The sequence below is a fragment of the Cavia porcellus genome, unplaced genomic scaffold, assembly GCF_034190915.1.
Source record: "Cavia porcellus strain 051 isolate PalLab524CR breed Dunkin Hartley unplaced genomic scaffold, mCavPor4.1 scaffold_16, whole genome shotgun sequence".
In the NCBI taxonomy this organism is placed as follows: Eukaryota; Metazoa; Chordata; class Mammalia; order Rodentia; family Caviidae; genus Cavia; species Cavia porcellus.
The window spans coordinates 16882-88514 of record NW_026947499.1 but is presented as its reverse complement, the minus strand read 5'-3'; the positions used below and the strand labels follow the sequence as shown (position 1 = coordinate 88514).

The following is a 71633-nucleotide window of genomic DNA, read 5'->3' as shown; positions in this document are numbered from 1 at the left end:
CTTATTATATTGCACTGTGACTTCTAATGATTTCTCAGTGTAGAATGATTCGAATCATTGATACTCTCCTACAAACTTCCCCAATCCCATCCATACCGCCCTTCCTGTGTGCCATCACCTTCATGTAATCCTTTTATATATTTGGTTAGATCAGACTGTAATTTCTCTTTACAGATAAATCACAAATTTACAGGTCAAGTTATTTTTTGTTTACAATTTTTTCTACTTATTTGCCTATTTTTCTCTGCTAATAGTAATATATTAATAATTTTTATAATATATAGTATATTTATAATTAATTTTACCTCAGACTCTTCTCCCAAAGATTTGGAAGATTTTTTTGGGGGGGGTGCTGAAAATTAAACTCTGAGTCTCATTCTTGCTAAGTGTGAGACTACTAAATCATACCCCCTACTACTGAACCATACTCTCAGGCTTCTGCTTTTAAAATTTTGTGGGAAAATTTGGCTAAATTAGTAATTACATCTACTTATTTTTTCTGGAAAAATCATTGCCAGGACTTTTTAACTTGGTCCAGGTTAAGGTATTTTTCCTTAAGGCCTCTTGCACTGTTCTTACCCAGAGAGCTCCATGCTGATCCTGTTTTTTCTGTACTCTGTCACTGTTTTCTTATTTTGTTTTGTTGAAGTACTTTCTTCAGTGGGCACATGTGATTCAAACACTGAGGCCTGTGTATTTGAAGGTGTTTTTATTTTCAGTTGCTGTGTTTTCTTTCTTTTAGTGTTGGTATAATTCTGTTGCCAGTTGTCTCAATTTTTGCTCCATTATGTGAATTCATTTTGGTTTTGTTTCTCCGAAAGGCCTTAAGAGGTGCTCCTTGTCCTCAGTGTTCTGAAACTTCATGATGCTGTTCCTTGTAAGCCTGTTTATATCCAGGGTATAGGTATTCAGTGGCACAGTGGATTCCCAGGAGGATTGGGAACAGTTGTGCAATATTCTTTACCATTTCTCTAGCATACACACAGTATTTACCACAAAAAGGTATTTAGTAATTATTTGTTAAATGAAGCTAATACTCATAGATTCCTTACAATCTCTTTGTATTATCTTGTTTCTTGTGCTCATTTTGCTTGTTAGGTATTACACAAAAGTTTACAACTCAAAATCTTTATTGTCAATTTCTTATATCTACACCTCATTTATTTAGCTTTGTTTTCTCTAGTGCCCAGTAAATTGTGTACATTAACACTTTCAATTTTATATGAAGATTTGATGTTTTTCAGGTGTGGTAGTACACACATGTAGTTCCAGTTGCTCTGCGGGTTCGAGGCAAGAGAATTACAAATTCAAGTGAGGCTCAGGCAACTCAGCCCATGTCTCAAACTAAAACATAAAAAAGGGCTGGTAATGCAGCTCAGTGGTAAGAGTACTTCCCTAGCAAGCATGGGGCTGTAATTCAACTCCTAGTTCTTAAAAAAAATACTGATGTGGGGTGTGGTGGCTCACGCCCATAATCCCAGCACTCAGGGGGCTGCGGCAGGAGGACCATTGTGAATTTGAGGACGGCCTGGGCTACCAAATGAGATCAAGGCCACCTTGAACTGCACAAGACTATCTTAAAAAGACAAAAAATTTCTGATGTCTAAAATTAAAAGAAAAACCTGAGGAATTTGCACTTTAAATACAATTTAATACTATACCAGGTTCATGTTATTATTTATAACACATGACTGTTTCCACTTCTAGACAATATCTGGGGAACTGATTATAATATGGTATGGCATCAGGAAAATCAAGATGTTGCAAAATGTGAAAAAGGCTGTGTATGTAATGCATCTGGACAACAGTTTTAGGAGAAACTATGTTTCTTCAAGACAGAATTTTTGAAAATGTGACACTTGTGGAAAGAGTTTGAAATATACAGGTTTCCCTGGCAGTTGTGCTTGAAACAATTCTATTAGGTTTCACATACTTGGGGAATCATTTCTTTCAGAACGAAATGGAACAAAATACTGTGAAAGTAATTAATCTAGAAAAACTCTCAATAAGAATTTATAAGGAATGTGCCAACGAGTATATAGCAAAGAAAAATCTTTTGAATGCAGCTACTGCATGAGAAAGCCTCCAGCAAGCAAGTTATGCTTTGTAGTGCATCAGTGGACTCAAACAGAAAAGAACCCCAATGAATATAGTGAATGTGGGAAAACCTTCAGCACCAAGTCACACCTCACTGTAAACTCATACAGGAGAAAAACTTCACAAATGCAATAAATGTGGGAAAAAAGTCAATTTTAATTCACAACTAGTTATACATCAGAGACTTCACACAGGTGAAAATCCAAATGAATGCTGTGGGAAAGTCTGTAGTAGAAAAAACCAGCTTGTTTCATACCAGAAAACTCATTTAGAACACAAACTCTATGTATGTGATGAATGTGGGAAATCTTTTGGTTGGAAACCACAGTGCATTATACATCAAAGAATTCACACAGGAGAGAAACTATATGAATGCACAGAATGTCAGAAAGCCTTTAATACAAAGTCAAACCTTGTGGTCCATCAGAGAATTCATACACGGAAGAAGCCCTATGGATGTACTAAATATGGAAAAACCCTTACATTTAAGTCTTAGCTCATTGTACATCAGGAAGCTCACACAGGAATAAAGTCCTATGGATGTATTGAGTGTGTGAAGGTGTTCAGTGTGAAGTCACAGTTCTTCTACATCAGAGAGGTCACACAGAAATAAAGCCCTGAGTATGCAGGGAATGTGGAAATGCTTTCAGGAGCAAGTCTTACCTTATTATACACATGTGGCCACACACAAGAGAAAAACTTCGGACTTCCGGGAGAACATGGCGGACAGATAACAACAACTACCGGAGGCTCTCTGAAAGACTTGGCTCAGAAGCCAGGAATGGTGCGGACTAAGGAGACATAAGCAGGTGGAGATATGCTCTGCTGACTCAGGAACGAACTGGGCTGAGAGAAACCAACTTGGAATGCATTCCTGGTGCTAAAACAGGAACAGAAAAGCCTCGGTGTGGAGGCTGGACCCCGCGCCATTGTAAGCCGCGATTTGGGTTTCCCGCCGCGTGGTGACTGGCTGCCTCTACAGTGGCTCAGCAAGGAGAGAGACGCGCAGAAGCTCTGAGAACGGCAATCTGCGAATGGCAGGGAGGCGTGCACTGACTTGTGGTGAGGTGAGTGAGAGAAGCTGACACTCTACCACAGTTTGACTCCAGCGGAGGACTTTCTGGGCCCAAGCAGTCCTGCGGGAGCAGGGCGCGGTGGCGACTCCAGCCACACATCCCCCTCTCGGGCGGGATTGGTGAAAAGTGCCTGGCCTGCGTGACGCTGCCGGCAGACCTGGTAGGCTGTCCCAACCCAGATCCCAGAGCCTGACGGTGGCCGGGAGGGGAGACACGTAGGCTGCCTGGTCCGTAACTCCCTGGTGCGCAGCGGTGAGCGGGAACACCTAACTGGCGCAATTCGATCAGGCTGTGGCTGACTGGGAGAGAAGCTGGGCCTCTTATATAAGCTTGCATATATAAGGAACAGAGAAGAAGAGGCAGCATGGGAAGAGGCAGCAACAAGAAAGGCTCCTCGGCCCCCAATTCTGAGAAACAGGCAATAGCAGACACCGCACCAATATACATAAGGCACCATATAGAGAGCCTCATAGACCAATTCAGGAATGAAGTTATCAACGACCTGAAGCTAGAAGTATGCAGAATAGTTAGAGAAATGCTAAGTACCACCCAAGAAAAAACAGGCGGTGGAATGGAAGAACAGAAAAAAAAGGGAGAATTGTTTGATGGAGAAAACAGAGAAACCATAGAATACGTGAAGCAGGTTCAAAGGGACTACCAAGATACCAAGAAGTCTATAGAAGACTGGCATAACAGCTTGAAAGAAACTAAGGACAGACTATCTGAACTGGAGGGCAGACTTGTAATATGGGAGAATGAAATGAAAAACTTCTTAAAAATAACAAAGAAACAAACAGCAATAATACAAAGACAAGAAGATGATAAGAGGATCCATAACTTAAGGATTAAGAACATAAAAGAAGAAGTAGGGACACAAACAAGTGAACTACAAAAGCTACTCACAGAAATAATCCAGGAGAATTTTCCTAATTTAGCAAAAGGTAAAGATACTCAGAAATATGAGGCATACAGGACCCCAGCTACCTACAACCCAAACAGAGCAACACCCAGGCATATAATAATAAAAATTCCAGAAATTCAATACAAGAACAGAATATTAAAAGCTGTAAGAGACAAGAAACAGACCACTTACAAGGGAACACCCATCAGAATTACAGCAGATTTCTCTGCACAAACCATCAAATCACGAAGAGCGTGGGGGGAAATAATTCAAGCTTTGAAAGATAATAATCTCCAGCCAAGATTGAGATATCCTGCACAACTGTCCCTGGAAATTGATGGAAAAACAAGGTGCTTCCAGGATAAAGAGGAACTGGGGGAATTTGCAACCACCAATTCAACTCTACAGAGAGTATTGCAGGATATTCTAAAAAAAGAAAAATACAAAGAATCCAGAAATAATGGCAGAGAGGCCACAACGAATGGAACAGAGAACAAAATGAAGAAGACAAACTGACAGCTACAGACAGAAAAAGAGCTCAATAGAAATGAGGCAGAGAAGATTGGATGACAGGAACAGCTATTTTGGAGAAAATGACATCTTAATAGGTAATACTGATTTAGTATCATCTTGTTTTGAAGTCTCATCTAGCTTTTGTCCTTCTGTCTCCAATAGTCTAAATAGGTTGTATCTTACTGGATTTTATTATGTACGATAGTATAAGCAAAAACCTTGTAAAGACAAGGAGATTATACAGAAACCATTATTCATTTTCTGTTAGTCGATTCTAAATACTCTGTAATGCTGTCATTCTCTTGAATGGTTTTACATTGTTTTGATATACTTAATGCTACAGTATACGAAGTTGTACTCAAGGATTTCAAAGAAAGACAATATGGTAACTACTTTTAGGTTAGGATTATCTGGTGGTGAAACACTATTCTGCTTAAATGGTTATGTTTTGATCTGCGCTGTTTCGTTGTTATGCCCTCTTTTATCTCAATTTCCACTCCATTATTTACTTTTTTATCTTTATCCTTTTAATTAAAGGAAAAAAATAGCAGGATATATTATAGTAACCCACTTTGACTTTTCATTACCTTGATTTGAAGCCCTGTATTACTCTCACCATCTGGTTTTTAACTGATGTTCCCCTATTCTGTTTTGCTGGATAGTATCAGGTTCGAAAGTTTAGGCATCAGCTGTGAAGATAATGAGATTCATTATGACGCCCATTCTTGTTGACTTTTATCTACTTTTGAAGACCTACAATGTCTCCAATGTTTTGGTTTTGTTGGTTTTATTCTTCACTGTTTTGTTCAATTGTATTATAACTAACGATATAGGCAATTCTATTAGAGATAGCGGGAGGCATTATAGTAACCATTGTTGATCACCTTGTATTATGTTTTTACATTATCTATTATGTCCACCCTTTTGACTTGACCGATTCTGTTCTGTTATGTCACATTTGGTTTTACTCTCTTCCAAAAAAGTAATAAGAACCGTGGGAGCAATGAAACCCAAAATGTGTAATAGTCATGGTACAAAAGAGAGGAAAAGAAAGTGCTCCAAACTATATAACTGCATGTATATTTAAGTGTATAAGATAGAAAATGATATCACAGAGTTTTATTGGATCAATGAACAGAACTGTTTGCAGCATTGTTGATGGAATGTCCACTTTACAAGCTTTAATTTTGTGACTTGAACAATTATTTGTAAGATGACAATATGTAATCCATTAACTAGTGATTTCCTACTGTTCATTTTTTTTTCTGTAAATCTGTATAACTTGTACCCTTTCCCTGCTTTTTTTTTCTTTTCTCCTTAAATAAAATTAAAAAAAAAAAAAAAAAAAAGAGAAAAACTTCATGAATGCAGTGACTGGGAAAATTTTCAGTTTTAATTCACACAGGACAATGTCCCTATGCTACCATGGTGAGAAGCTTTTAGTTGGAAATACCAGCTCATCTCACACTAGAGGACTCACACAGGGAAAAAGCCTTGAGTGTGGTGACTGTGGGAAAACTTTTGGTTTGAAACCACAACTAATTAAACATCATAGAGCTCATACAGGAGAGAAGCCCTTTGAATGCAGTGAATATCAGAGAGCCTTTAATACAAAGTCAAACCTCACTGTCCATCAGAGAACTCATACAGAGGAGAGACCCTATGGTTGTAGGGAATGTGGAAAAGCTTTTACATTCAAGCCTCAGCTCATTGTACATCAGGGGTCTCACACAGCTGTGAAGCCCCATGGATACAGTGAGTGTGGGAAGACATTCAGTCTAAAGTACAGCTCACTGTACAGCAGAGAAGTCACACTGTATTAAGCCATATTAATGGAGTGAGTGTGGCAAAGCCTTTAGGAGCAAGTCATATCTTGTTATACACATGTGAATGCACACAGTAGAGAAACCACAGAAATGCATTAAAATGCAAGAAGTCCTTCAGTTTCAATTCTCAACTCATTGTGAATCAGAGAATTCACACAGGAGAAAATCTCTATCAATGCAGAGAATGTGGGAAACCCTTTAATAGGAAAGAACAGCTCATTGCACACTAGAAGACTCATTCAGGAGAGAAACCCTGTAAGTGCAGTGACTTCAGGAAAGCCTTTAGCAGCAAGTCATACCTTATACACACGAGAACTCATTCAGGAGAAAAACCATATGAATGTAGTGAATATGGGAAAGCTTTCATTTGGAGCATTTCACTGCTTATTGTATATGACAGAATGCATGAAGGACCAAACCCCTATAAATGTAATCAGTGTCAAAATCCTTCAGGGGGAAATTACAGCTCCTTTTACATCAGAGAATGCACATGATAAAGAAGCTCTATGAATGCATGAATGTGGAAAAGCCTTCATTAGGAAATCTCAGCTTGTGCATCAGCGAACCCATTCAGGAGAGAAACCCTATAGATGTAATGAATGTGGAAAAACCTCTCAGAAGTCAATTCTTAGTGCACATCAGAGGACACACACAAGAGAGAAACCCTGTAAATGCACTGAATGTGGGAAAGTTTTGTTGGAAGTCATAGCTTATTATGCATCACAGAACTCATGTCAATGAGAAACCTACTAATGAATTATATACATACAAGAAACTTGTAAGTCAATTCACAGGAAATCCCAACAAAATACACAGAAGAGAAATTCTAACAGTCATCTCAGTGTATACCAGAAAATTCACATAAAATGAAATGAACAGACACTTTATGAATGCATATGTAAGAAAATCCACAGAAAGCTGTTCTTTGCACACTAGTATCAAATATAGGATGATATATACTGAGACAGCTATAAAAAAGTTTTTGGTAGCAAGTGTGGTTTTTTTTGATACTTCGTGTCAAGCTGGTCTTGAGTACTGGGTTCAAGTGATGCTTCCACCTCAGCCCCATAAGTGGCTGTGACTCCTGGTATATGCCACTGCACCTGGCTTAAGTCACATTTTTAACAGTTTCTCCATGTGAGGACCTAGATAAGTGAAATGAATGTTGGCAAATCATACTAATTATATGATAAAATTCATAAAAAATGTCCATGAAGCAACTGAATAGAGAATTTACCGACATTTACAGTTAAGTATGAAGAATTCAATGAGGAAAAAGTACAGAACCAGTAAATGTCAGAATCACCAAATTTAAGGCATTCTAGGTACCAAGAGCTTTTTTCTGAGAAGACTGGTAGATATCTCAGAAGATTAGTATAAGAGAAATTCTTTATCTAGAAATGATGTCATTCAGGAGGAATGAACATGCATACACGTCGTATGAAGTAAATCCTCAGAATGGTCATATCATTGTATATCAGAACTCACTCTAAAATTATTTTAACTACTTTGGAAAGAGCTTCCTTTAGAAATAATTTCTAAGGGAAATTATTTTGCAAATGTTCCAAATTTTATGAAAAGTTTGGAGGAAATTCTGTAAATGGCTACAGTATTTAAAGTTCTTTTAAAGAAATAAAATTATGTAGTATATAAATAAATATCACAGTAATAACAATATATTCTCAGATCATAGTGGTAACTTAGAATATCTTCTTGTTTGTGCTATGCAATATGAATTTTACATAGTTGGGCATTTTATGTATAAATGTCTTATGTGAACCATTAATTAGTAGATAGTATTATCTCCATGTAGCCCAATATTCTCACTGTATTTTTAACAAATGTGGCTTTTTAGGTCTGCTTTAGTTATAGAAAGCAGTATGTTATACATTTTATGGGTTAGTATAGGTTAGAATCTGTTCTGCCTTCACTGGATAGAACATATAGATATTTTAAGGGAAGCCTCACAATGGAACCGTCACTCAGGGTTTCCTGCTAAGGATAGGGTACAATCACTAAGGATAGCTGAAATACTCCTTTAAATTTTGAATAGATTTTTATGAATAGAGCAGTCTAGGCTTTAGACTAGTGATAGAGCACTTGTCTCTGATGTGCAAAGTCCCAGCACCAAAAAACAAAACATTTAACAAAACCTCCATATTTATTCATGGAATTAGCAAATTAATCTGCACTTGCCAGCAACAAAATATCATAACAATGGGTTTAGCTGCCTAATTGTAGTGCGTTTAGGGTCTCTTTTTCATTACCCACAGAGTCACTGCATTTGCATTAGCAATGTGCTCATAAAACTATATTTTTCTACTGTCCTTGTGCTAAATGTGGCCATGCCACTAAGTTATAATAAATGGAAATGCTGAGGCAGGTGGATTGTGAGTCCAAACCCAGTCTAGGAAACTCAATGAGACCTTGTCTCAAAATAATTTTTTAAAAGGACTGGAAATGTAGCTCAGTGTGAAGACCCTGGCTTTAATCTCCCAGGACTGCCAAAAATAAAAGGATGTTGAGGTAGAACAGGAAAATCCCTGGGGGACAGCAACAGCTGGGGAAAGCCCCCTGGTATCTTAATCTTTCCTCTTATCTGTAACACGTATGATAGCTAGAGATTGGGGAGCCATCTTAGAATTCAAATACATTTTGAGGATGGAAGTGACTGTTAGAATGTACAGCAGGTAAGAGTGACCTAGCTTCCTCATCACTGGGGAGCTATTAGAATAGCTCCTTAGTTTTAGAAAGCAATTGGTATACATTTCATGGGTTGGTACAGGCTGGAATATATTCTGCCTTCACTGGCTAGAACATAAGGATTATTTTAAGAGAAGTAACCTTCACAATGTATATACTCATAATGGGGCCATCACTCAGTGTGCCCTGCTGAGTATTAGCTCTGGCCGAGACCTCCTGCCTGTTGTCTTGTACATGAAAATAAGGAATGCCTATTTCTAACCCACCTTGGTTTCTAAGGTGAAAGGAGTGTTAATTCTATTATATGTAGCGAACCTGATTCTAATTAGAACATATTTTATTTGGAAGATTTACTATTAGGAAATCTTTCATTGTAATTAGCTGCACTAATTAGAACTTTCACAATGCACTTTGATTTTCTTGGTATTAATTTCTAATCAACTTTTTACATGTTATAATTCAGCTAACTCAAGTATCTTATTGATCACCTAGTCATTCTTCTAAACAAAAAATAGATGTATCATGCCTGTCATCTCTTTTTCATTACCCACGGGACCTTGAAAGTTTGAGATAAGCCTGGGCTACAATATGAGCTCAAGGCCAGTCTGAACTGCATAGGGAGACCCTATCTCAAAAAAGGCAAAATAAATAAATAAAAATACATAAATCTGTTTTTCCTCTAACTCTGTTTTAAGAGGAGTCCTCAAAAGCAGGTGCCTAGTGTACACTAAGTAGCATCAGAAAGAAGCATCAGAAAGTGCAGTGATGAAAAAATGTGGGCCACATCAATACTTCCCTCCTTTACCACATTTTAGTGTGCTGTTAGGTACTGTGAGAACTCAGCAGACTACCCAAGCTTTCTGCTCCAAGAGGCACACTGCATGGAAGAAGCCTATATCCCAGAAACAGTGTGCCATGTTGGAAAACACACACACCTTGTAGATAGATGGGCTCACACGACCCTCTATAGTGCTGTGTCTAGACTATTACCTGACCTCTCTTCAGTGGATGTGGCCAGTAAGGGATGATGGTATCAGGAAAACAACCATCACAATGTCACAGCATCATGATGAGTATCAGGTGATATTTTGGCACATACATCCAGTAACACTTGTGCTCTGAGTCCGTCCCTTACCTGGTACCTCTGACAGCCAGAAGAGAAGAGAAGACTGGAGTTAGTGAAGAGCTTTCAGTAGAAGGAAAAATCAGTAACAGAAATCCTGTCTTTATTTAGAATTTTGATATTTTGTTGATCATGGATTCTTTGGCATATGTTTTAATGTTTAAAAATACCACTTTGGGTGAGGTACCATAATTCCAGCACTCTGGGAGTTTGAAGCAGCTGGAGCATAAGTTGGAAATCAGCCTGGGCAAGTTAGACCCTGTCATCAAGCAAATGTAACTCAGTGGTAGAGTTCTTGGCAAGCACTGAAAAAAATTGTGTCAAATATTATTTACATCAATATCAAGTTTAGGAGAAAAGCAAAGTATTCTGTGACACATGGCCTGGACCTTATAGATCCAGACTCCAGGGAGGGTTGCTCCACCCCAGTGGGTGAGGCTGGAATCTAGGTGATGAACAAGGCCCCTTTGTGAAGCAAGCTTGGATCACAACCTAGCGCAGGGCACTCTAGGAAAAAAGTTGGAGGTACAGCTGAGCTTGTGGAATATGTCAGCTGGTTCTCCGTCTTATTGGGTAGCAGGTAATATTGGGAAACAGAGTTCAAAAGTGGACCAGTTTTGAAGACTGGGATTAAGGGAGCACACGTAGAGACAGGAGAATGGGAAGTCAGCTCACCCTTCAAAGACTGTGTTTAAAGCCAGTTGTGGTGGCATGTGCCTGCAATCCCAGCACTTGGGAGACTAAGGCAGGCAGATCATTGCAAATTCAAGACCAGCCTGGTTACAAAGTGAGTTCAAGGCCAGCCTGAACCGCATAGTGAGAGCCTGTCTTAAAAAAGACAAAACCCCTCCCCAAAACTGTGTGATCGGCTGAAATACCAAAAAGCCAGGGCTAAGAAAAGCAAGATCATGAAGATCAAACCCACTGAGGCAAGGGAGTAATGTTCTCCAAAATTCGATTGGGAACTTTTCCAGATGATAAGGGGCAAATTCCAGGTGGCAAGGGACAGGTGCGTGCATAGTGAAAAAGTAACCTAGAGTTATTTTTCCTGGTATCGTATGAAGAGCAAAGGTGCCGGGAAAACCCCATCTCTGTGTTTTTATGACAATCCAGGTCCCTGCTACTTGAGATAGCATAAAAACTATATGCCTTTGTCCTTTGGGTTGGCCTGGAGTTCATGCCCCACCATGGGTTTCTCCCTTGTGTCAAATATAATAAAGTCTTTTCTTCTGTACCATGGCACTTCTGATTCTGACAGGAAACAAAAGAAGCCACAGAGCTGGTGACTTACAACCCTGGCCAGATTACAACTCTTTTAGCATGGCTGTCACAGCTGGGATAGATTGTCCTAATCTCCTCTAGGTCAGCTCTAGGGAGCAATTTATATTGAAGATCCTACTTTGTTCTCTACTCCCATCCACATTTGTCCCTTCCAAAAGAGGTAAGACAGGGGAGTTTGTTTCTCAAGCTCTTATATTCCCCTTGACCTTGGCCAGGATGTCAGGCATGTTTCCTATGGACACCAACTCTCCTAATTGTTAAGCCCATGCTGTCTTCCAGTGTCAATAAGTACTCTATGGAGAAATACAGAGAAGGCTTCATGGGGTGGGGACTCCTCAGGGAAACCCATAGTGAGGAAAGTGATTCTCTGCAGGTGACAGGGATTCAAGAGAAGCAGGGGTTCCTAGGAGGGTGACCTGTAAGAGGCCCAGCCTTTGGTGGACCAAGAGTGGGAAAATGTGTTCAGGTAAATATGAAGGGTGGAATGTGAAAGAATTGCCATGAAATTTCTGAAAAGCAAAGTAGTAAGAGGAGAACTTACCAGATTCTGACTGTTAAGAATAATCAATGTAGAAAAAATTTTGAAGTCAGCACTTTTTGAGTTTATCTCAATCTCAGGAAGAAAGAAGTCCTATAATCCCCACTTTATCCGAGAGAAGATACACATAGGACCAGTAACTTATTTGTCCAAAGTCACACAGCTAGTAACTAAACGACCAGGGAGACCACCTAAAGTCGAGTTCAGGAAGGAACAGAAAATCTAGGATGTGAAAATGCCTCACAACTCACTGTTGATGGCTGGACTTCCACTGGAGTGCACTAAGGGGAAGGGAGCCTAATTACATGAAAGCTGGTGACTTAGGTTTTAGTGCTGTCTTGTACTGTAAAGCCAAGCTATCACTAAAAGTGAGCTTTTCAGGGTTATCCTTATGTACGATTTTTGTAACTTAAATGTCGAAGTGCTCAAATCAAGAAAAGTTTTGAAGCTGGGTGCAGCGTGGCGCCTGTAGTCCTGGCTCCTTAGGAGACCAAGGGAAGAGACTCACTTGGGCCTAAGTGACTGTGAGCAGCCTGGGCAACAGAGTGAAAGACCTCTCACCTTTAAAAGCTATAAAAGGTTAACTGTCCTAGTTTTGAAGCTCTGGTAGACTAATATGCTTCAGGCCCTGGGTTCAACTCCCAGAAATGAAAAAGGTAAGACATTATACCAATTAATTAGAACCACAAATCTTTTGACTTCAACGATGTTAATTCAACTATGCAGGTACCTGAACATTTTCATCATTCAATGGACAGTAGCGAGGACCATGCCACAGCCCATCTGTGACTGCACCTGGAAGGGCTTCTGGGAAGTGAGGTGGCGCCACTGTCGACCCCTGTCTCTGTCCATCCCCTCCATCACGTGGGCATCACTGCGCAGTTGCACACTCTTCCCCTCAACCCTGTCACCCTGCATTCACTTTCTGCTCCTACAAAAGAAACTTAAAAATAGGAAAAAAAAAAAAACAACTGGTTTTACAAAAGTTATAAAAGTATGGAGCGGCAGAAAAGAAAAAAAAATTGAAATACGTGATGCAAACACCAAAGCTAAGTATTTCTATTACGTGGGCAGCCGTGGGTCCACTACCTGAAACTCTCATTCAACTTCTGCTCCACTGAGAGCGGCTGGGCTGACCCCGTCCAAACTTAAAGCCAGGGCTGCACCCAGCCGCCTGAACCACGCCCGGGCGATTTTCTCAGGCGCTGGGAGCACGCGGCGCCATGACGTCAGGGGAGGGCAGTGGTGGCGCCATGACGTCAAGGGAGCCCGTGCAACGCCATGACGTCACGGAGGGTGCTCTTCCGGTCGTAGCGTCGCCGTCACTCCACATCCCGCTGCATCCGCGCGGGCACCCTGTGTAGCCCTCTCTGACTACTTGGGTCCGCACAACCTGTTCCCGTGACCGAGTGTGTGACCTCGTGGGTAGTCCTAGGTTACTGAAGGGCGTCCCCTAGAACAGAGACCTGCGCGTCTACAGCCTGGTTCTGCCGGGTTCTGGGCTCCCTCTTTCCCGCGAGACTGTGTAGAGAAAGGGGCGCTAGAGTCAGCCACGCAGAGTTGCGGCCCAGGGAAGGAAGTGGAGGCAGGAAAGGTGAGAAGGGGCAAAGGAAGAGAGAAGGTGGAAGAGAAGGAGAGGGGAGAAAAAGGGGAGGAGAGGGGCAGGAAAGGGAAGAGGTGAGACAGAGGAGAAGGGAAAGGAGGAGGAAGAAGGAAGAGGAAGGAGGGAGCAGGAGCGCTGTCCAGGGACAGGTGTGGTGGGGAGCAGGAGGGTGTCTCTGTGAAGGTGGGGAGATCTCTGGGATTTTGGAGGAGACTGCAGGCCATGGGGTCACTTCAGAGGGCAGGGCATTTGGGGAATGGGGGTGTTTTGAGGGCGCAGTGGGTGACCCTAGTGGGTGTTGGTGCCTTCTGGATTGGGCGGGGTGCACAGTGAGGCTCCCAGACCCTCCTCCCCACGCAGCTCTCCATCCTGCTGGAGGCAGGCAGAGCACAGCTCAGGAGCCAGAGTCCTAACTCAGTGGAGGGTCTTCTCCGCATAGGCCTTGTCCTCCCCTTCTGTTTCAGGCCACTGAGAGGAGGCCTGTAGGTGGGAGGACCCTAGGTCCTGGAGGGTACCCACAGCCTCCCTCCTAGGAGCAAGCTCAGTACTCAGCAGAGGCTGGAATGCCCAAGCCTTTTCATGCATGGCAGAGTACTCAGCAGGTCCAGTGGTCCCAGGTGTGCCTGTGTCCAGTTGGTGTTGGCACAGTGTTCTCTGCCTGGTACCTTAGTGGACGGCCATGTGTCTGGCCATCATGGGGGTCTCAGGGATACATTGAGGTCCTTTTCCCTCGGAGGTCACTGCAGGAGTAAGAGGAGCCTGGAGGGGAGCAAGAGAGGGTGGTGAAAGGGTCAGAAGGAGACAGGGAGATGGACAGTGGCAACAGCACCAGGCCCAGGGAACCACAGCTGGCCTCATTCCTAAGAAGGAAATTGGGGGAATTAGCAGGAAGCCTGCAGGCCTGCGATCCCAGCCTTCCCGGTTCCCTTTCTTCGGAGTGCCCTGGCCAGGTGTCACAGCCTCCAGGAAATGGTCTAGGATGAACAGGGAAGGCTGTGGGGGTGGGTGGTTCTGACTGCTCTGTGTTGGCAGAGGAACCGACGACCAGGATGCAGAGTTTTCTAATGCTGCTGCGGGACCAGAGGTGCTCTTACTCATCCATCTCAGAGCTGGTGACCCTGGCAGGCAGGCTGTGCCGGGACCTCCAGGATGACCTTGCCCAGGTGCAGCCTTTGGTGGCTGCTGTTCTGGAAAGCCCTCTTCGTCCACGGTTCCTGGACAATGCAGATGTGACCTTGGTGTGTGCCCGCGTCCTGGTCCAGCAGGGGCAGCCCCAGGTGGCCTGCCGGCTTCTAGAGGTAGGACTGGTAGTCATGGTGGGGTGCAGAGAGGTGTGAAACATACAGGTGAGCTGTGTACTTGTGGAAGACTTGACCCTTTTGTGCTCCTCCATGCCCCCCATCCCTCATGGATCTTTCCTCAGTGGATAGTCAGAGGCCTTGTCACTTGTGTCCCTTTGTCCTTGAGAGAGAGATGCCATGGTTCTGCTCCTGAAAGATCCTGCCACACATGTACTGGAGCACAGTTGGCTTGGTTCTCAGGTGTCAGAATGAGTGAGTGAAAGAGACAGGGCAGTGGAGACGACTGTATCAGGGCCCAGAGATGGCAGGAGTCTGAAGAGTCAGAGCCCAACTATACTGGGTCTTGCTAGAGCTGCAAGAGAAGGCTGCATGCTCCTCAGAGTCTTCCTGGTCAATGAGGATCTGTAGGTATAGGCATAAGGGCAGAGGGTTGCTGCAGAAGTAGAGTTGGGTAAATGGAGGGACACAGATCACAGGGAAGGCAATGCTGAGCATCCTGGTTTAGTGGAAGGGTCTAGCTAAGGGGGTGAGTGAGCTGCTGCTAGGAAAAACAGGGACCCCTTCATTCCCTGTGACACAGTTTGAGTGAAGCATGCTGAGTGGGAGATGTAGGTTCACTTAAGGTTAGGTCAGACATTGGCTCCTTTGGGCCAACCCTGGGGCTCTCACCAAGGCCCACTGTGCTGTGTGTCCAAAAGCATACCACCAGCCTTTTCCATGCCTTGTTCTCCTCTCCTACAAGGTGTACCTGAAAACTGTGCTCAGATGTTTCTTAGGAGGCTTGGAGGGTTCAAAGGTGGGTTCAGGGCTTCTGATCTGTTCATGGCTGATAGGTAGTGCTGTCCTGGTCTGGGTGATGACTGGCTTACCCTGGTCACATGCTGGGGTCTCTACAGTTGGACCATGCTAACACTCCATCTACCAGTGAACTCTCCCAGACTCTGCCCTTCTGCAGAGCTTTTACCTTGCTGGGTTGGAAGACACAGCTTTCCATGGCACTCTAAGGTGGGAAAGGATGGCCAGGTCTCAGCAGTCTCTCCTTGCAGGGCTGCCATGTGCCAGGAGGCAGTCAGGAGCTGGTGCAGCTCTGGAATGACATCCACTACCACCTGGATAGGAGGAGGCTAGGTGTGACCACGCTGACCCCAGTGCAGAAATTCCGCTGCAGGAAGAGGTACTCTGGTGTGTGCTGATTCTGGGAGTTCCTGAGGGTTGAATGGTAGTGTCCCAGACGCAGAGGGGCAAAGGTGAGATAGAGGTGAGGCAAGAAGTGCCATCCATAGTCAGCCACCACATGACGGCACGCTTCAGTGCTTGTTACACCTTTGCCATGTGCACTGAGGTACACCCAACCTGCCACCTCAGCCAGGTGGAGGCTGGGAACCAGTGGCTTCACACAGAGCACTGAGAGGCTGATGCCCAGGCTGGACATCCTCATGTCCCTGTCTCCTCCTATCTCCACCTATCCTCACTGGACAAGGGGTCCTGGGTCACCAAATCTCTCAGGAGTGGCTAACACTCAGAAGCAATGAAGATAAGTGTGTCACAAGCACTAGAAAGTGCTCAGAGGAGTACCTGGCACAGGAGGCACTAAATCACTTTTTGTTGTCATTGGTTTGAGACAGGGTCTCCTTATGTAGTTCAGGCTGGTCTTGAACTCACTTTCTAATCAGGCTGACCTCAAAATCAAGGTGGTGCTCCTGTTTCCTGAGTGCTAAGATTACAGGCTTGTGCATCCACACCCTGCCTAAGTAACTAGTAATGCCAGTCACTGCCACTACAACCAGCAGTAAATGGACGGTACACTAGTCATCAATACATTCATGAGTGAGGAAGTTGAAGCACGAAAAGTGTAGGGCCATCTACTTGAGGTTTTCACAGGTAAAGTGAGGCTAGGATTCTGGCCAATGCTAGGCTTATGGAACTTTGCTCTCCACTGGGAACACAGGGAAGGACAGGCTGCAGTCGTACTCTGAACGCTGACCAGCCTGGCAGGGACAGGTGCCTATGCCACTGGGCTTGTTGCTACAGTCCTGGGTTTCTCTTGGGAACTGAGAGGTTTTCTTGCATGGCTCCCACCCAGGAGTGACAACGTGAGCTTGAGCTTCAGGAGGCCAGCCATGGATTTGCCTTGGTTTTGGGATGCTTTATGTCATGCTCTTCCTCCTTGTTGCCACTAGCCTCCAGAGCACCACTTGGCAGAGGCTGCAACTCAGGCACCAGCAAGCATGGTGTTGTTTTTTCTCCAGTGTGTTGGTGCTGGGGTAGAAACTAAACGTTGCAGACAAAACGAACACGTGTTCCTTTATGTAGGGTCCAGCAAAAACTTGTTCAGAAGAGGCTGAGTGGGGCTAGTGAGGGGCTGCTTCAGACCAGATGGTCATTGTTGGTCTGTCTCAGTCAGGAGGAAAGTCCTTGGTAGGGTGTCTGCCATATGAGCAGATGTCCAGCAGAGAGATGGTGGAGCTCTGGGATGAAAGGCACCTTGGTTTCCTGGAGCAGCCAGCAGACACAGGAGAACACCATGTCCATGACCCTTAACGTATATAGACATGGTCATATGGCCCCAGAAGCAGGTAGTAGCAGGGTTTGCCTGCCAAGTTGGCAGTAGGGTGTTGGGCATGGCAAGGAGAAGCTCCTCACTGGCTACCTCGGGGCACAAGGTGAAGGCGCTTCTGGGGAGTGGGTCAGGACTTAGTCGTGGTTTTAGGGTGGAAGGATTCGGGGGACCTGCTGCAGGATGGCATAGGACTGTAGAGTACCCCGTGCATGGGAACCACCAGGAGTGGGATGTTTTTTTTCCCAGGGTGTACAGGCTGGAGCAGAATCTGGGGAGTGGGTATTTGCTCCATTTGGGAAGTGCAAAATTCAAGAAGTACTTGAGGCAGCTGCATATTGAGTCTTCACAGACAGGTGAATGTTGTATATGTCACCTTTTATGAAACAGAGATTTTTTTTAATTAGAGGTGAAAAAAAACATAGAAAATCTTATGAACAACCTAAACTTTCTCCTGCCCGACATCAGCAGTTTAACCCCTATCTCTGTGTTGTATCAGCAGGTGATTGGGACTCAAATACCTAGAGGTTGTGGAAAGGAGAAGCATTATCAGCACAATGTCCCAGTTCAGAGCCGGGGACAGTGGGGCTGAATCAGGATGGGAAGCTGAGAAACAGCAGGCTGGGCATTGGTTTTGGATGTGGGTTAGAGTTGGGGGACCTGGAAGCCCTGGAGGGGAAACCATACCGCAGCAAGGCCCAGAGTGGGGCTGTCAGCTGTACTCCCTGATGCCCAGTTAGCACCAGTGAGGCTGAGGATCTGGAAAGTAGGAGATATGGAGGGGCATCCACATGAGAAATCCCAGTAGAGAGACAGAGTCTCTCTGCTTTCTGAGGGGCCAGGCCTTGAGCAGGAAGCAGATGGAAGTCCTGTGCTAAAACTTCTGCCTCATGTCCTCCAGGAACCCACCACCCCCTGCCCTCAGTCCTGAAGGCCCCAAGAGCCGGAACTTCCCCAGGGAGGTTCGCCAGCGGCTGTGGGACTTTGTCTCAGCTGTGAACAGCAACCCCAGCAAGGCTGACCGGGTGAGAAGGGCCAGAGCCCACCTTGGGGGCCTTCCCTGCCCCAGGCAGCCAGCCTTGGCTTTTCCTTTCCTTTCCTGAGTCTCGCCTCCCTCCAGGTATCACGGCCCCCTCAGTCTTCCCCTTGGGCATACTGATGATAGTCTCTTTCTCCTTAGCTCTTACCCTGCTCTGCCCTGGCTAGTTCTCAGTATTCCAGTGCTTCAGCTGGGGTCCTTCACCTAGTGTCAGTCAGACAAGGGAAGGGACTATGGTCAGGGAAGCCATGGCCTCTGTACCTCTGGGGGCTCAGGTGTTTGCAGCCTGGCCTTTCCTGGTTTAGGATCCTGGGGGCTCAGAGGTAGTGTTAACTCTGAGGCAGGATGTTGTCTTCTGTCCCTGTGTTCTCTCCAGCCTTCCCAGCCTGGGTGGGGTTCAGTCCTTTTCCCAGCATGTTAGTGCTCTGACTGGGTCATTGCTGTCCTGGGAGGGCCTAGGCTGGTAGACTTCAGCTGTGACTCACAGCTGGAAGTCTTCTTGTTTTGGGTCAGGAGAATCTGGCTTTGGAGACAGGCTTGACCACTGGGCAAGTGTACAACTGGTTTGCCAACCACCGACGGCGCCAGAGGTTCCTTCTCCAGCGAGGAGAGCAAGCCCAGCAGACGGTACCTGAAGCCACCAGTGAAAAAGACAGGGGTCTTGAGCCTCTGTCATCCTCAGGCCATCCTTGCATTGGATCTGAGTTTGTGAGCAGGCCCCCCCGGTCTGGTGAGTGGCAAGGACCCAACCTTATGTGGTGAGAGCTGATTTCTAGGTTGCTTGGCTTGGTTCAGGATTCCCCATGGGACAAGGGCTGCCACTGCATGCTAAGTTATAGGCTGTATACAGGAGCATCACATGGCTGGAGTGTCAACAGTGAGTGGATTTGGTAGTAAACCGGACTCCAGGACCATAATCGTGGACTGTGGGTTCAGATCAGTGTCAGACTAAGGGTGACAGAATAAAGGGGTAACCAGTGGCCCCTCTTCCAAGCCAGGGAGCCATTCTCAGGCAGGAGCTGAAGATTTGCCACCTCACTAAGCTTTCTTTCCTTTGATCTTCTTCTGGCAGGCTGTGAGGAAAGTGAGCCTCCACAATCCCCAGGGGCTACCACAGGACTATGGGGGCCAAGGACCACAGGCCTGGACTTCCCTGAGGCGAACATAACCTCAAAGCTACTGGTGGGCAGGTACTGTTGTGAGTGCATCTCACCTGTTCAATTTCCTCCTTCCTTAGGTAGAGACCAGGGCATTTAATGGGTCTGACTGACCCTGGGACCAGGTCAGTGACTTAGGTGACCCTAGGAGTGGTGAAACCACCAGCAAGGTGCCCAGCATACAGGGAATCTCGAGCTGACTTCCTGTGTTTAGGAGAATGCACAGGGACAGGAGGAAACATACAGGCTAGGTCGCCACCTAGAGTCCACCTAAAAAAGACGGAGCTACTGTTTATGTCTGGAATCTCCTCAGTTTAATGTATCCTGGAGTTAACAGTCGCTGGCATCCTGGAGTCCCTACTACATGCTATCACCGTCTGAGCTCTTTCTGCATTTCATTCACCTGCCTTGAGGCTGGTGTGAGGCTAGGGAGGGAAGAGACAGCCCAACACTTTCAGCTTGCGGGTGGGCCCATCTGGCCATTGTTCCTTTTGTCTTTTTTCTTTTCCGTGTACTGTTCTGGCATCGGGCTTGTGACACTACCTGGTTCTGGCACCACCCAGCTGTGTGATAACAGGCAGGCTTCCCTTGATCTTTCACCTGTGAGAGGAACATGATGACAGGACATATTGTGGGGGTGCAGCCAGGTTCAAGGGATGTTTAACGGAAGCCTGGGAGCAGCCCTGACACATAGCATTATCGGTTTTTGTCTTCTGCTCCCTAACATTACCCATCATCATCATTGTTATTAGTCACCTGTTGGTACATTGTAGGGATAGAGCAATGATCTTTCTAGTTGTCTCTAGATTCAGTCCTGCAGCTATAGGGGCTCAGTGGGTTTAGGCAGTGTGACTGATATGCCGGGTGCCACAGCCTTCTGTGGCAGGTCAGCCAGATCCTTCAGGACTCTGTGCTGACCCAAGGGAGCCTCTGTTTGCTCAGAGATGTGGTCCACTATGTCTCCCAGGTCTCTTCAAGGAGGTGAGATGTATCAGGAGGGGCCCAGCCATGGTTCTGCTGCCCTGGCTTCTGTCTGCCCTGGCCCTGGCCTCTGTCCTCTGGCTGCTGTTAACAACATGCTGGACCCTTCTCTGACAGCCCCTGAATCGTGGCTGATGTCCTTTGCGCTGGAATCCTCCAAAGGAGTTTGCTTCCAGACCAGGCCACCGGTCCAAGGTCATGGGCTGACTTCCAGGATGCAGCCTGCAGATTCCACTGTAGCCGTGTCCACAGCCATCCTCAGTGACCAGCACCCTGAAGGTAGGTATGGTGCACAGATAGGAGACTGCATCGGGATGCTGTGGCCTTCAGGTATCATGTGAGGGTACAAGTGGAAGTGGGCTGGGCATTCTGCCTAAATTTGTAGTGTTTGATAAGACTTGGGACAGAGACTTCCTACAAACATCCTACAAACAAATTATCACATATTTTATTTTGAAAAGAGCTGGAAAAGACAGCCTAAAATGCAAAGGAAGAGTTTAAATAGGAGGAAACAACTGGTCCCTGTACCCCTCTGTTGTCACCCCCTCTCAGGGGACACCTGTTCCCAGAGGAGGGACAAGTGTTGTGCCCTTAGCCTAGGGCAGAAATCCTTTTTCTTTCTTAGTCATTGTTACAGCTGTGGTTGTTGGTGCCTTTAAAACATGTACTTAAATATGCATTTGTTGTCTGACACTATAGAATCTCTTACAAGGTGCAATGGTTCACCTGCATTTGTTGTCCCCTTGGGTATACACATCTTTTTCTCTGCACCTTTTTTCCTTGGAGTTTCTCTTTGCCTTTATTTTTCTTACCTCACCTACTTTTGTCACATCCATCACCTCCCAGCATTCAAGTGTCCCATTAGGACACTTGCTGCCAGGCTCCCTTCCCTGTTCCTGGGCGTGGGGAGGAGCTGTCACCCTGAGGTCTCTCACTGCTTGTGATTGGCTCCTGTGCTTCCTGGACTGCATCTTGTTCTTTCATCCTTGGCTTCCTTGTTTTGCTAAAGAATATTTTCAGTTAGTGTTGCAAGACAAGAGAAAAACTTTTGAGTTCTTGCATATTCCAAAAGTTCCTTTAATCTGTTCCCACATTTGATTAATAATTCAGCATTGAAAATACTTTTCCTTCAGAGATTTGGACGTGCTGTCATGCACTGCAGCATTCAGCATTTGTTACAGATGTTCATTCCTTTCCAGGTAACCTGGCCTTCTTTCCTGGGAAATTGTAGATTCTTTATCATGTTGATGTTCAGAAATTTCACTGATGGGCCTAGGTATGGATCTTTTAAGTCCACCTTACTGCTAAGTCTTGATTTAAAGAACATGGTCTTCTTTAAGCTCTGGACAGTTGTCATACTACTTCCTGTCAGGTGCCCTGTGGTCCTGGACCTGCCCTTGCTTCCTCACTCTGGAACTGTAGATGCTGGGGATGTGGCTTTTCACTTCTATTTCTCTCAGAGGTAGAAGATGTGAGCCACCACTGCTCTGTGTGACCTGGGATGCCCATGTTGACACTGGGATATTGCTTCCTCTGTCACACGTCCATCAGGTTCTGTATGAATGAGGAGACAGTAGCAGCAGAGGAAGCTACACCTGGTGGTTAGACAGGGACTAGCAGCATGGGAGGGAGGCCAGCATGCATCTCATTCAAGGCCTGTGCTTCTGCATCAGAGGTCATGCCACTGCACAAATACAGGGCTGAAAGCAACACACCACCTCAGGCTTTTCCTCTCTTGCACATATACCAAATTCATAGTAGCTTAAGTTGTTTTACTTGGTGGTACTGGCGATTGAGCATAGGCCCTTTGCACTGAGCTACTTTCTAGCCCTTTCTGTTATTTATTTATTTATTTATTTATTTATTTATTTATTTTGAGATAAGGACTTGCGAAGTTGTTCAGGAGGGGCTTGAACTTGCAATCTTATTGCCTCAGCCTCCTCAGTAACTGGTGATATAGGTGTGCACCAAGTAGTTTATCTTTAAGACTGAAAGATGTTCTGAGATATTTTCTGATGCATTTTAGAAGAGAGAAATGCAAAAGCTGTGGAGGCAGTGACAGCTGACTCCTCATGGAGTCTTGGTGACGCTTGTGGTAAGAAGTAAAAAAAATAGAAACTTCAGCAGGCTAGTGGCCAAGTGTCCTGTGCCCCAGCCTCAGGAGCTCAGTGCAGCAAAATGGCACTGAGTGGGGCCAGCAGGTGGGAGCCTGTAAGCAGCAGATCCCAACTCAGCTTCTGGACAGCAAGGCCAAGGTGGCAGAGTGCAGTTTGAGATTAGCAGAACTGTCCTTGGATTCTCGGAGCTTATGAGCCTGGAGGTTAAGGCTGGGAAGGTCACCTGCCTCCTTGAGGCTGAGGTGGTGCCACTATGGGCCGTGTTCCTTCCTTCACCAGTGGGCTGTATGTTGTCTTTGCCTATAGGATTAACTGATGTGCACAGTGGTCCCCAGAGCAGGTACCTGGAAGAGGGTCCATGTCCAGGTAGTGGGAAAGTAGAGACTGACAGCACCTTGATGACACAGCCCTGGCTGAATGCTTCTGCCCACAGGTAAGCCTCAGGGACAGGGACTTGCATGACACCTTCTTAGGGCCAGCAGGTGGGGTGGGACTCATTGTAGATTTAATCTCAGACTGTGGTCGAGGCTTTCCTTGATGGGTTCCTAGAAATGGTATCAGTCCCTCAAGCCTGTACCTTCCAGAACTGGAGCATGGATTTCCTGGGACTGAGACACCCTGTCCTTTCTTGCATTGTCCTAGCCTGAGATCCTGGGCCCCAGCAGCCTCTTCCTCATGATTTTTCTGAAAACAGAGGCTGGGATTTTCTGAGCAGCATCAGGATCCTGATTTTGCGTTCCACTTTGTAGTTGTGAAGGGAGCTTAGGAGGGTCTGCAACAGTCTAGGTGAACATTTACCTATAATGATAGGAAAGCTATGGACTTTCAGAGACACAGAAGAGATGACCAGTGTCTCTGGTGGGGAACTCCAGAGACAGAGATGAGTGGTCTGGGGACCTCTGAGAAGAGGAGGCCAAGGGCCCCAAGTGACCCTATGTCCCTTCGTGGCTTGTTGACCACTCCATCTCCTCTCTTCCACTCCACTGTCCTGCCTGGCCTTGCCCTCTTCCAAGGATGCTGAGTCCTTTACACAGCTTTATTGGGGTGTAATTAGCACCCAGTGACCGCATGTTTATTAACAAATTACTCAGTGTGACTTTACCCCCACCAAAATGTCTCAGCCTTGTGAAGGCAGTGAGTGTACCTTTTTATTCCCACACTCACCACCAGGATCAGGGTCCTGCTGTTGTGTATGCTAGAGTCAGTGTATGCTCTAGTTGTGATGAAACTGCTCAGGATTGTTATGTGTTTTGCTTTGGCTTATTTCTCCCCACCTACTTTCAGATTCATCTGTGTTGTTGGGTGAATTAGAAGTTCATCCTTTTATTGCAGAGCCCCAGCTCATGGTATGGGTGGATGAGAATTTGCCTGTCCCCTGTCCTGCAATGGCACTCAATGTGGGTGGTTTGAGATGATTATGGAGAAGCTGCTGTGAATTAATGCATGTATGTGGTCTGCACACTTTTGTTTCCCCTGGGGTATGCTGGGTCATTCATTGCGTATTGATATGGTCTTAAGTGTCTGTGTCTGTCTCCAGTTTGCTCCTCCCTACTGTTCCCCCTCCCTTGGTTCTGTTGGCTTGAGTGTCCCTCATGCCATCTTCTCTTCACAACTGTGCTCCCCAGCTGCATCTCTGAGTGCTTGCTCTAATGCCACCTCTTTGCTAACTCTTTGTGACTTGAGGGACCCTGCTTGCTGTGGAATACATCTCCACCTAACTGACCCACTTGTGTGGGTCCTGCAGAGTGCCTAGACTAGCTCTGGATGTGTAGATACATGACAGGGAATCTTGTCATCTAGGGTCCCCTCAAGGTAGAGCCTATCCTGACACTGCTCCATTTCTAGCTCCCCAGAGTTGATGTTGGCCCTACCTGCCTACCCAGGCCCTGCGTCCACAGAGGAGTTGAGCCAGCCTGTGTCTTCCCACCAGGTAAGGCTTCCTGCCAGTGTTGTGTGCTGCTGCTGCTGCCGCCTTGTCACCTTTCCCTTGCCTCCCCTCCCCTCCCCTCTTCTTTCCTTCTTTCTTCTGTACTGAAGTTTAAACCCAGGGGCTTCATACTGAGCTGTATCTCTAGCCCTTTTAATTTTTTTAAAATTTGAGGCAGAGTTCCACTATGTGTCACCACACTTGGCTATGTATTTCCCATTTTTCCACCACTCACTCATACTAGGGAGGGCTCAGACAGTGAATAGAGGCAGAGATAACTTCTTGCTTGGGAGCTGGGGTGGAATTTCATGGGGTGCTGTTCCCCAAAGGCTAGGATGTGGGTCCATGTGGGCAGGCAAGAGGCTGGGTCTCTCCACCTTCAGAGCAGTCTCTGTGTGTGTCTCTCTTGATTTTCCAGGTACAGTGGCCCTGTGATAGCCAAGCCCCCTGTGACACCTTCTGGGGGGCCCAGATGCTCTTGGAGTTTTCAGGGGGCAGCGTGGGCCACCAGATCCCCATCCTCAGAACCCCGGATGTGGACTGTCCAGTCATTCAGCCCAGAGAGTTACAGAGCTTCATCATGAATAAAAATCAGAGCTCTCCAGAGTTCCCAGAAGGCTTCTGCTGAGAGACAGTGAGGGATCCACTGCCATGTCGAAGAGTTTGGTTTACCGTTCTATCTTGGAGGAAACATTTGAGAAATGTTCACAGGATCACAAATAGGTGCAGCTGCTGATCAGAGTCAAGCTCAAGGTGTGCCATGCAGTGAAGGCTCCAGACAGAACACACCAGCTGGTGCTGTCACTGTACCTGCACACCGGGCCCCACCAGGCTACATTCTCCTCCTCAGCTGTGAGTGAGGCCTGGGTCACGTTCTTCTGACTCTGATTTCAGGCACTGTCCTTGAGCACTGAGAGGCCTTGGCGGGGTGGAGAATGGTAGATGCCTCTACAAAGATATAATTCATTGTTTCTGTGGTTCAAATGTTTTGTTCAGCTGCATTAAAGTTCAATGTTTTCCCACTTAATGATACACCTAAACGACCTTCTGCTTCAAAGTGTGGGAGGCCTGTCACCCTTTCAGGTCTGGGAAGCACTTCATAGTGGTGTATATAACTGAGGTGTCAGGAACCCACAGTAGACAGCTATTGAGTCTGAAGTCTGTTTTAAAAAGCATTTGGTTGGGCATCCCTGTCCTCTTCTCTCTGCTCTCTGCCCCTTGCCCCTTGTCCCTTTGCTTTCTATGTGTTAAATTCCTGGAAGCTGGATTTCTGGATGAGTCATTGCAGTCTAGAGATGGACTATGAATAGGGTGTGATGTTACCTGTCATTGTAATATCCTGGGAGGCTGAGTCAGGAGGATTGCAAATTTCATTAGTGTCTTAATGAGACCCCATGCCTCCAGAAAAGGAGGCAGGAGTTGGAATGGGTAGCCACTTAACTGTACAAAGGGCCTGGTTTAGTCCCCAGCACCACATGGAATGAAGGGTGGAATGTGGAATGTGGGGTCTCTTGTATCTGGACCTCTGCTCACTGGCTCAGGTGTTCACTGCAGAGGAGATGCATGGGACTGAGGCCCAGCCCTCCTGTCACATACTCCTAAAATGTTCTGTGAAAAACATAGGCACAAAGACGCTTCTCTGCACAGGGCTGAGGGGTGAGAAAGAGCCACAGTTGGGAGGCTTGGAGATGGGGTGAGGGGAGTAGGGCAGATCAGAGAAAGTGTTTCCGTGGAAGGGATGGCACAGCAAAGAGATGAGCAAGTACCTTGGTATCCTGTATCCATGGCACTGCTCACCCATGACCAGAGCATTCCACACAGTTCCTGGGGCTTGAGGTAGCGTGAGGTCCAGTGTGAGGGTTGCTGTCTGCCCATATATGGGAAGGCACAAATGCCTGCCTGCCTGCTGCAGGAGTCCCTGTGTCTATCCCCACAGCCCTCACCAGCTGGCTCCGCAGACTCAGTGACTTCTGTACCCTGAGTCATCCCAGCCTTCCTGTGTCCAGCAGTGCCTGGTACCCACCAGGGAGATACCTATGAGGGGTTTGTCACAGTCAGAGTCAGGGGCTTCCTCCTATCATGGAGGCAGAGGCATAGTCTTGGATATTCTGGAGCCTGACTCAGTCAGTTGTATAATATCCGTTCCAGGCAGATGGGCTAAAACCTTAGCTAAAATGGACCTCTGATAAGGGCACTGTGTCTGATAGAGAAGGAAGCTGTCCTCTCACCCCTGCTCAGCCCCATGAGATGGGGCCTCCACCCTAGCATCTTGACAAAAGCCCTTTCCTGGCTGTGTCTCAGTCCTTTCGAGGAAGCAAGTGTGGACTCAAACTGTTCTGCCCTTAGCCAGGTGTGTACAGTGGATAAAAGGAGATGTGGTAGGTAGGTGGGGAGTCTTCCTTATGCTTCCTGAGGCATGTTCTACACTGAGATGAAAGGGGACAGCCTTTCTTATCCAAACTTCATGGATGGAGTGGGAAATGAAGATCCTGAGGGTAGCATTTGGCCTCCAGGAACATTCAGGTTAGGGGTGGAATCTGGGTGGAGGCTCAGTGGCCAATTGCAGAGAAGCTGACCTCTTGACAATTCTGTTCTTATCCCACTAATTCCCAGATGTTGGGGGGGTGAGCCCAGACAACTGGACAGGAAATGACGGCAGGCAGTGGTTGTGCCTGTGAAGAGCATTTTTGTGGTTGGGCTTGGGAGGCAGCTGTGGTCTGAAGATGTGGGCAGAGTGAATGTACCTCCATTATTTTCATAGGGCTGCCCTGACAAAGGACCGTAGTTTGGTGTCTCAGGTCCACAGAGATTTTTTGTTTTGAAGCTTTGAAGTCCAAGATGTGGAATAGAGGTGTCCAGAGGCTGCCACTCTGGTGTCGTAGGAAAGGATGTGTCCAGGCTCGATCCAGCTCCTGTAGTTTCTTAGCTTATAGCCAAAGAACTCAACATACATAGTAAAACCTTGAATTGCAAGTAACTTGTTCATATAACAAACATTTCTAATACATTTTAACTTGATAAATGAGTATTATCTTGTAGTACTAGTACTGCATGATGCTGAACATCACATGATCACAAATCAATCAATGGTTTTCTCTCTCACTTTCTCTTTCCCTGTCTGTCTCTGTCTCTCCCTTTGTCTCTGTCTCTGAGTCCCTCTCTTCTCTCTGTAGAATTGTGGGTAATTGTCTCCCAATAGTGAGAGGTTTTGAAGGAAAACTCTGCAGAGGAGGAGGAAAAAAAGGTGGAGCAATCTCTCACTTCAAATGGGATTAAGGAGATGAGTAAAATGTGGGAAACAGTGCAAAAATTTTTAGAAAAGTGTCACCCAAATAAAACCATAGCAGTGTGCATGATGAATCTGTTTAACACCAATACAATGTCACATTTCCACACAACCCTCAGAAGGAAGTAAAAGCAAGTATCATTGGATGGGTTCCTTGTTAAAGTTGCACAAAAAACAAGAGATTCCATTGAGCCCAATAGATAGTAGTTATTTGGCTAGTGAAAGTTTGTCCTACACAAAAACTCTCCTCTCTTGTCTCCCTCACAACACCCACAAAGGCTTTCAAAGGTAAGTTCAGGTTAATTTGTTTTTACATGTTTTCTTTAGTATTGTAATAATTTTTATATGAATATTTTTGGGTCATGGAATGCATCATCTGAGTTTCCATTATTTCTTATGGGGAAGTTCACTTTGATAAACAAGTGATTTGGATTACAAACATTTTTGGAATGTATTATGCGCAATACTTTTGTAGAGGATATAGGATTTGTAGATTTTCTTCTTAATGTTTATAATTTTGCACTTGAAAATTTAGGATCTGGGCGTCGTGGTACATTCCTATATTCCCAGCACACTGGGAGATTGAGGCATCTGCACCCAGAGCTCCCCCATGAGGGCCATAGTGGTAGTGCACAAAAGTGACTCCAAGGCTGCAAAGGGACTTGGCGGGTCCAGCTCTCCCGGGCCTCCCTGTTGCCAGTGCCCTTCTGCCCCAACATGCTGAGTTATGGGTGGGGCTCAGTGCAGCGAGCAGGTTCCAGGCAGCTCAGCCCAGCCTTGTCCCCCACCCCATTGTTGTGCCTGTTCCTACCTGTGCCAGCAGCCTGAGCAGCAGTGCCAATGTGCTCCCTGGGCCGTGGCTATCTGGCTATTGGAGCCAGCCTATCACTAGCTTGTGAAGGCCAATTACTGAATTTTTAGAAGTTTTACAGATTAGTTGTATTGATTATTTGAAATTGTCTTTCACAAGAGTGTTTTGTGAACAAAATAGTCAGCAATCTACAAATCAGGATCAGGAATCTGTCATCTCAGGGATGCTGTCCGAGCTGTAGCACCCCTACCCTTTGGCAGGGCTGTTGCAGGCCCTGCTGGAAGTGTTTATGGAACATGTAGGCTTTGCACATCAGTTTTGAATTTACATCGAGTGACCTAATGATATCATCATCTACACTTTGGACAGATAGTTGAAAGTTTTGCTGAAGGGATAGTTAGTGGTTGTGTTGCCCCTACAGGTGCAGCAGCACAACTTGGCAAAGTGCCCCCTCCTCCCAATGAAAACAATAGCTTCACTTCTTTTCTTTCCTTTAGGCTGTGAACTGATGACCTGAGTAATTAAAATTTGTCTTGGACTATTGGGGATTCTAAGTTTAGTAACCAGTAGACATGTCGAACACCCTCCATGTACTCCCCTGTCCGTCTGACTTCTTTTAATGTCAGTTTCAGGGGAGATGGAGAAGACAGCTCTACTCCCTTAGAGGTGAAAGTTTTAATCAGCAACACAGCTAAAAAGGTGGAAATAGTTAAGTTTGTAGCTCAGGTAGAGTTTTCAGGGTGGCTGTCATTCCACCATCTTTTTCCTGCTCCAGACTTGATTTTAAAATAGTGCTTGAAGCCAATTTCACTGTGGTTATCTCAAGAAGCTTATGATTACTAAGACTCTGTCTAATCCAAATCCCCCACAGAAATGTAAATACTAGACTGAAGCACACAACCAACCGTTCCATATACATTTGTAATTCTTTAGAATGTATTTTCCCCATATCTAACAAATGGTAAAATTGATTTATTTCTTATTTTCACTTTCTCACTTTTGTGGGGGCCTCACTTTTTATTTTCTTCCATATGTTCCATTTAACCTTTGAAAATTTTTTTATTTTAGGATAAAATAAAACAAAATAGGACAAAGTAAATCAGAACAGAACAATACTGTAAGCAACACATGATTTCAAAACAAGACAGCAAGAAATCAACCATAGCTGCCATAGTGTCTCTTGTTTTCTTCAAAATAGCTGTACAGACGTTCACACATAAAATCAAAAGATAACAGGAAATGAACAATGGTTACTATATTGTCTCATGTTTTGTTCAGTCCATACTATTACATAATAAAATCAAAACAAACCAATCAAAACAAAAATGAAAGCAATATAGGACTTCAAGATGACAGGAAATCAACAATGGCTACCATAATGTTTCACTTTCTTCAAAATAGCTGTCTATACCATTTCACATAATAAAGTCAAACAAAACAAAACAGAATGAAACCAATTAAGCCAAAGAATGAAGCGTTACTTCAAAATGAGATAATAGGAAACCAACAATGGTTAATAGAATACATCTCATTGTCATTAAAATAGCAGACACAGTGAAATCTAGCAATACAAGATAGAATAAAACCAGACCTAACAAAATTCTGAAAATATAAGAATTTAAGACAAAATAATAAGAAATTAACAGTGGTTACTACCTTGCTCTCCTAGGTGTTTCCTCCCCTATCATTTTTATATCTGTTGTACTTTTTGGGTCCCACTAACTCTTTGGGAACTAACTTGGTGTTCACCTCTATGAGTTCAAACTTCTCATGAATTTGACCTCCAGTTTCATCCTGTAGTCTATAAGAGCCTTGAGATTATGCTACTTTATAGTTGGATAGCTTTCCATTGTATGAAAATACCATATTTTTCTTACCCATTCTGTGGTGATGGGCAAGTTATGCATTACTGTTTTCTGGTCTCATGTCATGTAGGAAAATTGCTTTCTGTTGACTTTCAGTCTGTGAATTTCAAGTTAAATGTGTTTCTTGTATACAATATACTGATACATTTTGTTTCTTGATTCACTCTCCCTGTGTTTCTTTTTATTGGTGAATTGAGGCCATCTATATTAATGATTACAATTGGCATGCACTGGTTCATCTCTGTCATGCTATCTTCCTGCTGTTGGCTCTCTACTTTTCCTCTTCATTCAATTGCCTGTCCTGTTTGATGATCCTTCTCTGCTGCTGTTTCTGGAACCATGGTCATCTTTATCTCTCTCTAGAATATCCTTCAGCATTCCCCATAGGGTTGGTTGGTGGTCATGAATTATTTTAGTTATTCTTTGTCATGGAAGAATCTTATCTTTCCACCAATTTTGAAAAATAGTTTTGCAGAATACATCAATCTTGGTTGGAAGTTGTTTTCTGTCAGGATTTGAAGCATTCAAACTTGTTTTTTGACTGATGCTTTGTGCTGAGAAGTCATTCTGAATGATTTTTCCTTTATAGGTGAATTGTTTTTTTCTCTCTCACAGATTTTAATATTCTTTTCTAGTCCTGAATTTCTGGGATCTTGATTATTGGATGTCTGGGTGTAGATTTACTTTGGTTAGGGCTAGTTGTACTTCTGTATGCCTTACTTACCTGTATGCCAGATCATCTTCCCATGTTTGGGAAGTTTTCTGCTATTACTTCTGAAAATACCTTTTTTATTTCATTTGTGCTGACCCCTGCTTCTTTGCTGATACCTCTCACTGTTAAATTAATTATCTTTCATCATTTTGCAGCCATTGATTTATTATTTGCTGGTTTCTTGTTATTTTTAAGAGATCTTTCCTTTCATGACTGCTAGTTGTGATCCTATCTTCAAGGTCTGAAAGTCTATCTTCAGTCTCTTTCAAGTGGTTTTGCCAGCTTTCAATTGACTTTTTAATTTCCTGGATATCTCTTTGAATCTGTTTCATGCATTGTTCTTATATTATTCATTCAAGGTTTCATTTTCCTATGCTCCTCTTTTTAAAAAAAATCTGTGTCTTCTTTAGATATTTGCAGCAATACTTTCATTATGCTTGTGATTTAATCTTCGGTTGTTTTTATTTATTTTGGGGGGGTATTGTGCATCAAATTCATGACTTTGCACTTGCCAGGCAGGTGCTTATAATACTGAAATAAATCCCTAGCCTGTGATTTATTCTTTAACTTGAGGCGTTATTTCTAATCTGATTACTTTTACATTCTCATGTAATTGTTTCTTTACCTCATTTGTTATTCTTTCAGAGATTTCAGGTGTATGACTTCCATTTTTTTTATGACTATATCTCCCAGACTTATTCTGTGTGGGCTGGAGGTCTGAGATTAACTTTTTAAAAAATTTTATTTAAAGAGAAAAAGAAATAAAACAGAAAAAAGGTAGCAACAATACAGAATTCCAAAAAAAACTAAGAAATCACTAGTTGATAAATTACATACTGTCATCTTAGAAATAGTTGTTCAAGTTACAAAATTAAAGCATACAAAGTGGACATTCAGACAGTGAGACTGCAAATAATTCTGCTCAATGATCCAACAAAAACTTAGCAATATGGTCATCTATCTTACACACTTAAACATACATGCAGTTATATCCTTTAGAGCACTTTCTTTTCCTCTCTTTTTTACAATAGCAATTACACATTTTGGATATTATTACTCCTAATGTTATTATTAATTTTTACACTAGAGACACAATTTGATATTTATAAATATGATTCTTATTTATTCCACTTATGAGGATAGTCTCAAGTTGCCTTCATTTCTATATGAAGGCCTCAAGATCATCCTTTTTATAGCTGAGTAATATTCCATTGTATAAAAATACCACATCTTTTTTTATCCACTCTGCAGTTGATAGACATTTTGGTTGTCTCCAAGATTTAGCTATTACGAATTGTGCTGCTATGAACATAGGTGCACATATATCACTGTGACATGACCTTTTCAGGTTTTCTGAGAAAATACCCAGGAGGGAAATAGCTGGGTTGGATGGAACTTCCAATCCTAGTCTTCTAAGAAATCTCCATATTGATTTCCACAGTGGTTGCATCAGTCTAAACTCCACCAACAATGGAGCAGTGTCCCCTTTCCCTACAGTCTCATCAACATTTGTTATCAGTTGATTTCTTGATGGAAGCCATTCTTTCTGGAGTGAGATGAAATCTCAATGCTGTTTTAATTTGCATTTCTCAAATGACCAGTGATGGTAAGCATTTCTTCATGTATTTGTTTGCTATTTGTATATCTTCATCTGAGAAATGTGCATTCATGAGATTAACTTTTGCTCCTTCATCTTCACATTCTTGTGGGTTCCTCCCGACAGTTGTGTTGTTTCAGGCACTTTCCTCATTGGCTGCCCTTCTACAGTGTAAGGGAATGGGACAGGCATCTGGGTTTCTCCAAACCCTTGTTCCCAGGGAGGTAACAGGTAGGTGGGCTTCTCCAGACCCATGAAGCTACACTGGGATTTCCCCGATGGCCAGGGGTGCATAGTGGTGGTTCTCTTCACCTGCATGTCTACAATGGGACTCCCCCAGTGGTGGCAGGCATGCAAGGGTGTGTTTCTCTGATTCTTTCAGTGGGCACTCACTGCCCAAAGGAAGAAAGGGTCGCCAGTGGTGGCCTGTGGGTGCATAGGGTTTATCTGGCTGCATCTCCTTGCTTACCCTGGCTGTCAGCAACAAGTAAGCCTTCTGATGGTGGCAGCTGGCAAGCAAAGGCTTGGTCTCCTTGTCTGTGCTGGCTGTCTGTTCCCTTTCCCCTTCTAATATATTCTTTTACTTTCTTCTCCCTTTACCAGGATTGTGAAGACACAGTTTATAAAGACAAATTGAGAAGACTTCTGTAGGAAACAAAGAGAAGTAAGCCCTTTTTATTGGGATGGAAATAAGGCAAGGGACATTAGGTGGGAAGATTTAATAATGGCCTGTGACTAAAGTTTTCTGGCTGTCTTGCATCTCAGGCGACAAAGTTCTTGAAGCATCTGGTATAAATTTTTGGGTGGCTCCAGACATCCTGGGACCTGCAAAATTTTGAGTCCTACCTTGTCTTTTTAAAGACAGCCTATGCTTGCTTTTGACAGCTGGTGCTGAACTGAGTTCTTTGATGAGAGTAATTCCTCTGCTGGCAAGCAGATTGGGAGCTGGGAGAGTCGGGTCTGATTGGAAACTTACAGTTAGCATGTATTTATAAAAATAAATTTCAGGGGAAAAAAGGTTTATGTGATGATCTAGCCTGAAGTTATATGCAGAAGTCTCACTACCTATTTTTAAAAATTAGGAAAAAGAGTAATTCAAAATAGTGAGGTGTAGAATACATTTTCATGGTAGTCTTGGGTCTTGAAGTCCCTCTCACTCATTTGGCATGCAGAGAGAAGAGCTGGCAGGAGCTAAGTATCCCATGCTGGACATCTCTGCCAAAACCACAGTTTTTGTGGAAAATAAGATGAGTTCTGTGTTCAAAGAAAAGGGGTGCTGATCTCCCCTTAATAAATGCCAGCAGATTGAGTTTCTTTGGAAGCCCTACTTGGAAGTCAAAGGGGGATCTAGGTCCCTTCCTAAATGAGGGGCCTGTAAGCCCATAGTGCTTTATGTCCTCCAGCTAGAAGGGTGCTGGACCATGTTTCTCCTCTGTAGGTGAGGATCCTCCTTCTATGGCCTTGGGACTTAGTGATATTGGTGAAAGAAACTCCTAGCCTGCTAGATGACTAGTACAAGTTTGTGTTCTCTAAAATTTGAAAACTGAATTTTAGAAACAGCAGGTTAAGAGCAGAATATATTTATTAGGGAAAGAAACAGAAAGAGTCCTGATTGGTTTGCAAAAGAACCTGCCTTTTCTAGGAATTTGTATAGAGCAAAACCATGAGGTGAGGTGGTTCCAAGGTGAGGAAAAATGGGAAATCACAAGGTGGCCATGAAGTGGGACAAAACTATAAATAATAAGATTATAAGCATAATCGCTCAAGTAATATTGATTAAATTGGGATCCAATGGGAGAAGCAAGTCATATAGGAAATGGATGTGAAACAGAACAGAGCTTTTCTTGTAGGGAGTTGGGTCAGCAGCTCTTCATGGCTTCTTTAAGGTGATAGGTACCTATTAGAATATCAATGCCTGATGTTTATCCTTGAAGGAACTATGTGGACTTTGCTTATGTTGCTTAAGGGTGCTTTTCATGTCTCCAGTCTCTGCTGATTCTTTTTGAAAGGTTTTTTTTCCCTAGTATAAATTACTGTACAGTTATGGCAGTGGTCTAATGTGGCAGAAGGCCATAGTGGGAACACCTACCACTTTCTGCTTTTTCCTCAGCCTTAATTGCAACTCCCCTTCCTGTTTGCATGTGAAGAAAACTCCACTCAGTTCCTCACATGTCATCAATGTCTACCCTAAGTGCCACCCCGGGTCAGAGGTTATATATATACCCCATTCCCCATGTTCTGGTCAGAGGGATCCAGGCCATCTATGGTTATGGACTCCTCTCCACATCCTTGGGATAAAGGCTATTTTTACTTTATATTCTCCCTTTTATTGCACCAAAACTCTTTCATAAAGGTGCTGTGACTTGGATGGCAGAGCATTAACTTCTATAAAAATCTCTCCCAGTTGGAGCTCCCCTGCCTAAGAACCATGCTTACTCTGAGACTGTTTACTTGCTGATGCTAGTCTTTGGGCAACAGTGACCTTCCTCACTGATCACAGGTGAGTTACCATCTGGGGTTTTCTTTTTTTTTTTTGTCTTTTTCGTTTTTACCGGTACTGGGGATCGAACTCAGGTTTTCTGTTTTTATTCCTAAAATTCGCAAGCTTGTGTCAAATATTCTATCCTGCCATCCCTAAATGGAGATACCAGTTTTCATGCACTTTGGAATTATTACTGTTTATTGCCTGAGCAACACATTTTCATTTTGCCTGGAGTATCCTGTCTTACGGGACCTTGTTGACCTAGGAGCTTGCTGTGCAACCTCTACTGGAAACACTCACTGGCTCTCTTGTTGGCTCCAAAGCTCATGTGGAGCAGTTGAACTACACAAGCAGCATGACCCACTTCTGAGTGTTCTCCCATATTGCATGGGTTGAACACTTTGATGACACCTCTCCTCTTGACGTACACTATTCTCTCATCCATGCACCTCAGCAGCCTCCACAATCATAGAGAAAGGAGCTGCCTAACAGGAGATCACAGCGAGAATGGTGAGTAAACTCTTTGCTTCTCTCTTTGCTGAGAGAAATGGCGAAACACATCACTGTGTTGCCATATGACCCTGGCAGAGTCTTTGCCTAGAACAGCCAACTAGCTGTGTTTCCTGAGGACAGAAAAGATTTATGTGACACATGACCTTCTGCTGTTTTCCCTCTGTCAAAGACAAAATTACATACAACAAATTTAGCTTAAAGATCTCAATTGGCTTTTATTTCATCCTAATTAAGCAACACTTCCTTCTATAAAACAGAGTGAGGGCCCCCAAGAGACAAGCTGAGGAGCTGGATGTACAGACAGGAAGGGGCTGAGGGGAAGCAACCACAAAGAACAAAAGGAAAAGCCGTCATTTCGTAAAAGGTTAAAATGCAAGAATGTCCCAAAATAGGCATTTTAAGAAGTTTGGCTCTTTTCTTTCTCTTATACTTCTTGAAAGTTTACAAAGACAAAGCTATTCAGTTTTGTCTTTAAACCTCAGTGTGAATAGTTTCATTTTGTTCTATTTTGACTGATATAGGAGCTCTTTAAAAATAATTCATGTATACATTTATGATTGTTGTGGACTACTGAGGATTGAACCCAGCTCCTGGCACTTGCTTAGTAAGTACTCTTGGTCAGTGAGTGACAATAATGATTCTGCTTCTATGAATTTTGCTTATATCTTTGCAGTTAGGCAGTAATACACATACAGCATTTTGCTTCATGGAATTTTTGAAGGCATCTAAACTAAGATTTCTTCTGACAACATAGTTAAGAGCAGAGATTCTGACTGAATAGGACAGAACATAAGTTCATTGTCTAACTAGAAAGCCTTACTGTCCTTGCTTTTTCTCTTTTTTAAATTGTATCAGTTAAGAGGATTCAAATACATATGTAAGGCATTTCCAGATTTTAGAATTCTACTGATATTTGGACATTTGCAAGAAGGTCTGTCTCTCATTGGTAGGTTAAAATGATACTTTTCTTGTTATTTTATAATAGCATACTAGAAACACCAACAGAACAACTTCCTATAACTGAGTAACATCAAGATTATGGAAGAGTATAATTTGCAAGTTAAAAAAATAGATATGGGTAATAATACTAATGAAATGTTTTTAATGATTTTCATCTTTTTTAAAATCTATTTTCTTTTTTGGTACTGGGAATTTCAACCCTACCCCTAAGGCCTGGTGCCACTAATAATACATTTAACTGTATGATAGATCTAGACTTCTGTGATGACTTTTTTCCCCCAAGAATGACTTCAAATCTTCTTTTTTATTCTGTACAGCTTAGGAAAGAACTTTTCAAATTCCATAAGAAGTTTTTATGCAACTTTAGGCAATGTAGCTTTTTTCCCGTTTCCTGCTTTAATGTGTAAACTCGCATTCATTTTATTTCAGGATCATTTTCAGGAGCTGCATGGTACCAAAGGCCATAAAGATGCAGAGCAGATAGACACTAAAGAGAAAGGGTAGACACACAAGAAGGTGAAACACCAGGCTCCGTCCAAACTGTGTCAGTGACTGCATGCAGTCAGTTCTGCTTTACCATTCTCTGGCTAAACGCTTAGTATGGCACCTTATGTATTGGGGATTATTTGTAGCTTTGGCATTTCTACTCAGAGTTAATATTCTCTTAAGGAGTTCTGGTCTTTCTTTAAACATTTCAGAATGATAGATGTATTACAAGACATGACCAATTTTAGTAAAAATCATGGTCATCCTTGAAGACTAAATTCATAAAAGTTTCACGTCTTCAAATTCCACTCCTTAACTCTGAGGCAGAAACTGTGAGAAACATTTTGGTCGTTTTCATGTGAGATTCATCATCACTCTTGTTCTTATTAACAAAGTTATGAAAGGACTTTGGATGGTATTTATGAGTAACATAAAGAAATACTTCCTTTAAATTAACCTAAAATATATGGCTGTGTCATTCGGTAACTGTATGTTTATATTTCTATGCAGTGCATATATAGTATTTACTTTATTGACTGTGTATGCACACTAAAGACTAAAGTAAGTATATCAGAATTTACTGAAGAGTGGAATATAATTAGAAGCATCAAATGAATTTCTGGGGATAAGATGTGAAAAGCACATGATGCCTTAAAACTTTCATGTTTTATTCCTTTTGCACCAGATTCTTAAACTGCAAGCAAGCATTAAAGAATCTTGGAATGCAAAAGTCAACTAGATTGAAGACAAGCATGACCAAATAATGAGGTGTTAGTCACATTCACTTCAGAGTCTCAAAGTCACGTCTTGACGCTGCTTTGTGCTTATTTCAGAGACACAAAAGTTTGGACCAGTGACAAAGATGGGACAGTGACTATTGAAACATGAACTAAAGGTGATTTTATTCTTGTTCTTCTTCTTTTTTTAAAATTTTATTTAAGGAGAAAAAGAAAAAAAACCCAGAAAAATGGTACAAGTTATACAGAATTTCAGAGAGAATAAACAGTAGGAAATCACTAGTTAATAGATTATATATTGTCATCTTAGAAATAGTTGTTCAAGTTACAAAATTAAAGCATATAAAGTGGACTTTCAAACAGTGACAATGCAGTTTTGTCCAATGATCCAACAAAACTCAGTAATATGGTCTTTAGTGTATAAGAATACACTTAAATATATATGCAGTTATATCCTTTATTTCTTGTTCTTCTTTTTAATAGTTTGCACTTTAAATTGTTGACTTTCCATCAAAGTAAGAAATTTTAGATAACTGTTTCACATTCAGCATTTAAAAAGGTTTTTAAAAATTGTTTTCTTTAGGTTTGTGTTTCTGAAGTGAAGTATGTTTTGTATAGTAACATCATATTATTAATATTTTATCATGGAGAAAGTGCCTATAACTATCTGAAGGTGGCATCACTTTTCATATAAATATTTTGAGGATGATATTTAGTTTATGCTCTTTAGAGAATATCATTTTTGGTACACAATGAAAATTTGAACTTGCAAATGAGTTTTTGTTGAAAGTAAAATACTTACAATAAATTGGGGAATGTGTGCCCAGCACTTTCCTAAGGTGATTAATGATTGCCATTCTGGAGCATGTGCCCCACAGCTGTGGTGCAGAGTTCATTGGAAAATTTAGGCTGGAGATCTTGTTCGTTCATCCCCACGGAACCCCTGAGAAGGTCTGAGGAGATGACAGGTGATGTCCTTAGCAGTGCTGAATGAATCTGTTGCTGTTGGATTTGATCTCCCCTGTGGTAAAACTGTGGTTGACCTGTGCTGCTTCTGGAAATGGGATCCCTAGTTAGGCTCACAGGGAAGGGAAATGATTACTTATGTTTTGCATTGTTTTATGCTATCATTCTAAGATTGATGGCTTAGTCTTTTGTTGTTGTTGTTTTGTTTTTTGCCTTCCTTACTGTGGAGAAAGGAAGAATCAGGAGATATGAAGCTGAAGGGTGTGGGGAGCAGCAGAGACCTTTCACCTCCTGGATTCAGCCATGTGTTGTGCGAACTTGATCAAGTCACTTTTTCGAGTTTCCTTTTCTACACCTATGAAAAAGCTGATGGAAATACAAAGCACACGAGGTTATTGCCATTAAGCACTGGCACTTGGACTGGATATTCAAGTTAGGACATCACTCTACCCACACCTGTGAAGAGCAGAAGCCTCTGGCTGTGCTACCTTATGTCTATCTGGCTACTTATATGTCTATCAGAATTTTATTTAATGCCCTTGTGATGCTGAATCCCGTTTCTTGAGATCTGGAAGCTGAAATGAGTAATACAGGAGAAGATTCCTCCTTTTATGTAGTTTTTTGTTTCCTCTATGGGGAAAATCTGTGAATAAAATAGGTTCTGTTAATGCTAAGAGCTACAAAGAAAATAAGTACCAGATGATGTGATGAAAGTCCAGTCTGAGGCAGCATGTGTGCATGTGCACATGCATGTGGTGTGCATGTGCTGCAATGTGTTGGACTCCGTCAAACAGGGAATGGTAGTGAGCTGAGTCCTGAATATCAGCTCATCATTTCCAATCAGGGAAACCAGAGATTAGGAGGCACAGCATGATTGGATCAGGCTCAGTGCCGTGCCTTTCCAAAGGTACATAGACTGACCAGCAAGCTGCCTTTAGGGAGATGAAGTAGGCAGTGCTGGTCAGTCTTTGGGATTGAGAACTAAGAAAGAGGAAGAGAACTTTCACCGGGCAGAAGTGATTGAAGAGGCTGTGTGCAGACTAAAAGATCTGGATTATCAGAAAGTAAGAACAGGCTAAGGAAGTCAGATGGGCCTCCATCTGGCATCCAACTGGATATCAGAATAATGATCCATGGCGTTTTGTTACTGGTGTGGCTCGTGGAACTGCTGAAAGACTGAACAGGCTGGAATGTCTCATCTGGAAGATGTGCGTCCTGCCAAGGACACGTGTTCCTCATTTTCCCTGAATTTCAGTTAATTTTTCATAGTATATCAGGTCAGTAAATATCGCTTGTTCTTTAGGAAGATCTCTTGCCAGCATGTGATCTTGATGAAAGTAGAGGCATACGTACCTGGTTTGAAGTCCTGCTTTTTCTCTTCCTAGTTGTGACTTTGAGGAATTATTTATTGTTTCCCCTCATCTCCCTCCCCAGTACTTCAGCATGAACCCAAGCCTTTCTGCAGGCAAATACTCTACTGCTGAGCCACTACCCCAGCCAGGAATTATTCCATTTAATTAATTAATTAATTAATTAATTGTCACTTGTTAGATATGCATACTGATACTATTCATCATGTGAAATTTTGCCTTTTATGATGTAGTCTGATTCTTTTTTCCCCATTCTCCCCCTTCCCTTCCGTTGCTCTTCTCCTCCTTATTTACAGCCTGGTTTCCATTTCTGCTTGTATTTGCCCTTTTTCTTTTCCTTCCCACCACTCTAGCTCGTCTTAAATATTTTCTTCCTATTTTGCAATATCTACTACTTTTGTTCTTATTTACACTTTCAGTTTCTCATGCCAGATAAAACACACACTGTTTGAATATATGTGTTCAATTAATTTCACTTCGTAATATGGTCCCAGTGTACATCCATTTACCTAGAAATGGCTCAAGGTTACCCTTCTTTATGCCTGGATAGTAATCCATTTTATATTTCTTTTAAAAAACCATGCCTTCTGTGTCCATTTATCAGGTTTCAAGCATTTGCATTATTTTCAAGATTTAAATATTTGTAAACTGAAGTGTAAACATGAATGTGCACATGTCACTGTGGTATGATGCTTTTAATTGTTTTCTGAAGATACCAAGAAGTGTGGAGGTCTACTTTTTTGAGGAGTTTCCACATTGATTTCCCCAATGGTTGCACCAGTCTACTTTCCCACCAACAGGGGATAAGGACTGAATTTTCCCCACAGACCCTCCAGCATTTGCACTTGACTGATTCCTTTCTGGAGTGAGATGGAATTTCAGTGTTGTTTTAATTTGCATCTTGAGTGACCAGTAATGTTAAACAGTTTTTTAATTTATTGATTTGCTGCTTATGCTTCTTTGTCAGAAAAGTATGTATTCATTTCAGATGTCCATTTTTAAGTTAGATCTTTAAATTTGGAGGGTCTGATTTTATTGTGTTCCTTGTGAATTCTAAATACTAATTTTTTGCGTGAAGAACAGATGGCAAAATATTTTTCCACTCTATGGTTGTCTATTCACTCTTTTGATGATATCTTTTGCTGTGCAAAAGCTTTTTAAAATGATGACACTCTAGTTGTTTTATTTTTTTGTGATATTCCCTGTGTGATTCATTTTTGTTTGTTTGTTATTAAATTCTTTGTCTATACCTACATCTTCAAGCATCTGACATCTGATTTTTTCCTCCCTGTCTTTACTCCTTTAAATCTTGATCTTGGCTAATTTCTCTGGCTAGTGTCTCCACTTTTTTTTCTCTTAACAGGAGGTTTAGTGTTTCCCTTTCATTATTTAGATATTTGATTCATTCAATTTCAGTTTAATGAATGGTGAGATATGTGGGTCTAGTTTAGTCTTTGGGATGTGGGGAGCCAGCTCTTCCTTGATTATTTATTAAAGAAGGTTTCTTTCAATGATGATGCTTGAATCTTTTGTAAAAGATAAGATGGCTGAGTATGGTAAGAGTTGTTTTTGCATCCTCTAGTCTGTTCCACTGACTGTAGGGTCTGTTTTTATTTGTTGTTGTTTTGTTTCATTTATTTCAAAGTGCTATGCTGGTTTTGTCACAGTAGCTCTGCAGTTCAATTCCAAGTCAGGCATTGTGATGTTTCCTGCCTTATTTTTGTTGCTTAGGATTGCTTTTTGCTATTCTAGGTCTCTTCTGCTTCCAAATCAATTTTAGAAAAGTTTTCTCTAATTCTGTGAGGTATGTTGTTGGTATTTTCCTCAAGATTACATTGAATCTGTATAACAATTTTGGGAGAATGTATGTTTTCACTGTATTGGTTATTCTAACCCCAGAACAAGGGATGGGATTCCATTTTCTGATATCATCATTGATCTTCTTTTTCCAAGTACTATAGTTTTTAATGCAAATTATTTTATTTCCTTCATTGGGTTAATTCCTAAGTATTTCTTCTTTGGGAATTTTACTGACAAAGGTGTTGTTTCTCTAATTTCTCTGAGTTTGTTATTTGTGTACAGGGATGCTATAAATTTTGTATCCAGATATGATGCTCCGTTTACTTATTAAGTCTAGGTGTGCTTTTGTGTACATTTTAGTGTCATCTATAGAGAAGACTGTGTCATGCACAAGTGATTTTTTCCTCCCTGTCTTTACTCCTTTTAAATCTTGATCTTGGCTAATTTCTCTGGCTAGTGTCTCCAGAACTATATTGAATGGGAGTCATGATAATGGAATAGTGAGCATCCTTGTCTCATTCCTGATTCTAGAATAAAAGCTTTCACTTTTTTTCATTTAGTATGATGGCTGTTGGTTTGTCATAGATAGCTTTTGTCAGATTTAGATAAAGATGATCTAGTCCAGTTTTCTTTAGGTTTATTATCATGAATGGGTATTGCACTTTGGATTTTGTTGTCTGATAATATTCAGGGCATAAGTTCCTTTGTCTATACTTTAGCACGTTGTATGGGTTAGTGATTTATTTTGGATAATATAGCATGCACATCTGAGAAGATATGTATTCTGACATTGTGGGGAGGGTACTCGGTATCTATCTACTAAGGGCATTTGGATCAGTTCTAATACTTCAGTGTTGATTTCTTATTTAGTAGTTAACGTATCTATTTTTGTCAGTGAGACATTGAGGTCTTCTGTTACAATGTGAATTTTCATGTCTGTTAGTCTGTTTGAATTTCAGTATATTGACTGCTTCTTGAGTTAAATGTGTTTCTTGTATGTAGCATATTGTTGAATTTTTAAAGTCCATTCTGCCAGTCTGCTTCTTCTGAATGGTGAATTGAGGCCATTTACATTTATAGTTTTAAGTGATAGGTTTTGACTTTATGTTTGTTATATTATTTTCCTGTTGTTGGTTCCCTGTTTATTTCCCTCTCTATAATTGATTGCCTTTCATATGGCTTCATATCTGTAGTGTTCTTGAAGTTGTTGTCTTCATTATCTCTTTCTAAAATATTTTTCATAATTTTTGTAGAGTTATTTTGGTAGTCATGAGTTTCGTCAGTTGTTCTTTTTCATAGAAGTATATTATTTCTGCATCAAGCTTTAAAGATAGTTTTTCAGGGTATATCAATCTGCGTTGGAGGTTGTCTTCTTTCTGGATCTGAAGTACTTCACTTCAAACTGCTTGACTTAAGGATTTTTATTGGGAAGTCTGCAGTGAGTCTGATGTTCTTCCTGTTTAAATGGTTTGTTTTTCTCTTAACACTTTTTAATGTTCTGTTCTGTCAAATTTATGGAATCTTCACTATTTTGTACCTTTTGGGTAGATTTTATTTGCTTGTTTTATTTTTTTTGAGACAAGGTCTTTCTTTGTAGCATAAACTGGCCTTAAACTAACTATGCAGCCTAGCCTGGCTTTGAAATCATTATGATTCTCCTGTTTTAGATTGAAGAGTGTTGGGATTATAGGTGTGCAACATCATGCCTGGCTTGCAGTAGATTTGTTTTGATTTTGTATAATTGGAGTTGTATATGTCTTATTTATCTGTATGTCACTTTTTTCATGTTTGGGATGTTTTCTGCTGTTACTTTGGTGAATTGCTTTTAAATTGCTTTTTTATTGACTATGTTATTTTTTGCATAGTACAGCAGCTGATGGAATAATTTTTCATGATCTCTTTCTATTTTAAACAAATTTAGCTTTTCACTTTTACAAATAAAAATTCTTTTGGACCTGATATTCTATCCTCATGTTGGCTCATTCTGCTGTGTATCCTGTCAAAGGAAATTTTAATCTCCTGGACATCTATTTGAATCTGTTCCATGAATTTCTTTCTTACATTGGGCATCCATGGTTTTCATCGTTTTCCTGAGTTCCTCTATGTTTTTAATGTGTATTTTCACTGGAGTGACTAATTGTATCCTCCATTATGCCCCTCATCGGTGAAGTTATTTCAGAAATTGTTTCTGATTTGCATTTTTCTAGAGCCTTATTCATCTATTTTGTTACTTCTACTGATAACACTTCAGAGAGTGCAGGCAAATGGGTTCTGAACCATTTCACCTCACTGACCTCTTGGTTGCTTTTGAGGAGCTGCATATCTGGACTTGCATGTGGCTTCTGTGATTTCTAATTTTTTAGTCTTTTTAAATTTCAATGTGGTTCCTGCATTGATGCTTGTAAACTGTTTATGATAGATTTCTTTATGGATAGTTTGGAGAATCCTTAGGAAATCATGGTTTTTCAGAGATGTCTTCCAGTGGTAGCTGGATTTTTGTGTCTTAATTCTGATATAAGATCCTATTGCTTCAAATTATTAGAGATGAGAAGTTGCCTGTTTCATCTGCTAGCTCCTGATTCTTCGTCACTGGCTTGTAGTGTTGTTTGTGGTCTTCAGGCATCCTCAGTCTTGGCATAAACAGAACAACAACTGATTATTCCATCTTTTTTGCCTTGGATGAAATAGTACTGAAGTGGAAGGTTGCATTTTAGTTGAACTAGTACCATCTTATCCTTGGGAATATTATGTCTCTGGGACACTTTAAAATGCAGAAAATTAATATTTTATTTGCAGATAGCTTGGCCACTTTAAAATCTTGATAATGACCACTGGCCAGAGACAGATACCTTCAATTTTGCCAACCTTCATGAATTAATGAAGTTCTGCTGCCATAATTGCAGATGGTCAGAGATTCCTTATATCCATGCCCTTTTTGCTCTCCAGGAGTGTCCCTCCATTATCTAGGCACGTGAGGTAACATAGGTGCTCTTGTTTCACTTCACACTGCCAAATCCTCTACACCTAAAAACCTCACTGACCCTATAGATGAGCTGCATTCCATTCTCACTCCACCACCATACTCACAAGAATGTTCCCGTTCTCTTTTGTTAAATCTATACCAGTTCCATCTTCTTTGCTATCTTTTCCTCCATGTTTTTCTCATCATACCCTGTCTTTGATCTCTACTCCACTGTCACCGTTTTCTCCTCCAGCACCCCACAACAGTACTTATACCACACAGCCTCCATCATCTTGTTACTCCTCCCTCTGACTGCCTTATTCTTCCACTCATCTGCCACCATTTTGTTGCCCCTGTCATCTGCAGCCACCTTGTCATTCTTCTGCCTTTTTTCCATCTTCTTCCTCCTTGTACCCTGTGCTATCTTCTCACTCCTCCCTGTGCTGTATTCTTCATCCTCCTTTCCACTCCTTCGTGTGATCCCTCCCTTCTGTCATCACATCCTGCCACTCGCAACCTCCTTCATCAAGGCATTCCCCAGACCCACTGCTTCCCCTTTGCAATGTGGCTTACACTGAAGGCTTATTACATAGTTATGATGCTTTCTCTATTGCTGACCTTTCCCATATATCCTACTGTGTGGGCTTCACTACTGACCCTTATAAATACATCAGAGTTTACATTTGTTATTTAGTTTTATGACCACATACAGTGAACTGTATCTTACTCTTACTTCCACTCTTTCTCCTCAAGAAAATGTTAAACTGTGGCAGGAAGTTCAAGATGCAGCAGATGAAGAACATCAGTCTTCTTGTGGGCTGCCAGTGCATGTGGAGACACAGCCAGATACACCCCTCTGATCCAGCTGCAACCGTCAGAAGGCTTACTTCCTGGAGACAGTCAGCATAGGCAAGGACACAGAGACAGTGAAAACTGCCAGTGAAGACAACTATGAATGTGGTGTGCTGCAAGATGCAGGTGACTGTGTTGGGACAGCTAATGAACAGTAAGGAACACAGGAATCAGAAGGCGAGGGAAATGAACAAATTGTAGCTGAGAGCCCTGTTATTGACCTTGGCAGTGATAGTGTCTTTGTGCTTTACAAAAAGGCCAAGGACAGCAGCTGTGAGAGCAGTGAGACTCAGAGCTGTGCTGGCCAGCATCTTCCCCATGAGGTCTTCATGAGCCAGGAAAGTCACAGACTTTCAGAGGCATTGGTTTTGCTGTATTATGGCATATTTGTCATCAGGGCACTTCATACAGTGCTCCATATCTACTGAGAAATTCAAATTGTCATTAGCTGAAGTTCATTAATTTTCTTTTTTTTTTTTTTTTGGTCTTTTTCATTTTTATCGGTACCAGGGATCGAACTCACGACCGCCTGCTTGCAAGGCAGGTGCTTATGCCACTGAGCTAAACCTCCAGCCCCCCATTAATTTTCCCCACTCACTCAACTGTTCATAGACTTTCACAGGTCTTCCTAATAAAAATTGTGTTATTTTGTTTCTGTTTAATGTTTGTTTTTAATTTAAAAAATTTATTTCCATTTATAGACAAGAATCTTCAATGAAAGTTTTACCTGTTACATCAACTCTCCTTTCAATTTTTTTACATTTTGAAATAATCTTAATCACAGCGTTGTCCAGGCTGCACTCAAGTTTGTGATACTTTTGTCTCAGCCTCCTGGAGTGCCTGTATTCCTGGTCTACATCAACATGCCCAGATTTTCATTTGATTTTCTAGACACCGAGAAAAGGAATGTTATATTGACAGTATTTCCCTATCAATCTTTCCCTTTACAGTTCTATACTTTTAAAGAACAATAAAGTATATACCTATCTATAGCTAACCTCTGTAAATTCATGCTTTACAGATTTATTCAGTAATAATCACTTGAGAAACCCAAATAATTTACCATGTTCTAGCATTGTGATATTTGCACCATGTCCAGTAAGATATGTTCCTCCACTCTATGAAAATTTGAGGCTTTCTTGAAAAATCACGTTGCAGTTTGTATAACAATTACATAATTTATATAGAACAATTTTAAAATGCTAACATCCTCCATTGTTGACAATTTCCATCCATCGAAATGCTTTCTTCAATTATGTCAGTTTTATTATTTGAAAATTTTTTGGACTTGCACAGGAGATTATTCTGTCCTTTCAGAACACCTATAAATTTTATAAATATATCACTAATACTTTAATATTTCTTAAGTGTGAATTTGTGTAATACCATCTTTGAATGGGTAATGATCATCTACAGCAATAGATTACTTTTCAATTTATGTTCCACAACCATTGATTCAATTATTAATTTCTGTGTGATTGACATTTACAAATCAACACTGTATAAAAATTATCCTGGATATTTTATTATTTCCCATACTTGATTAGTTTTATGTTTTCCTGTGTGTATTGTATCAACAGGGACATGTAGCATGTAGAAGGAGTAATTAGGAATATACCACTGTGACATTTGCTTTAATAATTTAGCTGCAAAATGTGTAGTTTACTTTAGGGTTATATAAATGTCATTTATAGGATGTATGTAGTTTCTTCCTATCCTTAATTTTTAAGTGTTGTTTTTATTTTTAAATTATGGAAAGGATTTCAACATTATTATATATTCTTCATTCATTGGTACCACTTATATTTTTAAAGACTAAACACTAAGTTATATTTAATAGTGTTAATTATATTTATTAAGTATTGCTCTTGTTTTTTATAAATCATGGAAAGGATTTCAATGTTATTATATTTTCTTCATTCATTGATACCATTTCTAATTTTTAAAGACATAGAGCACTAAATTATATTTAATAGACTGAATTTGGCCATGGACTCCCTTTTTATAATATGTGTGAATTTGGAATAGAATATTCCAATTTAGTTCCCAAAGGAAAATGGTCTGTAAACTTAGCTTCTTGTGATGACATTGTCAGCTGGCTGTAACATAGCGTAGCCTTTCTCTGTCTTTTAAAAAAATATTAATAGGTTTGGGGAGTTAGCTTATCAGCACAAGCACCTGCCTGGTAAGTACTAGGTTGTGAGTTTAATCCCCAGTACCAAAAAATATTAATATATACATGTTTTCAGTACATGATGAGTCCATTCACTGCAGGAAATTGGTACACATACATAACACATAATTCTCTTTCTCTACTGTCCTTTTATCGTGCCAGCTTCTAATTCATTTCTTTTTTTTTTTTTAATTTTTTTTTAAATTTTATTTAAGGAGAAAAGAAAAAAAAAGCAGGGAAAGGGTACAAGTTATACAGATTTACAGAAAAAAAATGAACAGTAGGAAATCACTAGTTAATGGATTACATATTGTCATCTTAGAAATAATTGTTCAAGTCACAAAATTAAAGCTTGTAAAGTGGACATTCCATCAATGATACTGCAAACAGTTCTGTTCATTGATCCAATAAAACTCTGTGATATCATTTTCTATCTTATACATTTAAATATACATGCAGTTATATAGTTTGGAGCACTTTCTTTTCCTCTCTTTTGTACCATGACTATTACACATTTTGGGTTTCATTGCTCCCACGGTTCTTATTACTTTTTTGGAAGAGAGTAAAACCAAATGAGACATAACAGAACAGAATCGGTCAAGTCAAAAGGGTGGACATAATAGATAATGTAAAAACATAATACAAGGTGATCAACAATGGTTACCATAATGCCTCCCGCTATCTCTAATAGAATTGCCTATATCGTTAGTTATAATACAATTGAACAAAACAGTAAAGAATAAAACCGACAAAACCAAAACATTGGAGACATTGTAGGTCTTCAAAAGTAGATAAAAGTCAACAAGAATGGGCGTCATAATGAATCTCATTATCTTCACAGCTGATGCCTAAACTTTCGAACCTGATACTATCCAGCAAAACAGAATAGGGGAACATCAGTTAAAAACCAGATGGTGAGAGTAATACAGGGCTTTAAATCAAGGTAATAAAAAGTCAAAGTGGGTTACTATAATATATCCTGCTATTTTTTCCTTTAATTAAAAGGATAAAGATAAAAAAGTAAATAATGGAGTGGAGATTGAGATAAAAGAGGGCATAACAACGAAACAGCGCAGATCAAAACATAACCATTTAAGCAGAGTAGTGTTTCACCACCAGATAATCCTAACCTAACAGTAGTTACCATATTGTCTCTTTCTTTGAAATCCTTGAGTACAACTTCATATACTGTAGCATTAAGTATATCAAAACAATGTAAAACCATTCAAGAGAATGATAGCATTACAGAGTATTTAGAATCGACTAACAGAAAATGAACAATGGTTTCTGTATAATCTCCTTGTCTTTAAAAGGTTTTTGCTTATACTATCGTACATAATAAAATCCAATAAGATACAGCCTATTTAGACCATTGGAGACAGAAGGACAAAAGCTAGATGAGACTTCAAAACAAGATGATACTAAATCAGTATTACCTATTAAGATGTCATTTTCTCCAAAATAGCTGTTCCTATCATCCAATCTTCTCTGCCTCATTTCTGTTGAGCTCTTTTTCTGTCAGTAGCTGTCAGTTTGTCTTCTTCATTTTGTTCTCTGCTCCATTCGTTGTGGCCTCTCTGCCATTATTTCTGGATTCTTTGTATTTTTCTTTTTTTAGAATATCCTGCAATACTCTCTGTAGAGTTGAATTGGTGGTTGCAAATTCCCCCAGTTCCTCTTTATCCTGGAAGCACCTCGTTTTTCCATCAATTTCCAGGGACAGTTGTGCAGGATATCTCAATCTTGGCTGGAGATTATTATCTTTCAAAGCTTGAATTATTTCCCCCCACGCTCTTCGTGATTTGATGGTTTGTGCAGAGAAATCTGCTGTAATTCTGATGGGTGTTCCCTTGTAAGTGGTCTGTTTCTTGTCTCTTACAGCTTTTAATATTCTGTTCTTGTATTGAATTTCTGGAATTTTGATTATTATATGCCTGGGTGTAGCTCTGTTTGGGTTGTAGGTAGCTGGGGTCCTGTATGCCTCATACATCTGAGTATCTTTACCTTTTGCTAAATTAGGAAAATTCTCCTGGATTATTTCTGTGAGTAGCTTTTGTAGTTCACTTGTTTGTGTCCCTACTTCTTCTTTTATGTTCTTAATCCTTAAGTTATGGCTCCTCTTATCATCTTCTTGTCTTTGTATTATTGCTGTTTGTTTCTTTGTTATTTTTAAGAAGTTTTTCATTTCATTCTCCCATATTACAAGTCTGCCCTCCAGTTCAGATAGTCTGTCCTTAGTTTCTTTCAAGCTGTTATGCCAGTCTTCGATAGACTTCTTAGTATCTTGGTAGTCCCTTTGAACCTGCTTTACGTATTCTATGCTTTCTCTGTTTTCTCCATCAAACAATTCTCCCCTTTTTTTCTGTTCTTCCATCCCACCACCTGTTTTTTCTTGGGTGGTACTTAGCATTTCTCTAACTATTCTGCATACTTCTAGCTTCAGGTCGTTGATAACTTCATTCCTGAATTGGTCTATGAGGCTCTCTATATGGCGCCTTATGTGTATTGGTGCAGTGTCTGCTATTGCCTGTTTCTCAGAATTGGGGGCCGAGGAGCCTTTCTTGTTGCTGCCTCTTCCCATGCTGCCTCTTCTTCTCTGTTCCTTATATATGCAAGCTTATATAAGAGGCCCAGCTTCTCTCCCAGTCAGCCACAGCCTGATCGAATTGCGCCAGTTAGGTGTTCCCGCTCACCACTGCGCACCAGGGAGTTACGGACCAAGCAGCCTACGCGTCTCCCCTCCCGGCCACCGTCAGGCTCTGGGATCTGGGTTGGGACAGCCTACCAGGTCCGCCGGCAGCGTCACGCAGGCCAGGCACTTTTCACCAATCCAGCCCGAGAGGGGGATGTGTGACTGGAGTCGCCACCGTGCCCTGCTCCCGCAGGACTGCTCGGGCCCAGAAAGTCCTCTGCTGGAGTCAAACTGTGGTAGAGTGTCAGTTTCTATCACTCACCTCACCACAAGTCAGTGCACGCCTCCCTGCCGTTCGCAGATTGCCGTTCTCAGAGCTTCTGCGCGTCTCCTTGCCGAGCCACTGTAGAGGCAGCCAGCCGCCGCGCGGCGGGAAACCCAAATCGCGGCTTACAATGGCGCGGGGTCCAGCCTCCACACCGAGGCTTTTCTGTTCCTGTTTTAGCACCAGGACTGCATTCCAAGTTGGTTTCTCTCAGCCCAGTTTGTTCCTGAGTCAGCAGAGCATATCTCCACCTGCTTATGTCTCCATAGTCCGCACCATTCCTGGCTTCTGAGCCGAGTCTTTCAGAGAGCCTCCGGTAGTTGCTGTTATCTGTCCGCCATGTTCTCCCGGAAGTCCTCTCTAATTCATTTCTTTATCTTATAAATCCTCATATATTTTATTGCTATGTATACAGATTGACACAAGACTCATAGGACAAAAGACATATAAAACATATAAGACAGCTATCCTAAGTCAACACTTTTTGATAAACTGTCCCTACTGAATTACAGTAACTTTATCTCCTTTTTAAACTTCATTACTTTTCATTATGTTTTTACATGTTGAGTTTTTCAAATGAGATATACTATGCAATATTTTCACTCGTGTCAAATGTACTTCACTTTACATTATGCTCTCAAGGGACATGAATTTTCCTACAAATGAGTCAAGTTTCTCCTTCTCTATGACAGGGTAGTAGTCTATAGAACTCCGAGATTTTAGATATCCTCTGAACCTAAATGATTGTGTTACTTTTTTCTTTCTCTGAAGGAGTTTAAGTCACCATGGGCATGTTGCTTTAAGAATTGAAATTTCACCACTGGTACATCATTTTCAGTTTTGAATCCATATAACATTAATTTTTATTATATTTTATTAGTGCCTATTAATTTTATGAACCAATAAGCTTTATTGTAATATATATATACATATATATATATGTTTTTCTCAGCCTTTCTTTCCCTTCCATCCCCCCACTGACTCATTTCCTGTTCTCTAGTAGCAGTCTCCCTTCCACTTTATAACATCCGTGTTGACGCCACATATCATGGATAATATGATAATATTCTCTGCATGAATCTGGTTTATTTCATTTTACATGAGTATCTCCAATTTCATTATTGTTCTGAAAATGTCATAATTGCATTTTACTTTATGACTGAATACATTAATGCATATATAATGAATGTCTTTATTCACTTTCTAATGGCATCTTAGGGTGACTCAATACATTGGCTACTATGCATTGTGTACAATGAACGTACACATGAAAGTGAGCCAGTAGAATGCTGACCAATTCCTCTATGCACATACGATGGATGATATAACTGGGAGCAGGTTAGAGGGAGTTTCTTTCAATACTTAATCCATATAAATATTTTGGGGAAATATTAACTAAGAATCCATATGTGTCAATAGGATTTGGTCAATTTGTTTTACTTTTTCTTAGAACTCTTTAGCTATTTCCTGTAGTTTGTGACTTTCAAGTAAATATTCAAATACATTAGTGTAGAACAGTGAACTATAAACTACATAATCATGAGGAAAATTTCCATAGATCTAAAGAAATGGCAAAATTTTTAGTTCTGTTATTATTGTTTATGAAGTGTGCCTTTGTCAACTTCTTCTAATGTATTCATTGTTGTCATTTTTTTTTTTACCAGAATCAACTTTGGTTCTCTTGAGTTCTTTATTTGTATTTTAATTTTTAAGCGTTCCTTTTATTTGGTTTCTCATTTTGCATTTTTGTTTCAATTTTTTCTTTATTACCTAATTTTTAAAAATATTTCAAATGCAGAATTTGTTTTTCAATGACTGAATATTCATAGCAGCACATACGTATATTGTGATACATGCATTTGTCATTTAAATAGTTTTTCCTTCAGATTTCCTATTTAATAAGTCATTCAAGTACAGGTACTTGTATCTTAAATTATTGTATAGAAACAAAATTTTTTGAGAATTGTTATTCAAAATCCAGAAGTATAAACAACTTAATATAAATGTATCACACACTGAAACTCCATAGGGAATACATATGGGTTAACATTAGGTTATATGATCAGTCTCAAAATACTTCAAACCAAATTTGAAATCATACTAAGTAGGTTGCAAAATGAAATCACATGTCAGTTGTTAAAGCAAATTAGAAAATATCCACTATAAAGGTGAGTCTACCATGTCATGGTTTCCTGTCATGTCCAGTGTTTCCAAATTCATTCAAAATTCTTCAGTTGTGTGATTCAGTAACTTTTCTATACACTGTGTCTGTTCTCACTCTAATATTATCTCTGTTTTAATGACAGAAGGTTTCATTTTTAGCCTTTTCAATAATACACAAATGGGAATCAGTCATTTGGGCCACATCTCCTATTCCTAAACAAGAATTTATGTTACATTACTTCTTCTTGGTATAATAATGAATGAGTCATTTTCTCATTTATGCGACAGAAGACCTGACATGGAGAACATAGAACAAGAGTATTTATTGTGGCCCAGATTTTCAGTTCACAATCAGCAGGCTAAAGGACATAGTCAGCTGTTCATCCCAGGGAAGCAAACAGCACAAAGAGAGATAGACCAAAGTGGTGGTGGGGTGGAGACTCCCTCTGTGAAAATGCCTCTGATATTCTCCTAAAAATATGGATCCCATCACTGATTAAATATCTTAGACTGAATGCATATCATCCAGCAGCCCTGTGGCACAAACTACAATTCAAGATGTATGTTATTTTCCCTAATGTTGTATGACTTCTGGTACAGCAGAAATAACATGCTAGTAACCAATGTCATGCTGTACTCCAGGCATGTACCACACTCGGGGCATGTACCACAATAAAGATCTATCTCTATCTCAAATCAAGCACAGATTCTCTGACAACCTGCCTTCTGTCAAGATCAGTGCTAGATCCTGAAAGGTAAGGCTATTCTGGATCTTCATCTCCAATGTAATCAAAATGATGTTTTAATAATGTGCATAGCTATTGTTTAACAATACTAGTGTTAAGATTTATTGTGAATATGGAGCTCACAGGTGATAGGGTGGCAGAAGCAATCTCATGTAAAAATAATATTTTCAATAGGTCTAGAAAAGGAACTCAATAGTTTTGGAATGTTTTGTGTGCCTGTAATTTCAGCTACACAGTAACCTGAGACAGACAGGTGAAAAGTTGCAATAGCTGTCTCAAAAAATCATAGCAACAAAAGATATGGAGATATGGCTAAGGGTGTGGGTCCAGTCCTCACCAATGTCAGGAGGAAAAAGAAATATAAAACAGGAAAAAATGAAACTGTGAGTACATACAGAGGGAGCGACAGAGGATGTACTGAGTTGAACAAATAAATTTTCACATAAAAGAAGAAACAATTTTGCCAACGCTGTACTTTGGAAGTTTTTTTCCATTCCTGGATGACTGGGTTGAATATGAAATGAACATGGAGAATGTGTCCGTAAGACACACTCTTACCAGTGTCATTGGTGATCTCATTCTCTGGCGAAGTGGTGAAATCATAACTACAGACAGGTTTTCCCTCCTGAGAGGATTTCCTGAATCCACGATGACAACTCTTGCTGCATACAGAGTGGGGCATCTAATGAAAAAACATAGGTTTCCGAGTTCTTAGAAATGTATCAATCCTTTAGAACTGGAAAGAAAAAACAATTTGTACACATAAATATTGCATGTATGTATGTGTGAGTGCCATATTTAACAACATAAAATTTATAAACAAAATATAATTAAACAGATATGTCCATTTCCAATTCATTGGAAAGCTAACAATAAATGAGAAATTTGATAAAAATTGAAATTGAGATTTTTAAATTCCATAGCTTCCCATTACATATGATTTGGTGTGCAAAATCTACAGCAATATTTTGGTTATTTGGTTATATTGTTACTGAAGAGCTTTATAATTATATCCAATGTACCTCTGTAATTCCTGTGGCCCACTCAATCATATCATCATATAAAGCCAATTGTTGGCCATGTGGAACATGTGGGGTAAATGGTCCCAATTTAACCTTAAGTCCATGGCCTTCTGGAAAATTCCAAAAGTTGAAAATGTCATCCTGTACATCCACTTTTCTTCTGTCATTCAAATTCACTTGGTCTCCTGCAGGGTTGTTAAACTGAATGTTCTTCAAACTTGGGTTGAGCTAAAAGAGACATCAGCCTCTGATGAATAGGACCTCATGATTAAGGCACAAATGAACTAGGGAAAGCTCTTAATTGTCTTTAGTTTTTATTACATAATGCAACATTGACACAGACATTTAATAAAGTAGAATAAATGAGTGTCATGGAAGACAAAATACCTCATTTTTCCTAAAAAGTTGATAAATCTCAGGAGAAAAATTTCATCCAAACTAACTTAAATAAAACTTTCATGCAAGTTAGAAAATAAAGTCTAAGACATTTCATTACTTTTAACTTCCATTTTCCCACAGCTTGTAGTTGCAAAATGATTTCTAACTCAAAAAACACTGCAGCATGAAGTGAGAAATTCAAGATAATATATGTAATATAGAGTTTAACACCATTTTAATTCAAGAATACTAAGACTTCTTTTATACTAAGCAGATTATGGAAAATACTTAGATTTGTATAATAGGTATATTATCTGAGCGGACACATTCATGCTTTAGAGGAAAGCAATGATCTGGTCTCCTACTGATTTCTTTGCTGCCAGTGCTTTCTTGCTAAGTGACCATTCTTAAAAGCTCAAGATTTACTTCCTTAACAATGACCTGGTGTGGAATCACTTGTACTTTTGGATAATGTTTTCTAAATCTCTCACACACCTTGATTACATTGGATGCCATTACAAAAAAAAAAAGATGATTTATCTGCCATGGGAAAAACACTGTCACTTTCTTGTTTCCCATCAATGACAGTTGTGCTTCTTGAAGAAGAATCTCATGGAGGGCATGGGCCACAAGCATAAACAGCATTGTGGCTCCAATTGGTCATGGTTTGTCAAAATGATTTGCAGGCAGCCGTTTCAGTAAGGCATTGGGCGTGCAGTACCTCAGCAAAAGGTCAACATTGGAGAATGTGCAATGGAAATTGTTGAACCAAAATCTAATGAGGTAAATGTCTTCTGCATATTTGGAAGGGCTGTCTTCTTGTACAAATGTTTTGAAATCAGAAATTTCTTTGTGATGGTTAGAATAAATAAGAGTCCCATGGAATAAATTGAGCATGAAATTTTTCCAAGTCATGTCAGCATGTCGCTGTGAGTTTGTCACGTAGACTTTTCCTGTTAATAAGTTCTGCTCTATGTAATGGCTCACATCATTTAAGAAATAAGTGTCATAGTAAATGATCACCATGTACCCTTGTGATGTTTCCTTGGTCAAAATAATGTAATCCTTTGCAGCTGCCATATGATACAAGATGAGTTGAGACCATTTTCACAAATGCTAAACAGATTTTGTTTCTGTCCATCTCTCCTGTCACATCTGAGAGAAACTGAAGTCCTTTATGATCTTCCATAATGACCAGTCCCAGCCAGGTCCATCTGAAATGAAGCAGTAAAGAAACCATATCAAGAGCCAGAGATGTGTCCTTCGGGGATGCTTGATAGATAGAAGGAAACTGTCCATTTTCTCTCAGCACAGGATCAAAAGACCCAAATGTAACCTAAAAGCAAAGAAAATTGGGAGGAATATAAGGAAAGTGTTGACAATTCACAAGCTCAAACCTGGAGAATAATAAATAACAAAAGGAAGGCATAGAAGGTGGTACTATTCATCTAGTTTTTCTATCATCTCACTTCTCTAAAGCTTTCTAGAAAACGACTGTGAGGCACAAATTTTTAGGAAACATTTTTGTTTCTTTCTCCCCCTATTTTTCTGTAGACAAAAAAATCTTCTGAGCAAATCACTAGGTCTCTCTGAACTTATGTATTGAAATTTCACAGTGGTTAAGATGTGTTTTAACCAGGATTCTTCTTCCAGCCTATTTAATCATCTCAGAATGTTCCCATCCAAGACTTGGTTTTATCCTAATCTCACTCATCCTCACCTGTGTAGAGCTCCAGCAGGGTTTCAACTTGAGCAGAAGCTGCCCGTGATGTTCCTGTTAGCACTGATACAGACTTGCTTTTGCTCCAACAGGAGTAATTAGAGATGTCAGTGTGTCCTTTGAGCAAAATGAGGGAACTCTCCAGCATCCTCCAGTGACTGTAAGGAAAGTTATGGAATTCATCTCCCAGAGATATGTTGGGTAAAAGATGAGGATTCTTGTGGATTGGTTCTATGGAAAATAGGATGGCTGGAACATTCTGGTAAGCTCTTGGGCATATGCCTGCATAGAGAGCATAGAGGTCTTTATTGTAAATACTTAATCTGTTGCAGTCCAGTATTATAGCATTTATGAACCATATGCTCAGCTTTCTCCCTTAAATTCATGTTTTACAAACTGAGGCATAAACGTGACAGTATTACTGGTCTTGTTTTGGGAATGTACTTTGGGCTAGATGAGAACCAAAGGAAGGATTTCTAACAACTAAGGTAACTGTCTCAAAAGATTTCAGGACAATTGCTTCATCTTTCTGCTCTAGGAGTATACATTGACCAGACAGTCACTGATATACTAAAAAGCTTATGATTTTGCATTTTCTGGATCAAAACTTAGATATCTATAATTACTATGTTAAGGTTTATTTTTATATAGCAGGCAAAATGCAGGTGATATCCTAAATATGGCTATACAATCAGGAAATTAATTCCATCTTTGAGAGAACTTATTCCCATGCAGCATTAGATTTTATAGTTAACTTTTCATAGTCTAGTAATGATACACATAGAAGTGGAAGTAGCAACAAAGAGGAAAAGTAATGTTAAAGACAACATCTGTGACACATTTAGAAACTTGACTGTGGGGTTAATATGGTCCAGCAAAAGTCTGAAATTGTGTTACCTAACTCTCTAACCCATTAAAGTACTCCTCTTGAGCAACAAAGTCAATTCAGGAGGTAGTCCAGTCCAAGGCTTACATTATGCTAAAAAGCTATGTGATAAAAACTGCACGGTACTGGCAAAACCAGAATTGTAGGTCAATGAAACAGAACAGAAGAGATAGAAAAACACTAGGTATACTTACCCATGTTATTTTTGACATGGATTAAATCTCTTCATTGGATGAAAGATAGCACATTCAATAAATGCTGCAGGGAAAACTGACTATAGCCATGGTAATGGTTGAAGTAGTGCAAAAGCAATATATATGTATATATACACTATATATACATTTCTATATATATGAGAGATATGATACATATGATCATATATATCATATGTATGATATACAAATATATATCATACACATAACGGAAGAAACTATAAAATTAAATATTTTAAGGAAATACATGAAATAATTGAATTATTAAAACAATATAAATAAAGCAACATTGTGTGTTTTGCAAAGATTCATTTGGTGCAGTTGCTAAAGGTAAATATTAAGGAAATAATATTTCCCTGCATGGTCTGCTAAAATGTACATTATTATATTTGTAGATCATCATTTGGTACTAAAAATAAAGGTTTTTAAAGAAAATACACATAGATTTGAGCCCAGTCAATTTGCTTCTCAGCATTTACTTGCTTTAATCAGAGTCTGTGCATATGTATATTTCTATGTTATAATATTTATCAGAAATTTATTTATAAACTTCCTTATTATAAATACATGAGAGAATAAACCACTTTAGGAAGTTACAAATTATGTGAAAAGATGAATTTTATCAATTTTACAGGATGTATCATGAGATACAAATTTTCTTGAACCTGTTGATGTATATATATATATATGTCAAAATATAATGTGTAAGAAACATGGTTTACAACACCATGGAAACAGTACATCCCAACTTCAAATGTAGTATATATACATGGATGCAGAAAAGCCTAAAATATCATTTTGACTATTTTAGTTGTTAAAGCCATGGCATTTCTGAAGACACAGACCATTTCTTCCTGTAAAATATTAAACATATTTTTGAAATACATTGTTGATATACAGAGAAAATATATGCAATTTTCTTTCAAAACTTGTTTTCATTTTGCTTGTGGTTTTAGTAAAACTTAAAATTATCTTATGTTTCCCTTAGTACTTCTTCCTAGTGGGTAGATAAGTCAGCCTGGACACAAAGAGTTGTATCATTATTAAATAAAATCCTTGCCAGTCTCAAAAATGCAACGCTTATTTTTAAAAAGATTTCAACAACTTGACAGTAGAGTTCTCTGACCCACCCACTCCATATTCCTGTCACTCTATCCTTGTCTGAAAAAAAGATTCCATAGCATAAAGCAGAATTAAATCTCATGTAATGTCACATCAGTAAGGAAAACAGATAACAGAGTTTGAAAACATACCGGCCATGTAAAATATGACCTGCCTATAATGCAAGTTGCTCCAGAGACCAGTAGAGGGGATGTTATACTTAGGTAATATAAAAAAGACCTTGTCTCAAATGCCATGGAATCATGAGGAAAAGCGTCCAGCAACCAAAGTATCAACTGGCATTGGGACACGATGACAAACATGAGAAAGATACAGATGGAAGTGAAAGGTCAATGTTTCCTTCTCTGCCATCACTGCTCACAATTACAGGAGCACATGAGACTTCAGCATCTGATAAAACCCAATCAGTCATTGTGTCAGTGGCATCCCCATCCCACACAGGGATACGATGAATCTGCTACAGTCCTCTGATTCTGTACAAAATCCAGCAATTACCTTACATTTGGGTACAGGAATGATGTCATAGTGTCTGAGAAGGAAGAGGGCCCATGTGTGCATGTGAAGAAGAATCAATATGGAGGCTGAAAACCACACACACTAATTATTCCTTATTCTTGCCCTGGCTTGCAGAATCAAGGGTTATGGAGGACACACTGCAGAAAGCCATGATGTGCGCATTAGAGAAAGTAACTGAGTATCTACAGTACAAGTCTCCTCTGGCAGGAGCCTTATGAATCACAGTGGGTGTTTTGTAGTCATGAAAGATATTTAATTCATTACTAAAGAAAATAAGAAGCCCAGTATTGTATACAGAGTATGTTTGTTATCCAAAAACTAGAGTTCATTTTTAAATCTTTTATCCATTTGAAAGTCACTTGGTATGTTTGATAGATTATATCTCTAGTTTTATTTGATCTAAAATAGTTCTTTTTGCATTTTGTCTTTTATGTAAAGGAACTATTTAAAGAGACCAACTGATATATGTCACAGTCTTTCTTAATGGTTCACATTAATCATTATTGGACAGGAACAATCCATGAAAGTGTTGTGTATTTTCTATTTTTATCACATTAAGAGAAAATATTATCATTTTGTTTCTTTGTAAGTGATGTTAAAATTGCACACCTTTAAATCCTTTTTATTCCAGAGTTCACCAATGTAAGGTTTTTTCCATTTGGGAAAAAATGCATAATCTATGGAGTTATTATATCAAAGCATGTTCTTGTTGATTCTTCCAATACCCTTTGAGCAAATGGTTTTAGTATACATTAATAATCACCACATAAACCAACATCACATAGAGAAATGTAAAGCTGTTATTTTTCTATATTTTATTCTCCACTTATTATCTGAAACTATTTTGTAAGAAAAAGCCTCGGGGGAGAGAACATGGTGGACAGGCAACAGCAACTACTGGAGGCTCTCTGAAAGGCTCGGCTCAGAGGCCAGGAATGATGCGGACTAAGGAGACATGAACCAGTAGAGATATGCTCTGCTGACTCAGGAACGAACTGGGCTGAGAGAAACCAACTTAGAATACAGTCCTGGTGCTAAAATAGGAACAGAAAAGACTCGGTGTAGATGCTCGACCCCACGCCATTGGAAACCGCGATTTGGGTTTCCCGCCGCCCGGCGGCTGGCTGCCTCCACAGCGGCTCGGCAAGGAGAGACGCGCAGAGCTCTGGGAACGGGAGTCTGCGAACGGAGTCGAAAACAGGACGGACAAGGAGGCGTACACAAAAACTGACTGGTGGTGAGGTGAGTGAGAAACTGACCCCCTACCACAGTTTGACTCCAGTGGAGGACTTTCTGGGCTCAGGCAGTCCTGTAAGAGCAGGGCGCTGTGGCAACTCCAGCCACACATTCCCCTCTCGGACGGGATTGGTGAAAAGTGCCTGGCCTGAGTGACGCTGCTGGCGGACTCCCTAGGCTGGCCTAACCCAGATCCCAGAGCCTGACGGTGGCCCGGAGGAGCGACTGACTCCCGTGTAGGCTGCCTCCTCCGCAACTCCCTGGTGCGCAGCGGTGGGCGGGAACAACTAGCCAGCGCAATTTGATCAGGCTGCGGCTGACAGGCAGGGAAGCCGGGCCTCCTATGTAAGCTTGCATTTTATAAGGAACAGAAAATATGGGGAAGGGAAGCAACAAAAAAGGCTCCTCGGCCCCCAATCCTGAGAAACAGGCAATAGTGGACACCGCACCAATATACATTAAGCGCCATATAGAGAGCCTCATAGACCAATTCAGGAATGAAGTTATCAACGACCTGAAGCTAGAAGTATGCAGAATAGTTAGAGAAATGCTAAGCACCACCCAGGAAAAAACAGATGGTGGAATGGAAGAACAGAAAAAGAGGGGAGAATTGCTTGATGGAGAAAACAGAGAAAGCATTGAGTATGTGAAGCATGTTCAAAGGGACTATCAAGAAATTAAGAAGTCTATCCAAGACTGGCATAACAGCTTGAAAGAAACTAAGGACAGACTATCTGAACTGGAGGGCAGACTTGAAATATGGGAGAATGAAATGAAAAACTTCTTAAAAATAACAAAGAAACAAACAGCAATAATACAAAGACAAGAAGATGATAAGAGGAGCCATAACTTAAGGATTAAGAACATAAAAGAAGAAGTAGGGACACAAACAAGTGAACTACAAAAGCTACTCACAGAAATAATCCAGGAGAATTTTCCTAATTTAGCAAAAGGTAAAGATACTCAGATGTATGAGGCATACAGGACCCCAGCTACCTACAACCCTAACAGAGAAACACCCAGGCATATAATAATAAAAATTCCAGAAATTCAATACAAGAACAGAATATTAAAAGCTGTAAGAGACAAGAAACAGATCACTTACAAGGGAACACCCATCAGAATTACAGCAGATTTCTCTGCACAAACCATCAAATCACGAAGAGCGTGGGGGGAAATAATTCAAGCTTTGAAAGATAATAATCTCCAGCCAAGATTGAGATATCTTGCACAACTGTCCCTGGAAATTGATGGAAAAACGAGGTGCTTCCAGGATAAAGAGGAACTGGGGGAATTTGCAACCACCAATTCAACCCTACAGAGAGTATTGCAGGATATTCTAAAAAAAGAAAAATACAAAGAACCCAGAAATAGTGGCGGGGAGGCCACAACGAATGGAGCAGAGAACAAAATGAAGAAGACAAACTGACAGCTACTGACAGAAAAAGAGCTCAACAGAAATGAGACAGAGAAGATTGGATGATAGGAACAGCTATTTTGGAGAAAATGACATCTTAATAGGTAATGCTGATTTAGTACCATCTTGTTTTGAAGTCTCATCTAGCTTTTGTTCTTCTGTCTCCAATGGTCTAAACAGGTTGTATCTTATTGGATTTTGTTATGTACGATAGTATAAGCAAAAACCTTTTAAAGACAAAGAGTTTATACAGAGACCATTGTTCATTTTCTGTTAGTCGATTCTAAATACTCTATAATGCTGTCATTCTCTTAAATGGTTTTACATTGTTTTGATATACTTAATGCTACAGTATATGAAGTTGTACTCAAGGACTTTAGGGAGGGAGTCAATATGGTAACTACTTTTGGGTCGGAAATATCTGGTGGTGAAACACTATTCTGCTTAAATGGTTATGTTTTGATCTGCCCTGTTTCGCTGTTATGCCCTCTTTTTTCTCAATCTCCACCCCATTATTTACTTTTTAATTTTTATCCATTTAATTAAAGGGAAAATATAGCAGGATATAATATAGTAACCCACTTTGACTTTCTATTATCTCGATTTGAAGCCCTGTATTACTCTCACCATCTTGTTTTTGACTGAGGTTCCTCTATTCTGTTTTGCTGGATAGTATCAGGTTCGAAAGTTTAGGCATCAGCTGAGAAGATAATGAGATTCATTATAACGCCCATTCTCGTTGACTTTTATCTACTTTTGAAGACATACAATATCTCCAATGTTTTGGTTTTGTCGGTTTTATTCTTTACTGTTTTGTTCAATTGTATTACAACTAATGATATAGGTAATTCTATTAGAAATAGCGGGAGGCATTATGGTAACCATTGTTGATCACCTTGTACTATGTTTTTATATTATCTATTATATCCACCCTTTTGACTTGACCGATTCTGTTCTGTTATGTCACATTTGGTTTTACTCTCTTCCAAAAAAGCAATAAGAACCGTGGGAGCAATGAAACCCAAAATGTGTAATAGTCACTGTACAAAAGAGAGGAAAAGAAAGTGCTCTAAACTATATAACTGCATGTATATTTAAATGTATAAGATAGAAAATGATATCACAGAGTTTTATTGGATCATTGAACAGAACTGTTTGCAGTATCATTGTTGGAATGTCCACTCTACAAGCTTTAATTTTGTGACTTGAACAATTATTTCTAAGATGGCAATATGTAATCCATTAACTAGTGATTTCCTACTGCGCATTTTTTTCTTCTGTAAATCTGTATAACTTGTACCCCTTCACTGTTTTTTTTTTTCTTTCTTTTCTTTTCTCCTTAAATAAAAAAAAAAAAGAAAAAGCCTCATGGTAATTTTATCTTAGCACCATTTGTGAAAACTGTTTTACAACTCAGAAAAATTCCCCAGAAGCTTTTATGCTTTCATTAGTATCACTGCTGCAGTATGACTCCTCGTATATTAGGGATTTCAGTTTCAATTCAGTCAGACAGCTGCTTGGCACTGGATTCAACATAATGTCTCAGGCCCTGATTCTTAAGAATATGAATCAATGTGCTATGCAGTGGCAGCTCAGTTGAGATAAGTAGCATGGACAGCACAATAAGGCAGAGTGATGAGCTTGTAACACTGAAAGGAGAAGGCTAACGACGTAAGAACTTATCTTTCCAGTTTCAAAAGATGAGATAGATTAAAAAGAATTTCAAAATAATTCCTGAACAGTACTTTACATCTCTGGCTGGGGAGGACAAGGCAGCAATCGAACAAATATGGTTGTAATCACCCACAAATGCTTAGAGATTATCCTTCCTTACAAAAAAGAAAATAAATACATGAGAAAGACACTTACGGTGCTATAAAGGAGTCCTTCAAAGACTTCAGTTGGACAAGGTCAGCGTAGTATATAGAAAGGTAGAAGAGTCCCTCAGTCACCATATCTCCCTATTTGAACACACTGATTCTTCTTACATATAGGCAGAGGTCGCTTCAAAACTACACACAAAGGGATGATACTGCAGGAGAAAGCACACAATGACCAACAGCAGCATCTAAGAGAGTGACAGAAAAGTGCTCTCTAAGTGAGGAGGAACCTTGCTATCTCAGACACATAAACACATACGTCATCTGCAATTGTTTTAAATTAGAGTTAGACACCCTTATGCCCTTGACTCTTTTCAGCAAAACCTCCCAGAGGACGCAGGAAGAATTTGCCACCATTTGCCTCCTGGGTTCCGCATCTGAGGTCTGGTGTTTAGGTGAAACACACAAGTTGGAAATTATATTTGAGCGTCATTCTGTCCACCTACAGGCACCATGACTCATCCAAGTTCACTGCTAGCAACCCCCCAGAGGCCGCTTCCTCCTGGCAGATGTGCTCCTCAACCTATGTCAATAAGCCATCTGGGTTATTATCTATGGATTTCAGTAGAAGTTCAAGGCTAGGTTTTCACTGAAATGGTCTGAGGTGGCCGAGCTCCAGCCAAAAACACCTGTGTATTATACAATCCAGAGTATGAGACACTGTCATACACCCAGGTTTATTGCATCCATCATTCCCTATGTGGCCCATGCTTATCTGCATAACAGTCATTGTACAAACTCACCTGCACATATTTCTCAATTTTGTGGGATGCCAATAGTTATCCTGAATGCAGAAAAACAATTTCCCAAATCATGATCAGTAGGGATAAGATAATTTACAACTTTTATTGTAGTTTTATTAATGCACATTCGCAGTACATGCAGCTTATAGTCGTCTTGTGGAGTTAGCAAGTACATAACAGAGCTCCACTCTTTTCCTAATCCTGTTCCCTGTCATCTTGCTCCCTCCTTCTCTAAAAGAAACCTTTGTACTGATTTGCTTCATGGTTGTACTAATTTACATGCCCAGCAACAATGTAGGACTGTCCCTTTTAAATCACAACTGCATGAGCATTTGTTACTTTTGGCTTTTCAATGACTGTCATTTTTTGGGGAGCAAGATGGAATCATAGCACTGTCTTAATTTGCATTTTCTAATGGCCAGAGATGTGGAATATTTTTTTCACATAGTTGAGGGTTCTTCATCCTTTTTGCTCTCAGAAGTGTCTGCTCATTTCACTTGCCATTTTCTTTTTCAGATCTTTCATTTTAGATGATCTAATGATTTTTTACATATTCCACATATAGTCCTCAGATGAATTGCTGGCAAAAATGTTTTCCCATTTTATAAGGGGTATCTTCATAGATGAAATGATTTCGCTGCTGTGGAGGAACATTTCAACTCAATGGATTCACATTTGTTGATTCTTAGTGATATTTCTTCAACTGTATTTCTGTTTAAGAAATCCTGTCCTTTTCTCATTTTTTCTTTTCCCTTCCTTCCTTTCTCTCCAACCCCTCACTTGGACCCCCTCCCATTTGAAAATTTTCTTCATATTTCATGATATAATTTATATATCTGTTTCCTTATTTACACTTTCAGCAGAGCTTTTTTGTAAATAAGAAGGGGAAGAGTGGTAGAAGGGAGGGAGTGACAATGAGGAAAAATAAGAATTAAGACCTGTCGTGTACAGCTACAAATTTAATATGATGAATATGATTATTATGTATATGTAAACAATACAAGTAAAATTAATGATCAAAATCATAAATACAAAGAATAAAATCTCCCAAATGGAAGAAAAAGAAATAAATCCTTTCCTACACCTATGATTCAAGTGTTTTGCTTATTTATCTTCCAGTGGGTTCAATGATTATGCCTTGTCATTTAGAGTTTTGATCTATTTTGATTAGTTTACTGTATGGTGAGAGATATAGGTCAAGTTTCAGTCTGCCATAAACAGATACCCAGTTTTCCCAGAACCATGTACTGAATAAATTATTTTAATGCTACTTTGTGCTTTTGCCCTGTGTAAAAGATCAGCTAAAAAGTGTATCTGCAGTGCCTGTATCCTCTGTTCTATTCCACTGATCCGTGTGTCTGTTTCTGTTCTAGTACCGCAATTTTATCTCTTTTTCTTTGCATCATAGCTTGAAGTCAGGTGTCATGCCCTCCCTTGCTTTGCTCTTGTTGGCAAGATTTTTTAATAGACTGCATCTCCTCTAGTTCCATATAAGTTTTAGGGTTGACATCCTGTTCTGTGAGATTTGCTATTGATATTTTGATTTGGCTTGCATTAAATCTATATAAAATCTTTGGGAGTATAATTATTTTAACTTTATTTTTCTGCCTACCCAGCAGGAGGGGCATATTTCTGTGTTCTGATGTGCTCTTCAATCTCATTTTTCAGACTACTGGAGTTTGTTTTGTACAAAATTTTCATTTCCTTTGTTAGGTTAATTTGTCAAAGTTTCACTTGTCTTTAGGTGACTGTGAATGGCACCATTTTTATAATTTCTATCTCACTGAGTTCCTTATTTATGTACACAAATGTTACTCATTTTTGTGTTGACATGGTATCCTGCTGCATTGCCAATGTTGGTGTTAATTAGGAGTTTATTGGGGGAATTATTTGGGTCTTCTATGTCAGGGATGTCATGTGAAAATAATGAAATTTGAATTCTATTTTTGTATGTAAATAATTAATTCTTTCTCTTGCTTGATTGCTCTGAGTAATATATTGAGTACTACATTGAAAAGAAGTGGTGACAGTGGTTATCCTAGATTTGTTCTTGAGTTTAGAGTTAAAATGCTTGTAGTTTTCCTCTGTTTAACATAATGTAAAATGATGATTTTTCATAAATAGATTTTAGTAAATTCAAGCGTGATCCTTCTATGTCCATTTTCTTCTGGGTTCTTATTATGAACGTGTATTGGGTTGTGTCAAGGACCTTTCCTACATCTATTCAGATGATTATATAGGGTTTGACCTTGTACCTTTTTACATGACATATTTTGTTTATCTGTGTATGTATAATCTTTCTTTTATCTCAGATTAAATGTATAGGTCTTGATATATGATCATTTGATGATGTACAGGGTTCTATTCACTAATGTCATGCTAATTAATTTATGTTATATTGATTAAGGAGATAGGTTTGTGGTTTTATTTTTTTAGTTGAATCTTTATCTAACTTTGGAATCAATGTGATTCAGGGTAACATTAAAGATTGTGGAAGATCTGCACCACTTTGAATTTCTGGGAACAGCTTGAGGGAGCACAGCAGATACAGCACATTTGATGTATTTATTAAATTCAGTGGTGAATCAATTAGGGTATTATTTTTTTGAAATGGCAGATTCTTTGTTACTGTCTCAATTTCCTTGCTTGATATTAGATTTTCAGGATTTTTTGTCTTTTATTTATCTTTGATAATTTCTGAGTCTAGATTTCTGTACATGTCTTCAAAGTTTTCCAACTGGTTGAAATACAATTTTTAAAAGCTACTCCCTTCTAAACGTTGATGATGTGCTTTCTTATTTAAATTCAACCGAAACCTTCAAGTGAAGACCAACATGGAATGAAGTGTTTCAAGCCTGAAAGAAAACAACTTTCTATCCAGATTGATGTACATTGCAAAACTTTCTTCCAAAAACTGACAGAGAAATAAAATATTTCCATGACAAAGAACAACTGAAGAGATAAATGCCCACCAAACCAATTCTAGAAAGACTACTAAAAGGCATATTACACAAGATAAAAATGACCACAATTCCCAAAACAACAACTGAAAAAACAAACACCAGGTAGACCAAACAATTGAACAAGAAGAAAAAGCATGAAACTAACCCCTGGAAAGTAAACAAGAAAGTTAAGTCAATACATATCAGTTATAACCATTAATATAAATGGTCTCAATTCATCAACTAAAAGAAATAGATTGGGAGAATGTGTCAAGAAAAAGCATCCACCAATATGCTGTATTCGAGAATTGCATTTAACTCAAAAAGAAACTCATACATTGAAAGTCAAAGGATGGAAATCAATACTCCACACAACAGAAACCAAGAAAATAGAAGGGATAGCTGTTCTGTTAGCAGACAATATGAACTTCAAACCAAAAATGATCAAAAGAGACAAAGAAGATCATTACATAATTGTTTTTTAAATTTTATTTTACAGCGGGAAGAAACTAAATATAATAAAACAGAATAAATCAGGTCAGAATAAAACAATGTAAATGACACAGATTTCAAGTAAGACAACAGGATATCATCACTGTCTACCATAATGTCTCTAGTTTTCTTCTAAATAGTTATCCATATCTTCACATGCAATGAATTCATACAAAAATAGTACTAAACTGATCAGAACACAGTGATGAAGGCATTATAGGCTTTCAAAATCACGCAACAGGAAAATCAACAATGGCTGCCATAATGTCACTGGTTAGCTTCAAAATTGCTGTCCCTACCTTTATGTATGTTGAAATTAAATAATACAAAAGAAACTAAAATCACTCTGAACAAAAAATAATAGCATTACTGGATTTCACAACATGACAATATGGAATCAGTAATGGATACTGTAATGTCTTTCTTCAAAGTAGCAGTTAATTTCATCTAGAAGAAGTTCTATGCATGTATAAGTCTTTACATGTATATCTATCATTTCTGTATCAGAGGGGAAAACAAAACAAAATAAAACAAATAACTAGAAAAACATTTGAAAAATACACATAAATAGCACTAGCAAACAGCTCAAAACAGTGACAATATAGGCCTTCAAAACAAGGTGGTAGGAGCATAACCAGGGCTGTTATTTTACATAATGATCTTCAAAAGTTCCTCAGATCACCAGACACTAACATGCACAATTGTTCCAATCTTATGAATGTTGACTGTTTTGTTCCAAGAAATTACAGAATTTGTAGCTATCCTACAATCATCTTAGCTATCCTGTGTTTACGTAATTTTAGACTTTTTTCCTTTCCCTTCTTTTTTATTTTCCTTCTTTTCTCTGAGATATTATTTTTCCCCTTTGATCAGATTATTATCCTTTTACTGTATTTACTGAGGATTTTGTACCTTATGTACTCTTACCATTTCTTACCCTAGGGAGATGATATGGTATTTACACATATGAGTTTGATTTATTTCTCTTATGAGTATGGTCTCAAGTTGCAGCCATTTCTTTATAAATATCTCAATGTGATCATTCTTTATAGTTGAGCAATACTCCATTTTATAAAAATACCACAGCTTTTTTATCCATTCCTCAGCTGATGGGCATCTACGTTGTTTCCAAGATATGGCTATTATAAATTGTGCTGCTATAATGTACATATGTCACTGTGATATGATGCTTTAAATTTTTCCGGGAATATGCCCAGAAGTGGAATGGCCGGGTGAAATGGGACTCCCAACCCTAGCTTTCTGAGGAACTTCCAGGCTGATCTCCACAGTGGTTGAGCCAGTCTATACTCCAACCAACAGTAGAGAAGTGTTCCTTTTTCCCCACAGCCTCACCAGCGTTTGTTGGTGATGGTTTTCTTGATCCTGGCCATTATTTATGCAGTGAGATGGAATCTCAGTGTTGTTTTACTTTGCATTTTTCTAATGACTAATGATGCTGAACATTTTTTCATGTATTTATTTGCCATCTGTATTTTTCCATCTGAGAACTGTGTGTTCATTCCAGATGTCCATTTTTGGATTGGGTCTTTGAATTTCTGGGCTCTGATATTTTAAAATTCTTTATATGTTCTAGACAGAATTCCTTTATCTGATGGACAGTTGACTAAGATTTTTCCCAATTTGTAGCTTTTCTTTTCACTCTGCTGGAGATTTCTTTTGATATGCAAAAACTCTTTAGTAAGGCATGATTCCAGTTATTGATTCTGGGAAGTATTTCCTATGTTGTTTGATTTTTTTCTTTAATTCTTTACTTACCCACATGTCTTCAAGATTTCTATCTACTTTGCCTTCTACCATATTTCTGTTTTAAAATTTAAATCTTTGATCCATTTAAACTTTAGTTTAGTATATGGAGATAGAAATGGATTTAGTTTTAGTTTCAGCATATGGAGAGCCAGTTTTTCCACCACCACTTATTAAAGAGTCTACCTTTCTTACAGTGAACATGTTTGGTCCCTTTATCAAAGATGAGGTGGTTGAGTGTGTTTGTAGTTGTAGTTGCATCTTCTAATCTATTCCATTAATCTTCAGGTCTGTTTATATTCCATTACCATGCTGATTTTATTACAGTAGCTTTGTAGTATAACTTCAAGTCTGGGATTGTGATGCCTCTTGCCTTGCCCTTGTGGCTTAGAATTGTCCTTGCTACTTTAGGTCTTTTCTGTTTCCAGATGAGTTTTAGGAGCGATTCCCTAGGTATGTTATATATGCTAGTGGTATTTTGATTGGGATTGCATTAAATCTGTATAACAATTTCGGGAGAATTTTGGCCATTTTCAGAATGTTTGTTCTTCCTATCCACAAACAAGGGATGTGTTTCCATTTTGTGAAGTCCTCTTCAATTTCTTTTTAGGATATTACAATTTTCCTTGAATAGACTTTACTTCCTTTGTTAGACTGATTCCTAAATATTTCATTTTTTTGGATGCTATTGTGAAGAGCATCTTATCTCTTTCTTATCTCTTTCTCAGTGATTTTTTGTTAGTATATAGGAATGCTATTGATTTTTGAGTGTTGAAATTGTATACAGATACATTACTAAATTTATTTATTTTACCTAGGAGTCTTTCAATGGAGTTCTGGGTGTCTTATATGTAGAGTATCATGTCATGTGCAAATAATGATATTTTAACTTCTTTTCTGATCCTTGCTCCTTTTATTTCCCTCTCCTGTGTGCTCTGGATGGTGTTTCCAGAACTATATTGAATAGAAATGGTGAAAATGTATGTCCTTATCTTATTCCTGATTTTAGGGTAAAATCTTTCTTTTTTTGCCATTTAATATGATGCTGGCTGTTGGTTTGTCATAGATGGCTTTTATCATATTGGGTTAAAGGCCATCTATTCCAATTTTCTGTAAGCTTCTTAT

At 40.1% G+C, this 71633-nt stretch overlaps 1 protein-coding gene and 1 long non-coding RNA gene across 2 annotated transcripts; both read left to right on the top strand.

The window, feature by feature from the left end:
* Nucleotides 1-13281: 13281 nt before the first annotated feature.
* Nucleotides 13282-25767, top strand: Anhx (anomalous homeobox). Its single transcript, XM_063227055.1, has 10 exons — nucleotides 13282-13405; nucleotides 14694-14959; nucleotides 15967-16136; nucleotides 18421-18544; nucleotides 19072-19288; nucleotides 19631-19748; nucleotides 20683-20975; nucleotides 23120-23246; nucleotides 24659-24743; nucleotides 25159-25767. Exons 1-10 carry the CDS (start codon nucleotides 13282-13284, stop codon nucleotides 25366-25368), a joined length of 1734 nt encoding a protein of 577 aa, XP_063083125.1. The 3' UTR covers nucleotides 25369-25767.
* A 7299-nt stretch (nucleotides 25768-33066) lies between these two features.
* LOC106026810 (uncharacterized) lies at nucleotides 33067-47136 on the top strand. The gene is made up of 6 exons (XR_010039531.1): nucleotides 33067-33242; nucleotides 33615-33675; nucleotides 35416-35511; nucleotides 35617-38347; nucleotides 39389-40432; nucleotides 46041-47136. It is a non-coding gene; the product is annotated as an uncharacterized LOC106026810 (long non-coding RNA).
* The last annotated feature ends 24497 nt before the right edge of the window (nucleotides 47137-71633 follow it).

Excerpts from the sequence above, each read along its gene's own strand:
- Anhx (XM_063227055.1), top strand. The coding sequence starts at position 13,282 with ATGACGTCAGGGGAGGGCAGTGGTGGCGCCATGACGTCAAGGGAGCCC. Across the intron at positions 14,960-15,966 it reads TGGCCTGCCGGCTTCTAGAG|GGTGGGAAAGGATGGCCAGG; the intron begins GTAGGACTGGTA and ends ATGGCACTCTAA. Across the intron at positions 19,749-20,682 it reads TCAAAGCTACTGGTGGGCAG|GTCTCTTCAAGGAGGTGAGA; the intron begins GTACTGTTGTGA and ends TATGTCTCCCAG.